The 71,938-nt window shown below is 39.1% G+C and overlaps 20 gene segments (V, D, J or C); 13 read left to right on the plus strand and 7 right to left on the minus strand.

Moving 5' to 3' along the window:
• LOC118565445 overlaps positions 1-359 on the minus strand; it is a 2,215-nt gene extending 1,856 nt beyond the window's left edge. The window contains 1 exon segment of the C gene segment in view: positions 333-359. Within this exon segment, the coding sequence occupies positions 333-359 (27 nt within the window).
• Positions 360-2,247: 1,888 nt separating this feature from the next.
• Positions 2,248-2,784, plus strand: LOC118565446. The segment is given in 2 exon segments: positions 2,248-2,334; positions 2,432-2,784. Coding segments are annotated over 2 exon segments (402 nt in total).
• Positions 2,785-4,500: 1,716 nt separating this feature from the next.
• LOC118565489 lies at positions 4,501-5,144 on the plus strand. The segment is given in 2 exon segments: positions 4,501-4,656; positions 4,837-5,144. Coding segments are annotated over 2 exon segments (360 nt in total).
• A 912-nt stretch (positions 5,145-6,056) lies between these two features.
• Positions 6,057-7,702, minus strand: LOC118565505. The segment is given in 2 exon segments: positions 6,057-6,498; positions 7,649-7,702. A coding segment is annotated over 1 exon segment (261 nt).
• A 1,283-nt stretch (positions 7,703-8,985) lies between these two features.
• Positions 8,986-25,143, plus strand: LOC118565483. The segment is given in 3 exon segments: positions 8,986-9,072; positions 9,170-9,252; positions 24,864-25,143. Coding segments are annotated over 3 exon segments (393 nt in total).
• On the plus strand, positions 15,716-16,380 carry LOC118565494. The segment is given in 2 exon segments: positions 15,716-15,899; positions 16,070-16,380. Coding segments are annotated over 2 exon segments (360 nt in total).
• LOC105924706 lies at positions 20,080-20,753 on the plus strand. The segment is given in 2 exon segments: positions 20,080-20,269; positions 20,446-20,753. Coding segments are annotated over 2 exon segments (360 nt in total).
• Positions 21,596-23,269, minus strand: LOC118565501. The segment is given in 2 exon segments: positions 21,596-22,071; positions 23,225-23,269. A coding segment is annotated over 1 exon segment (264 nt).
• A 1,238-nt stretch (positions 25,144-26,381) lies between the features above and the next one.
• LOC118565498 lies at positions 26,382-27,041 on the plus strand. The segment is given in 2 exon segments: positions 26,382-26,565; positions 26,737-27,041. Coding segments are annotated over 2 exon segments (357 nt in total).
• An 810-nt stretch (positions 27,042-27,851) lies between these two features.
• Positions 27,852-35,039, minus strand: LOC118565508. The segment is given in 2 exon segments: positions 27,852-28,323; positions 34,975-35,039. A coding segment is annotated over 1 exon segment (261 nt).
• On the plus strand, positions 32,209-32,874 carry LOC118565490. The segment is given in 2 exon segments: positions 32,209-32,392; positions 32,567-32,874. Coding segments are annotated over 2 exon segments (360 nt in total).
• On the minus strand, positions 33,795-36,544 carry LOC118565447. The segment is given in 3 exon segments: positions 33,795-34,188; positions 35,344-35,395; positions 36,506-36,544. Coding segments are annotated over 3 exon segments (426 nt in total).
• Positions 36,545-36,710: 166 nt separating this feature from the next.
• Positions 36,711-37,247, plus strand: LOC118565448. The segment is given in 2 exon segments: positions 36,711-36,797; positions 36,895-37,247. Coding segments are annotated over 2 exon segments (402 nt in total).
• A 3,087-nt stretch (positions 37,248-40,334) lies between these two features.
• On the plus strand, positions 40,335-41,006 carry LOC118565258. The segment is given in 2 exon segments: positions 40,335-40,518; positions 40,702-41,006. Coding segments are annotated over 2 exon segments (357 nt in total).
• Positions 41,007-46,193: 5,187 nt separating this feature from the next.
• Positions 46,194-46,906, plus strand: LOC118565256. The segment is given in 2 exon segments: positions 46,194-46,383; positions 46,564-46,906. Coding segments are annotated over 2 exon segments (360 nt in total).
• A 767-nt stretch (positions 46,907-47,673) lies between these two features.
• On the minus strand, positions 47,674-49,434 carry LOC118565259. The segment is given in 2 exon segments: positions 47,674-48,149; positions 49,384-49,434. A coding segment is annotated over 1 exon segment (264 nt).
• A 5,179-nt stretch (positions 49,435-54,613) lies between these two features.
• LOC118565257 lies at positions 54,614-55,342 on the plus strand. The segment is given in 2 exon segments: positions 54,614-54,788; positions 54,969-55,342. Coding segments are annotated over 2 exon segments (357 nt in total).
• Positions 55,343-66,763: 11,421 nt separating this feature from the next.
• On the minus strand, positions 66,764-68,440 carry LOC118565260. The segment is given in 2 exon segments: positions 66,764-67,231; positions 68,389-68,440. A coding segment is annotated over 1 exon segment (261 nt).
• Positions 68,441-69,738: 1,298 nt separating this feature from the next.
• On the plus strand, positions 69,739-70,248 carry LOC118565449. The segment is given in 2 exon segments: positions 69,739-69,825; positions 69,923-70,248. Coding segments are annotated over 2 exon segments (375 nt in total).
• A 1,591-nt stretch (positions 70,249-71,839) lies between these two features.
• LOC118565261 overlaps positions 71,840-71,938 on the plus strand; it is a 632-nt gene continuing 533 nt past the window's right edge. The window contains 1 exon segment of the V gene segment in view: positions 71,840-71,938. This exon segment is cut by the window's right edge and continues 12 nt beyond it. Within this exon segment, the coding sequence occupies positions 71,899-71,938 (40 nt within the window).

Below are 71,938 nucleotides of genomic sequence, written 5' to 3' on the forward strand. Positions count from 1 at the left end.
ATTCAGATCTTCTAAACCTAGATGTAAGACAATCATAATTATATATTATGAATCACTATTATTAATTCATACTTTCATTTACAGCACATAGAATTATAAATAATGTTAACATGTTTTATCTTCTCAAAAACGTTATTGTATATCAACAGTTGTTAGTCTAAGGAAAAGAGTTTAGATTAATAATTTAATAAATTACTACTATTAAACTACTTTTCAATGCAATGCAGCCTCACAGGGACACAGTGTCCTTTTCAGAGCTCGGTCATAAGCCTGGATAAATGCAGAGAATTGCATTAGGAAGGACATCCAGCATAAACTTTTTCCACATTTACCATGTAAGACAATAACATGATCTTCATACCGGATTGATTGAGAACAGGGTGAACAACGACCACTATTGATGCTGGTGGAAATTGGCCTACTCTTGGTCAGTCTAGGACTGAGAGTAGGGACTTTAAATGGAGTTCTCCTACATGTTGATATAATTAGGGATGATCAGAAAGTAGGTGGACAGTCATCCAATGGCGTGGCTGCAGGCTTTTGGCATGCTGAGGTGAGTGATCCTTCATCAGGGCACACAGAGCGTCTGCATGCATGATTAACTGATTTACATTGGTGCAACAGTGGAATAGCGCTGGTGTCCAAACTTTTGCAGTTTCATATACAGTATATGCAGTGTACATAGCATCTCAGAACAAATTTTAATGGAATTGTAATGATCTCAGCACTGATGCCGGTCTAATTCAGCCTCTCGTCACACCTGCCCAGTTTCCAATTCCCTCTGCAATCAGCGTTCACCAGTTCCACCTGTTCCCACCACTATATCAACGGCCCTCAGATCAGCCATCAGTGCCAGAGTATCCTCAAGCCAGTGTGGTAAGAATATTCCAGCATTCACCTGATTGCCTGTCTGTTACCGACCAGTTTTGTTCTCTGTCTCCGAGCCTGCCCGACCCTGTCCTGTCTCTGCCTGACCGCCTGGAAACTAGACCTGACCCGCCTCCCGTCTCTGAACCTGCCTGACTCCTCTCTGGACGAATCCCCTCGGACTGATTTCCTGTGAACCGGACCTTGACCCGCCTGTGAGTACCGAGCCTGACTAAGCCTTTAACTTCTGAGCCCTGCCCGTTACTGGACCCAGACCGGATCCCGCTCACGGATTGCCCTATTGGACTGCCCACTGAATTCCGACCCCGGACTGTATTTTGGATAAGGACACTGAAAGCCCCAGGCGTCGTCGGCCTGTCAGCTCATTCCCTTCGGCTCAGTCAACTCTGCCCCTCCGAACTTGGACCCCGTAAGGTTAGTGCTCCTCCAAACCGCAACACTCCTAGTCACAGGGTTTGTTCATTGATACTAACCTGCTGTCCTCACCCCCAGGAGTTCCAGGCTAGATGCTTCCTGCCATCCCTCTCGAGCCGTTTACCCATATAACAATAAACCAGACTCAAACGCCACTGACCTGTCTCATTGTCTTCTGGGTCTGCCTTTTCTGAGCATCACAGGAATATATTTACTCATTTATTCTTGGTTGCTTCCTTTAGCTAGTGGTCAAATTGCTTTTCTTTAAAATCAAAGGTGTAGAAAGACATTGCTGGGGCTTAGCCAGTGGATCTTTATGTGCCACTAAAATAAAGGTATTACACACATATGATTTAATTTTATGTGGTGTGTTTCATCCTCATAATTCACAAAAATTACCTAAATGTTGGTAAAACAAAATTGGGAATTTTAAATGCCTTCAAAGATAATGGAGGTTTCCAAAGAATGTTTTAATAAGTAAAGTCAAATCTATAATTGCAAAACTGTGGAGGACTTTGGATGAAGTTTCTTCTGATTAGAACAAAATCTAAAATGAACTTTAAAGGTTCCATCCAACCTGTTTCACTGCCAGAGAGTCTTTCACAGTGATTCATACTTACTGAAACACCACTGAAAATTTTTTTTAACTTTAGGGTGATATATGCTCTTGAAATTATATAATTTAGCTACAAAGTAAACTTATAGAGGAGTAAAGTAACATTACCACAAAAACTAAATAGTGTAACAATTTGAAATATAAAGAGTAAATGGAAAGATGTTAAAAGTGGAGATTGCTGAATCTCTCAAAGATCCCAGCTCCTACAGGAATCACTAAAGAACATTTCCATAGAGAGGCACTTTGCATCAGCAGCACCATGCTCCAGTGCTCTGGGAGAGTTTATAGTCCTGAGAGTTGAACACTGGAGGACTGACAGCTGTCCTTCATCACAACAGAAGACACAGAAATCCTCCTCATCAAAAACATGACTTTGATCTGCGTCCTCATCTGGACTCTCCTCTGCTTCACTCAGGGTGAGGAAAATCATTTTTCTGTCAGGTGAAAATCATCTGGAGTGTAGCTGAGTTTCTCCTCACCATCTCATGTCCAGTGTTTCTTCTCTCTCCTCAGGGTCTGAGGGACAAAATGTTGTTGTGACTCAACCAGCAGCCAAATCAGTGCAGCTCGGTCAGACTGTTACTATTGACTGTAAGGCTAGTCAGGCGCTTTCAACATCACATTGCAGTTACTCATCACAGGTCTGCCTGTCCTGGTACCACCAGAAACCTGGAGAAGCTCCTAAAGCTCTGATCTATGGAACATCAACCAGATTTTCAGGAATCTCCTCAAAATTCAGTGGAAGTGGAGCAGGGAATGGATTAGACTTCACTCTGACCATCAGTGGAGTCCAGGCTGAAGATGCTGGAGTTTATTACTGTCAGAGTTATCATATCATCAACAGTAAGAGCGTGTTCACACAGTGAAAAATCATCGTACAAAAACCTCCCTCAGTCTGACTGAACAGAAACTGAACTTTGTTCTGCAGCTGGAATCTGCAGCAGACACTGATACAGTTCACTGAACACACACAATGAACCCACACATCATTTAAATTCATCAAGTGTTATTAACATTCAAACTATAAGAAATAAAAGGTATGGTCCTTTAAATCTTTAGATAGTTGAGGAATCTCTAACTTTTAGGAAATTGAGAATATTTTTTTCGGTTCCACTCTTTCATTAAATGGGGAGGACAAAAAAAAACAAACAATACCAGCAGTAAAGCTTATTTAATCCCTTTGTTCCACCTTTCAGACCAAATAAACATTTACATTAAAATAGACATTTAAATGAGATAATCAGTTCTAGCCCAACTGATATCTGTTATCTTGCTAAGATCTAGGAGTTTATTTATTGTTTTGGTAATCATGTGGTACAAATGGACATTTAATATTAACCCTAAAGAGAATAGTAATAAGTATATCATCTTTATTGTCATTGAAACATACATTACAATGAAATTTGTTCTCTGCTTTTAACCCATCACCCTTGGGGAGCAGTGGGCTGCCACTGTGCAGTGCCCAGGGAGCAATCAGGGGTTAAGGGTCTTGCTCAGGGACCCAGAGTGCAAGTACTGGGGATCGAACCAGGTACTTGCATCCTTCTCTGAGTGCAAGCGCGCTGCTCTAACACTAGGCCAACACTCCCCACATAAGCACTGATGAGAGAAACGTCTTTCATTTCTCAAGATTAAAGAAAAATGCTTATAAAACTAATTTTGTTTATAAATATCCTATTAGTTTTATTCCAAAAAATAGATGATAAAAGAAAAATTTAAACCAAAGACTACAAAATGTTGATAGAATATAAACTGCTAAAATTCTTCTAACATCCATCTGAAGTTCAGCAGCTTTTTTTTTTTTTTTTGCAGCCCACGGTTAATGAATTGATAGTTTTCTGATATTATAAGAAATATTTAAATCATTTTAATACCTGCTGTTGGATTCTTTTACAACCAGGTCAATACTCATGACAGATGAACAAAACCAACATATTTTAAAAGATTTAATAGGAGAGACGAGATGATCTGGTCAAAAGGTTATTTATTTATATTATGTGCGGTGTTGTCAGCTTATGAAAATCAGCTATTTTAAAACCTAGGGTGTGAACAATCATAAGATATAAAAGTACTGTCATGACCGCCTAGAAGTGAGCAGCCAGACACAGACTAACAGAGGTGAAGTGAATATTTAATTTTAGAGAGCTGAACTTAGAGCGAGAATCACAGGCAGGAAAACCCAGCTGAAGCATGAACAGGTAGGAAAACAACTAGAGGGATCGAATAGGAAGAACCAGTGATAAGAGAATTAAACAAAACAGGTCAGAAAATGGATGGATGCATGGTGGATGGATGGATGGATGGATGGCTGGATGTTTAAATACTGGGAAGAGAGGGAGAGAGAATGCATGAAGACCAGGTGGAGGAAATCAGCTGATAAGGATCACTCAGGTGAGAGAGCTGAGGGAGAAAAATAAAAAGGGACAAAAACATGGAAATCTAAAAGAAACATGATAGAAGTTTAATTAATAATGGAGTTTTAAAAAAAACATTTAAAAGTTCCTCTTTTTGACGTTCTTCTTAGACTGGTCTGTTTGAGGAGGAAAGCTGCTGCTAGCAGAGCTCCATGTGACTGACTCTGTGTGTTTGCATATGTGTCCTGCCTCTCTGCTCCCAGCTGTTAAGAGGTCAGTGTTGATCAGTGGCTGTCCAGGCCTTTCAGAGCCACTGACACACCAGCAGCACAATGATGATGTTACTGACTCTACTGCTGACCACCCTGGGGCTCCTGCTTCACGGTGAGACTCTCTGCTCAGAACTGCTTCTAGGAAGAAATCAGCTTCAGGACAATTAGAATTCTGCCATCATGGAGAAATACTGAAACAAGATGCTGATGCTTTCTTTCATCTGTTCACAGATTAATAATCATTTACAATCAAACATAATTTGTCTCAATTGTTGTTTTTCGTGTTTTCCAGGTTCATCAGGAGACATCATCCTGACTCAGAGTCCTGGATCTCAGTCTGTTGCTTCAGGACAAACGGTCTCAATAAAATGTAAGACCAGCACGAGTGTAGGTAGCTGGCTTCACTGGTACCTTCAGAAACCATCAGAAGCTCCTAAACTCCTGATTTATTTAGCTACAAATCGTCAGTCTGGAGTTCCAGCTCGTTTCAGTGGAAGTGGATCTGGTTCTGACTTCACTCTGACCATCAGTGGAGTTCAGGCTGAAGATTCAGGAGTTTATTACTGTCAACAGGGTGGTTACACACCGTTCACACAGTGATAGAACGTCGTACAAAAACCTCCCTCAGCTGGAGAGGAACTGATCTGACTCCACAGCTGCTCTGAAACTGAAACACTAAAGGTTTCCCCAAAATGTGTTTATTTCTTTACTTATATATATATATATATATATATATATATATATATATATATATATATATATTTTTTTTTTTTTTTTATCACTAAGTAGTTTTTATTTTTATTCCTGTCTGATTAAAAAGACAAATTAGAAATTACAGTTTTCACAGTTGTTAAACTGTTAATCATCAGATACTAACTTTAATACATTTCTTTATCCATTCATCTATTTTCTTAAATCACTGAATAGTTTTTAAATAACTTTCTTAATTCAGAATGTGATGAGCTTGGTAAGATGATAAAAGATTGCAAAGAAGTTAAACAATACTTATATAAAAATGTGAACTTATTCCAGTGAACAAGTGTTTAACAGTGAATCAGTGAATAACTTCAACTGTAGTTCATAAAAAGTCAAACCAGCTCTTTAAAATGCTGGTAAGAGGTCAGAGTTTATCAGTGGCTGTTCAGGGCTTTCAGAGCCACTGAGACATCAATAATATTATTAAAATATATATATTTTGTCAAAGGATTTAATTATACAAATTGACCATGAAAATTTCTTATTAAATGGACTCTTAGTTCTATTGAAAGCAAACTGTATTTTTTTTAAATATATAACTTAAAAACATGGTTTTATGTGTTTCATTTAAAAAATGTAGTAAATATTTATAAATTGTGTACATATTTTACATAAATCAAAACAAACTGTAAACAATTGCCTTTGAACAGATTTTTTACATGAAAAGAAATCAGTGACTTCAAACTAACTTTTAAACTCAATAACAAATTAGGTGGAGACCAGGAGTTGAAGAGTAAATCTTTATTACTGAATAGTGACCAACAAGACAAAGCAAAGATGACTGAGTGAAAATAGAGAATAATCAGGAGAGAAAAAGTGAGAGCAGTCACAGATTAAAGCCAATATCAGTGTCTCAGAGAGTGCGGTCAGGACTGGGAACACTGGTCTCTCCTCAGCGTCTCTGTGACTGCAGTCTGGGAGCCCTGGGTGGCCTCACAGGTCACAGAGCCCACCTTCCTCCACTGGTCTGCAGGGAGCCTCAGGGTGCTGCTCCAGCTGTAGAGGCCGTCCTTCTGCAGCACCCCGGGGCTCCTGCTCTGCTCCCAGCTGCTGCTGCTGCTGCTGCTGTCGTCCACCTTCCAGGACAGACTCCAGTCTGAGGGGAAGCCCTTGTTGGCCAGACACATGAGGGTGGCCTTCCCCTGCTGCAGCTCCTCACTGGAGGGGGGCAGCACCGTCAGGGTGGGACGGGCATCACCTAGGAGACACCAATCAGGTTAGAGGACAGGAACCACACACCTGGTAATCCAAGAGCAGATATGGGTGCAGCTTCACTGTGTTAGAAATTACTATTTTATATTTCCAGTAAACATCTTTATCTGCTCCACCAGTCACTTCCTGACACATTGTTTCACTTCCCTTGAAGGAACCTCTCATGCATATCTGCACAGACTCGTCAGGCATCGTGAAACTTCTTAAAATGGATTATGTAGAAAAAAATATGAACTGAGATGTAAATCCTCGTTGACCAGAAATGAACTAAATTTGAGCTGAAATACTAAGTTACTTAAAAATGAAACAAAACATAATTTATTGCCCTTCATGCCAGACAGTCTCTAACTTATTTTACACTTTGCAACAAGGAGGAAATAACAAGGTAAAACTGACCCTCATGGTAAAAGTAAATAATCAGATACTCATGACCATCATTTAAATTTGACATCATAGAAATAATCAGAAATATAAACCTGTGGTGAAATTGCAAAACCAAACTTTTTTCTTTGTCCACCATCATTGATTAACTGAGGTGTCTTTTCAGTCTCATTGTCCAAAGCTTAAAACACAAACTGCAGTTTTAAGAGAAACATTTTTGAGTTGAGTGGATTTGAAATTAAATAAATTCATAAAAAAAATAAGTAAACAAGTACTTATGGACAGTTGGAAAAAATCTAAATAAATCTTTTTCTGTATCCTAAAAATATCTATGTTATCATTTATTTCACAAAGATGTTAAAATCTGACAGATACTCAGAAACTTACTTCCAACATCCAGTCTGGTTCCTCCACCAAAAATCCTCCACAGTGATATAAACTGATGGAGTCGTACAAAAACCTCTGACTGTTAGAGACACGGCTCTCTGACTCTGAACACAACAAACTGATTCTGGCTGAAAACACTAAACAAGTCCTGGTGTATTTTTACCCATTTTAACCTGATTTAAGTGTAAGATGTTATTTCTGGTACTTCATGTTTCTGGCAAGAACTGGAGATTTTGTTGTTCACTCAAATAAAATAATAAAAGTTTAAAACCTTTTTACAGCTCAAAATCTCCCAAGTTTAGAGACTAAAAACTATTTTGAATAAACAAGCTCATGTAGTCATCAAATATATTAAATATTCAACTTACTTCCAACATCCAGTCTGGTTCCTCCACCAAACGTGTACCACAGTGATACAAACTGATGGAGCCGTCGTACAAAAACCTCTGACTGTTAGAGACACGGCTCTCTGACTCTCAACACAACAAACTCTACATGAACAGTTTCTGCCTGAAAAACACAGCTGGTTGATTGCTTTAACAATCAGATTTTTTTTTCATAATTTTGTTATATACTTTATAAATACAGTATGTATACACATGTGTTTCATCAAAAATGAAAATGAAAGCCTAATTTTTGGGGAACATATTTCTTCAGGAGAGAAAAGTACAGATGAAACAGAACGGAAGAGACATATTCCTTATCAACACATAATTGTTTAACTGTATGATTATTTAAACAATTCATCAGATCCAATTCCAGACAGAGGAGCGTGGCCTTCCCATCCTGCAGCTCCTCAAAGGAGGGGGGCAGCAGCATCAGGGGTGGGAGGACTGGACCCACTGAGGGAGGAGACAGGTGAGCATCATTAATGAACTTTGGTGACATCCAGGATTCAGAGCTGAGCTAAAGCATTCAGTCTGATAAATATCACTTTAAAACACATTCTAACTGTTGGCTTCATCGTAGTGACATAATTGTTCAGAAATATGACTCAGTGATTAAAAGATATTATGTTCATCAAAGTCCTCGCTTTACTAGTAAAATGGGAAAATTAGAAATAAACACACACACCCACAACAGAATCAGATTTAACTGAACATGACTTAGAGCACAAGATCTTCCAAAACCATCTTTGTATGAAATGTAATTCAATTTTTTTTTCAGTTTAAATTCAGTTATTGCACCTTTTGCAGTCATTATTTAAAAGCCTACAGTTGACATTTATGTACCTAAAATCAATAAATGTGACATATCTAGTAATCATATAAAAGTTTATCACAACCGGGGGATACAATTCTCTAAAATTCAGCTGACATTTTTCTAAACTGAATTTAGCATTTTTAAAAACATCATTAATCATGAATAAGTTAAAACTTCTCAGATCTGAAATTATATTTATCAAATCAAAATGTGTCTAATTACTCTTATTTCAAATGTTTGTGTTGAAAATTATATAAGCAAAAAGTCCAAAACAGCAAAAACTAACAGATTCAAAATCACATTCTAAACATTTCCAACCCATTCCTGCATAAACATCCTCCTCATCATCATCATCATCATCACCCTGATCCCAGTTCCTGCTGGAGTCAGTCAGAGCATTTCCATAGAGAGGCACTTTGCATCAGCAGCACCATGCTCCAGTGCTCTGGGAGAGTTTATAGTCCTGAGAGTTGAACACTGGAGGACTGACAGCTGTCCTTCATCACAACAGAAGACACAGAAATCCTCCTCATCAAAAACATGACTTTGATCTGCGTCCTCATCTGGACTCTCCTCTGCTTCACTCAGGGTGAGGAAAATCATTTTTCTGTCAGGTGAAAATCATCTGGAGTGTAGCTGAGTTTCTCCTCACCATCTCATGTCCAGTGTTTCTTCTCTCTCCTCAGGGTCTGAGGGACAAAATGTTGTTGTGACTCAACCAGCAGCCAAATCAGTGCAGCTCAGTCAGACTGTCACTATTGATTGTAAGGCCAGTAGACAACTACAAGATTGTAGCCCTCCCTGCCTGTCCTGGTACCATCAGAGACCTGGAGAAGCTCCTAAAGCTCTGATCTACTACACAAATCGTAGATGGTCAGGAATCTCCTCCAGATTCAGTGGAAGTGGAGCAGGGAATGGATTAGACTTCACTCTGACCATCAGTGGAGTCCAGGCTGAAGATGCTGGAGTTTATTACTGTCAGAGTTATCATATCATCAACAGTCAGCACGTGTTCACACAGTGAAAAATCATCGTACAAAAACCTCCCTCAGTCTGACTGAACAGAAACTGAACTTTGTTCTGCAGCTGGAATCTGCAGCAGACACTGATACAGTTCACTGAACACACACAATGAACCCACACATCATTTAAATTCATCAAGTGTTATTAAGATTCAAACTATAAGAAATAAAAGGTGTGGTCCTTTCAATCTTTAGATGGTTGAGGAATCTCTTACTTTTAGAAAATATTGGAATATATTTTTCAGTCAACTCTTTTTCTTTAAATCGTGAGGACAAAAAAAACAAAACACCAGCACTAAAGCTTGTTTAATCCTTTTGTTCCACCTTTCAAACCCAATGAACTTTTGCATTAAAATAGACATTTAAATGAGATAATCAGTTCTAATCCAACTGATATCTATGATCTTGCTAAGGTCTAGGAGTTCCTTTAATGTTTTGGTAATCATTTGGTGAGAAAGGGCATTTAATATTAACTCTGAAGAGAACATAAGCACTGATGAGAGAAACGTGTTTCATTTCACAAGATTAAAGAAGGCTGATAAAACTAATATTATAGAGGTTTTGAGTCATTTAAAATCAAATAAGTTTTAGTCCAAAAAATTGCTGATTAAAGAAAAATTAAAACCAAAGACTACAAAATGTTGATATAAGATAATTCAATTCAATTCAATTCAATTTTATTTATATAGCGCCAAATCATGAAACATGTCATCTCAAGGCACTTTACAAAGTCAAGTTCAATCATATTATACAGATTGGGTCAGATTATACAGATTGGTCAAAAATGTGCTATATAAGGAAACCAGTTGATTGCATCAAAGTCCCGACAAGCAGCATTCACTCCTGGGGAACCGTAGAGCCACAGGAAGAGTCATCTGCATTGTACATGGCTTTGCTGCAATCCCTCATACTGAGCAAGCATGAAGCGACAGTGGGAAGAAAAACCACCCATTAACGGGAAAAAAAAACCTCCGGCAGAACCGGGCTCAGTATGAACGGTCATCTGCCTCGACCGACTGGGGTTACAGAAGACAGAACAGAGACACAACAAGAGAAACAAAAAAGCACAGAAGCACACATTGATCTAGTAATCTGTTCTACATTAGATGGTAGTAGCGGGTGAGCCGTCTTCTCTGGATGATGTCACAGTCAACAGAACGCCAGACCAGGTGTACCTACTATGAAGAGAAAAGAGAGAGAACAGAAAGTTAAAGCAGAAATGACAACACATAATGCATAATTGAAGAACAGTAGAACTTAATGTAGTGAGAAAATTAGATCCTGATATACTCCAGTAACCTAAGCCTATAGCAGTAAAACTATAAAGGTAGCTGAGAGTAACATGAGTCACTAGTTATAATTTTTGTCAAAAAGAAAAGTTTTAAGCCTAGTCTTAAAAGTAGACAGGGTGTCTGCCTCACGGACCAAAACTGGGAGTTGGTTCCACAGAAGAGGAGCCTGATAGCTAAAGGATCTGCCTCCCATTCTACTTTTAGAGACTCTAGGAACCACCAGCAGACCTGCGGTCTGAGAGCGAAGTGCTCTGTTAGGAACATACGGGGTAATCAGATCTCTGATATATGATGGAGCTTGATTATTAAGGGCTTTATACGTTAGAAGAAGAATTTTAAATTATATTCTTGATTTAACAGGAAGCCAATGAAGGGAAGCTAAAATTGGAGAAATATGATCCCTCTTGTTGATTTTCATCAGAACTCTTGCTGCAGCATTTTGGATCAGCTGAAGGCTTTGAACTGCATTTTGTGGACTTCCTGATAGTAAAGAATTACAATAGTCCAGCCTTGAAGTAACAAATGCATGGACCAGTTTTTCAGCATCACTCCTGGACAGAATGTTTCTAATTTTGGCGATATTCCGGAGGTGAAAAAAGGAAACTCTGGAAACCTGTTTAATATGGGATTTAAATGACATGTCTTGGTCAAAAATAACACCAAGATTTTTTACTTTATTACCAGAGGCCAGATTAATGCCACCCAGATTAAGTGATTGGTTAAGAAGTTTATTTTTTGAGGACTCTGGCCCAAAGATTAAAACTTCGGTCTTGTCAGAATTTAGATGCAGGAAATTTAAAGTCATCCAGCTTTTGATGTCATCAAGACATGACTGCAGTCGAAGTAATTGATTGGATTCATCAGGATTTATGGATAAATATAGCTGAGTATCATCAGCATAACAGTGGAAATTAATCCCATGCTGTCTGATAATTTTGCCTATCGGAAGCATATATATAGTAAAGAGAATTGGTCCAAGGACTGAACCCTGTGGTACTCCACAGGTGACCCTAGAGTTTGAGGAAGATTTATTATTAACATGAACAAATTGGAATCTGTCTGACAGATAAGATTTAAACCAGCCTAATGCTTTCCCCTTAATCCCTACAGTATGTTCAAGTCTTTGTAGGAGAATATTGTGATCAACTGTATCAAACGCAGCACTGAGATCTAACAGGACAAGTATAGACACAAGTCCATTATCTGAGGCCATGAGAATATCATTAGTGACCTTCACCAGAGCTGTTTCAGTGCTATGATGAGCTCTGAAGCCTGACTGAAACTCCTCAAGTAGGTCATTACTTTGTAAATGTTCACAAAGTTGATTAGCAACTACTTTCTCAAGAATTTTAGATAAGAAAAGAAGATTAGATATAGGTCTGTAATTTACTAACTCATCTTGATCAAGAGAAGGTTTCTTAAGTAAAGGTTTAATAACAGCTACTTTCAAAACCTGTGGTACATATCCATTTACTAAGGATAGATTAATCATGTCTAAAATAGTGCCACTGATCAAAGGGAATATGTCCTTAAACAACTTGGTTGGGATTGGGTCTAACATACAGGTAGAAGGTTTAGATGAAGCTAAAATTTTAGATAGCTCAGAAAGCTCTACTGCTTCTAAACAGTTCAAACACTGCACAGATTCTAAAGATTCATCCAATGCTGCCTCACTTACTGAGGACGAGGTAATCATGTTTGGGAGGATGCCAATTATTTTATTTTTAATGGCATCAATTTTATTTATGAAGAATCCCATAAAATCATTACTACTAAGAGCTAAGGGAATGGATGGATCAACAGAGCTGTGGCTCTGGGTAAGTTTGGCAACTGTACTAAAGAGAAATCTAGGATTATTTTTATTCTCTTCAATTAATGATGAAAAATATGCTGCTCTAACTCTGCGGAGGGTCTTGTTATACAACAATAGTCTGTCCGTCCAGATTAAGTAGGATTCCTCTTGGTGTGTAGAGCGCCATTTTCTCTCCAATTTCCTAACATTGTGCTTCAAGGAACGCAGCTCTGAATTAAACCAAGGAGCCAGCTTCCTGTGAATAATCACCTTCTTTTTCAAGGGAGCTACATTGTCTAATGCAGAACGCAATGAGGAAGTCACATTGTTAGCAAAGGTATCGATTTGTGAATGGGAAGAAACAGCAATGCTGCCATCTACAGGGCATTTCTGCAATACTGAGGATATTAAAAAGGGGACAGACTCTTTAAGTTTTGATACAGCATTATCCGATAAAAATCTACTATAATGGAACCCTCTTTTGGGGGTGGAGAATTCAGTTAGATTAAACTCAAATGTTATTAAAAAATGATCAGACAGGACAGGGTTGTGAGAGAATACTGTTAATTCTTCACAATCAATGCCATATGTCAGAACAAGGTCTAAAGTATGGAGCCGAGAGTGCGTCGGTTCATGCACATTTTGAGCAAAACCAATTGAATCTAGGATAGTTTTAAAGGCTACACTAAGGTTATCACATTCAGTGTCAACATGGATGTTAAAATCACCCACTATAATAACCTTATCAGTATTTAACACCAAATCAGATAAGAAATCTGACAACTCATCCAAAAACTGAGTGTAAGGGCCTGGTGGACGATACAAAACAACAAACAGAAGAGGTTTTATTGCTTTGTAGTTTGGATGAGGGAAACTGAGGGTTAAATGTTCAAAAGAACTGTAATTATTAGTTGGCCTGGGACTAATTAATAAATCAGACTGAAAGATAGTTGCCACTCCTCCTCCTCTTCCCACAGATCTGGGAATGTGGAAATTTGAATAACTGGAGGGGGTTGACTCATTTATACTAACGTAGTCCTCTTGTAGCCAGGTTTCTGTGAGACAAAACAAATCAATCTGATTATCAGAAATCAATTCATTAACTAACAAAGTCTTTGGAGGGAGAGACCTTATATTTAATAGACCACATTTTATTATTTTATTTTTAGGTTCAAGGTGAACCATATTGATTTTTATTAGGTTTTTATGATTTGTTCCTTTTAGATCAGTTTTTGATCTGTTAAGTTTTGGCCGTGGGAAAGACACCGTCTCAATAGGGTAATGGGTGGGTAACAGTACAGAAGCTGCAGAGAGGTGTGTTAAACTACGGCTCTGCTTCCTGGTCTGGACCCTGGGTTGTCAGCATTTAGGAGAACTAATAAATCCGGCCAGATTCCTAGAAAGAAGAGCTGCACCCTCCAAAGTAGGATGGATGCCGTCTCTCCGGATCAGACCAGGTTTTCCCCAGAAAGTTCTCCAGTTATCAATGTAGCCCACGTCGTTTTCAGGACACCACCTAGACAACCAGCGGTTGAATGATGACATGCGGCTAAACATGTCATCACTGGTCAGATCAGGCAGGGGACCAGAGAAAATTACAGAGTCCGACATTGTTTTAGCAAACTCACAAACCGAAGCAACACCAACTTTGGTGACCTCTGATCGGCGTGACCGGGTGTCATTGCCGCCAGCGTGAATAACAATTTTGCGGTATTTACGCTTATCCTTAGCCAGTAGTTTTAGGTAGGATTCTATGTCGCCTGTTCTGGCCCCTGGTAGGCATTTAACTATGGTCCCTGGTTTCTTTAGTGCCACATTTCTCATTATGGAGCTGCCAATAATTAAGGTCGGCTCCTCGGCGAGATTGTCGCTCAGAGGGGAAAATTTATTAGAAACGCAGATGGGTTGGTGGTGATCTGGGGTCTGTAATCTAGAGCTATGCTTCCTACGAACTGTCACCCAGCCAGCCTGGTAACCAGGCTGCTCGGGTGCTACTGCTTTAGGTTCGCTACGTGAAGTTACTCTATGCGGCTCCGCGCTAGCAAAAGAGCGGCTATCAGCTGGTTTTTCAACAGCACGGAGCCGGGTCTCCAATTCTGACACCCTCGCCTCCAAAGCTACAAAAAAACTACATTTATTACATGTACCATCATCACTAAAGGAGGCAGAGGAATAACTGAACATCTGACACTGAGAGCAGCAGATAGGAGACTTAGTCAGAGCCGGAGAAGCCATTATGAGGCTAAGGCTTGGCTAGCGCTAGGCTAACGCTAGGCTAAAGCTAGGCTAGCGCCCTATTATCACGCCAAAGAACAAACCGTGTGAAACACGAGGAGTTCCCAAACGTGATGAGCAGCCACAGACAATGTTTTAAAAGTGCTTATGTTTGGAAACAGATGTTACAGCAAAGAGGTTTAAAGATAAAAAGCGAGAGAGCCTGGAGCAAAGCTCCGTCGTTCACACAGCAACAACAGGAAGTGACGCAATACGCCTTACCGCAAACAGGAAGCCCGCCAGATCAATGTAAAAAGACAACCTGCCATAATTCTTCTAACATCCATATGAAGTTCAGCAGCTTTTTTTATGGTCGCCCACAGTTAATGAATTGATGAAGTTTTCTGATATTATAATAAATATCCAAATAATTTTATTACCTGCTCTTGGATTCTTTTAAAACCAGATTAGTACTCATGGCAAAATATTTAAAGAGATTCATTAGGAAAGACAAGATGATCTGATCAAAATATTATTTTTACATTATGTAAAAGGGAGCCCTGCGACAGACTGGCGACCTGTCCAAGGTGTACCCCGCCCCTCGCCAAGTGAACGCTGGAGATAGGCACCAGCAACCCCCGTGACCCCATGAGGGGTTAAGGGGGTCAGAAAATGGATGGATGTAAAAGGGAGAATAATAAATAGGGACGAAAACATGGAACTCTAAAAGAAACAGGATACAAACTATACACATATTAAAGGATAAATTACCAAAGACATGAAACACCAAATCATTTAACAAGAATAAAAGATATTGAATTGATTCAAGTTTATTAATAATGGAGCTTTAATAAAACTTTTAATAGTTTCTCCTACAAACTTTCTGATCTGTTTGAGGAGGAAAGCTGCTGCTAGCTGAGCTCCATGTGACTGACTCTGTGTGTTTGCATATGTGTCCTGCCTCTCTGCTCCCAGCTGTTAAGAGGTCAGTGTTGATCAGTGGCTGTCCAGGCCTTTCAGAGCCACTGACACACCAGCAGCACAATGATGATGTTACTGACTCTACTGCTGACCACCCTGGGGCTCCTGCTTCACGGTGAGACTCTCTGCTCAGAACTGCTTCTAGGAAGAAATCAGCTTCAGGACAACTAAAATTCTGCCATCATGGAGAAATGCTGAAACAAGATGCTGATGCTTTCTTTCATCTGTTCACAGATTATCAGTTAAACGCAATTTGTCTTAATTGTTATTTTTCATATTTCCCAGGTTCTTCAGCAGACATCATCCTGACTCAGAGTCCTGGATCTCAGTCTGTTGCTTCAGGACAAACGGTCTCCATTAGATGTAAAACCAGTTCTACTGTTTATAGCAACCTCCACTGGTACCTTCAGAAACCATCAGAAGCTCCTAAACTCCTGATTTATTCAGCTACATCTCGTCAGTCAGGAGTTCCAGCTCGTTTCAGTGGAAGTGGATATGGTTCTGACTTCACTCTGACCATCAGTGGAGTTCAGGCTGAAGATTCAGGAGTTTATTACTGTCAGCAGGTTCAAAGCTTCCCGTTCACACAGTGATAGAACGTCGTACAAAAACCTCCCTCAGCTGGAGAGGAACTGATCTGACTCCACAGCAGTTCTGAAACTGAAACACTAAGTTTCACCAATATTTATTTTTTTCCTTTACTCATATATTTTTTGTATCACTAATTAATTTTCAGTTGTTTTTTCTAGCCTGAGTTAAAAGACAATTTAAAAATTAAAGTTTTCACAGTTGTTAAACTGTTAATCATCAAAAACTAATTTTATTACATTTCTTTAGTCAGTCGTCCATTTTTTTTAATCACTGAGTAGTTTCTGTTAGTTTTTTAAGATCTTTCATAATTAAGAATGAGAGAGTGGTGAGCTTAGAAAGATGAAAAAGGATTAAAAAGAAGTTAAACGATACTTATATTAACGCAAATCAAATAATGTGAACTTATTCCAGTGAAGAAGTGTTTAACTCCTCATGGGAGGGGGAGCACCGTCAGGGTGGGATGGCGTTCACCCACTGCAGAGAGACAAAAGAAAACTTGACAGATGCTTGTTATATAAAATCTATAAAAGATGACTGTGGAAATGAAAAAAATATATTTAGAGGAAATTTGAACTGCTATTTTTTTAAAAGAAACCCATTTACCCATTATCATATGGGTTAGTACTTTCTATATCAATAAATATTGATAATACATTTTATTTAAAATATGCCTTTCTGGGCACTAAAGGTCACCAGATAAAAAATAGACATAAACACAAAGATAAAAACACATCAATGTGAAAAACAAAATTGAAACACAGAATAAAAAACATTTTAAAAGTTACAAAGCCTGGGACAGGGAAATTGACATTAAAGAGAATGGGCAATCTTAAACAGATGAGTTTTGAGTTGTGATTTAAAATGGAGAAGTGAGTCCGTGTTTCTAAGTAGGGGTGGTAGAGAGTTCCAGAGGCGGGGGTCAGAGCGGCTGAATGCTCTGCTCACCGTGGTGGTGAGACGGGCGGAAGGGACAGACAAGTGTAAAGTAGATTAGGATCTGAGAGCAGGGGAGAAGTTGGAGACATGCAGGAGGTCTGACAGATATGGGGGGGGGGAGGGAGGGGTGAAGGGCTTTGATCAAGTAGAACTTGTCGTATCTTTTCTAAATAGCCTTTTACAGGTATTGGGACTCATATGTGTTCAAATTACAGAGTTGTCATTAAAAACAACATATCAGAGAAAAAACTAACTAAATCCAAAAATATTTTTTCTTCTGTGAGAAAGCCAAACTTTACATGAACAATTTATGCCTGAAAAACACAGCTGGCTGATTGTTTTTATCAATCATATGTTTTGTTCACATCATTATCAACTAATATTGTTATATACTTTATAAATACAGTATGTATAAACATGTTTGTCTTTAAAAGGAACAACTCTACAAGGCATTTAAAATAAAAAAAACATACTTTTTGGGGAACATATTTCTTTAGGAGAGAAAAGAACAAATGAAACAAAAAGGAAGAGATATATTCCTTATCAACACAATTGTTTCACTGAAAGATTATTGTATCAAATCATCAGATCCAAGTCCAGACAGAGGAGCGTGGCCTTCAGCTGTCTGATATTATTTTTATAAATTGAATTTTGCATTTATAAAAACATCTATAATCATGAATAAGTTAAGATCTGAAAACGTTATTTTTCAAATTAAAATTTGTCAGATTACTCTTATTCCAAATGCTTAAGTAGAGATTTCTTTAAGCAAAACATAACAGCAAATACTAACAAATTAAAAACAAAAAACACATTCTAAACATTTCCATCACATTTATACATAAACTAATTAATTCATAAATAAAACCTCCTCATCATCCTGATCCCAGTCCCTGCTGGAGTCAGTCAGAGCATTTCCATAGAGAGTCACTTTGCATCAGCAGCACCATGCTCCAGTGCTCTGGGAGAGTTTATAGTCCTGAGAGTTGAACACTGGAGGACTGACAGCTGTCCTTCATCACAACAGAAGACACAGAAATCCTCCTCATCAAAAACATGACTTTGATCTGCGTCCTCATCTGGACTCTCCTCTGCTTCACTCAGGGTGAGGAAAATCATTTTTCTGTCAGGTGAAAATCATCTGGAGTGTAGCTGAGTTTCTCCTCACCATCTCATGTCCAGTGTTTCTTCTCTCTCCTCAGGGTCTGAGGGACAAAATGTTGTTGTAACTCAACCAGCAGCCAAATCAGTGCAGCTCAGTCAGACTGTTACTATTGATTGTAAGGCCAGTAGACAACTACAAGATTGTAGCCCTCCCTGCCTGTCCTGGTACCATCAGAAACCTGGAGAAGCTCCTAAAGCTCTGATCTACCTAACATCATCCAGATTCTCAGGAATCTCCTCCAGATTCAGTGGAAGTTGAGCAGGGAATGGATTAGACTTCACTCTGACCATCAGTGGAGTCCAGGCTGAAGATGCTGGAGTTTATTACTGTCAGAGTTATCATTACATCAACAGTCAGCACGTGTTCACACAGTGAAAAATCATCGTACAAAAACCTCCCTCAGTCTGACTGAACAGAAACTGAACTTTGTTCTGCAGCTGGAATCTGCAGCAGACACTGATACAGTTCACTGAACAAACACAATGAAACCACACATCATTTAAATTCATCAAGTGTTATTAACATTCAAACTATAAGAAATAAAAGGTGTGGTCCTTTCAATCTTTAGATAGTTGAGGAAGCTCTTACTTTTAGAAAATATTGGAATATATTTTTCAGTCAACTCTTTTTCTTTAAATCGTGAGGACAAAAAAACAAAACACCAGCAGTAAAGCTTGTTTAATCCTTTTGTTCCACCTTTAAAACCCAATGAACTTTTGCATTAAAATAGACATTTAAATGAGATAATCAGTTCTAATCCAACTGATATCTATGATCTTGCTAAGGTCTAGGAGTTTCTTTAATGTTTTGCTAATCATTTGGTAAGAAAGGGCATTTAATATTAACTCTGAAGAGAACATAAGCACTGATGAGAGAAACGTGTTTCATTTCACAAGATTAAAGAAGGCTGATAAAACTAATATTATAGAGGTTTTGAGTCATTTAAAATCCAATAAGTTTTAGTCCAAAATATAGCTGATTAAAGAAAAATTAAAACCAAAGACTACAAAATGTTGATATAAGATAACCTGCTATAACATCCATAAGAAGTTCAGCGGCTTTTTTTGTGGTCACCCACAGTTAATGAATTGATGAAGTTTTCTGATATTATAATAAATATCCAAATAATTTTATTACCTGCTCTTGGATTCTTTTAAAACCAGATTAGTACTCATGGCAAAATATTTAAAGAGATTCATTAGGAAAGACAAGATGATCTGGTCAAAATATTATTTTTACATTATGTAAAAGGGAGCCCTGCAACAGACTGGCGACCTGTCCAAGGTGTACCCCGCCCCTCGCCAAGTGAACGCTGGAGATAGGCACCAGCAACCCCGTGACCCCATGAGGGGTTAAGCGGGTCAGAAAATGGATGGATGTAAAAGGGAGAATAATAAATAGGGATGAAAACATAGAAATCTAAAAGAAACAGGATACAAACTATACACATATTAAAGGATAAATTACCAAAGACATGAAACACCAAATCATTTAACAAGAATAAAATATATTGAATTGCTTCAAGTTTATTAATAATGGAGCTTTAATAAAACTTTTAATAGTTCCTCCTAAAAAACTTTCTGGTCTGTTCGAGGAGGAAAGCTGCTGCTAGCTGAGCTCCATGTGACTGACTCTGTGTGTTTGCATATGTGTCCTGCCTCTCTGCTCCCAGCTGTTAAGAGGTCAGTGTTGATCAGTGGCTGTCCAGGCCTTTCAGAGCCACTGACACACCAGCAGCACAATGATGATGTTACTGACTCTACTGCTGACCACCCTGGGGCTCCTGCTTCACGGTGAGACTCTCTGCTCAGAACTGCTTCTAGGAAGAAATCAGCTTCAGGACAATTAGAATTCTGCCATCATGGAGAAATACTGAAACAGGATGCTGATGCTTTCATATGTTCACAGATTATCATTAATTTACAATCAAACATAATTTGTCTCAATTGCTGTTTTTCATGTTTTCCAGGTTCATCAGGAGACATCATCCTGACTCAGAGTCCTGGATCTCAGTCTGTTGCTTCAGGACAAACAGTCTCAATAAAATGTAAGACCAGCACGAGTGTAGGTGGCTGGCTTTCCTGGTATCTTCAGAAACCATCAGAAGCTCCTAAACTCTTGATTTATTTAGCTACAAATCGTCAGTCTGGAGTTCCAGCTCGTTTCAGTGGAAGTGGATCTGGTTCTGACTACACTCTGACCATCAGTGGAGTTCAGGCTGAAGATTCAGGAGTTTATTACTGTCAGCAGGGTACCAGAACACCGTTCACACAGTGATAGAACGTCGTACAAAAACCTCCCTCAGCTGGAGAGGAACTGATCTGACTCCACAGCTGCTCTGAAACTGAAACACTAATAGTTTCCCCAAAATGTGTTTATTTCTTTACTCGGATATATTTTTTGTCACTAAGTAGTTTTTAATTTTATTCCCTGTCTGATTAAAAAGACAAATTAGAAATTAAAGTTTTCACGGTTGTTAAACTGTTAATCATCAAATACTAATTTTAATACATTTATTCATTCATTCATCCATTTTCTATTCACTGAGTAGTTTTTTAAGATCTTTCTTAAGTCAGAAAGAGAAAGTTGTGAGCTTGGAAAGATGATAAAAAATAACAAAGAAGTTAAACGATACTTATATAATAATGTGAACTTATTCTAGTAAAGTTTAACAGTGAATCAATGAATAACTTCAGCTCTAGTTCATAAAAAATAAACCCGCTCTTTAAAAAGCTGTTAAGAGGTCAGAGTTGATCAGTGGCTGTTCAGGCCTTTCAGAGCCACTGACACATCAATAAGATTATTAAAATATATACGTTTTATCAAATTATTTAATTATACAAGTTGACCCTGATAATTTCTTATCAAATGAACTCTTAGTTCTATTGAGAGCAAACACTCAGCAATTTTAATGTCATGTTTTTTAAATATATAACTTAAAACATGGTTTTATGTTTCATTTAAAAAAATGTAGTAAATGTTTATAAATTGCGTACATATTTTACATAAATCAAAACAAATGGTAAACCATTGCCTTTGGACAGATTTTTTACATGGAAAGAAATCAGTGGCTTCAAATTAACTTTTAAACTCATTAAGAAAGCAGGTGGAGACCAGGAGTTGAAGAGTAAATCTTTATTATTGAATAGTGACCAACATGACAAAGCAAAGGTGACTGAGTGAAACTAGAGAATAATCAGGAGAGAAAAAGTGAGAGCAGTCACAGATTAAAGCCAATATCAGTGTCTCAGAGAGTGCGGTCAGGACTGGGAACACTGGTCTCTCCTCAGCGTCTGTGTGACTGCAGTCTGGGAGCCCTGGGTGGCCTCACAGGTCACAGAGCCCACCTTCCTCCACTGGTCTGCAGGGAGCCTCAGGGTGCTGCTCCAGCTGTAGAGGCCGTCCTTCTGCAGCACCCCGGGGCTCCTGCTCTGCTCCCAGCTGCTGATGCTGCTGCTGCTGCTGTCGTCCACCTTCCAGGACAGACTCCAGTCTGAGGGGAAGCCCTTGTTGGCCAGACACATGAGGGTGGCCTTCCCCTGCTGCAGCTCCTCACTGGAGGGGGGCAGCACTGTCAGGGTGGGACGGGCATCACCTAGGAGACACCAATCAGGTTAGAGAACAGGAACCACAAAACTGGTAATCAAAGAGCAGATATGGGAGCAGCTTCACTGTGTTAGAAATTAGTATTTTATATTTCCAGTAAACATCTTTATCTGCTCCACCAGTCACTTCCTGTCACATTGTTTCACTTCCCTTGAAGGAACCTCTCATGCATATCAGCACAGACTCGTCAGGCATTGTGAAACTTCTTAAAATGGATTATAAAGAAAAATATGAACTGAGATGTAAATCTTCCTTGACCAGAAATGAACTTAATTTGAACTGAAATACTAAGTTACTTAAAAATGAAACAAAACATAATTTCTTGCCCTTCATGCCAGACAGTCTCTAACTTATTTTACACTTTGCAACAAGGAGGAAATAACAAGGTAAAACTGACCCTTATAGTAAAAGTAAATAATCAGATACTCGTGAGCATCATTTAAATTTGACATCACAAAAATAATCAGAAATATAAACCTGTAGTGAAATTGCAAAACCAAACTTTTTTCTTTGTCCACCATCATTGATTAACTGAGGTGTCTTTTCAGCCTCATTGTCCAAAGCTTAAAACACAAACAGCAATTTTAAGAGAAAAAGGTTTCAAAAATATTTTAGTGATTTTGAAATTAAATAAATTCATAAAAAAATTGGTAAACAAGTACTTATGGACAGTTGGAAAAAATCTAAATAAATATTTCTCTGTATCCTATAAATATCTATGTTATCATTTATTTCACAAAGATGTTAAATTGTGACAGATACTCAGAAACTTACTTCCAACATCCAGTCTGGTTCCTCCACCAAAAATCCTCCACAGTGATATAAACTGATGGAGTCGTACAAAAACCTCTGACTGTTAGAGACACGGCTCTCTGACTCTGAACACAACAAACTGATTCTGGCTGAAAACACTAAACAAGTCCTGTTGTATTTTTACCCATTTTAACCTGACTGAATTGTAAGATGTTATTTCTGGTACTTCATGTTTCTGGCAAAAACTGGAGATTTTGTTGTTCACTCAAATAAAATAATAAAAGCTTAAAACCTTTTTAGAGCTCAAAATCTCCCAAGTTTAGAGACTAAAAACTATTTTGAATAAACAAACTCATATATTCATCTAATATATTAAATATTCAACTTACTTCCAACATCCAGTCTGGTTCCTCCACCAAACGTGTACCACAGTGATACAAACTGATGGAGTCGTCGTACAAAAACCTCTGACTGTTAGAGACACGGCTCTCTGACTCTGAACACAACAAACTCTACATGAACAGTTTCTGCCTGGAAAACACAGCTGGCTGATTGCTTTTAACAATTAGATTTTTTTTTTCATAATTTTGTTATATACTTTATGAATACAGTATGTATACACATGTTTCATCTAAAGGGACAACTGTACGAACTTTAAAATGAAAACCTAATTTTTGCGGAACATATTTCTTCAGGAGAGAAAAGGACAAATTTAAAAAAAAAACATGGAACCTTATCAACACAATTTTTTCACTGAAAGATTATTGAACCAAATCATCAGATCCAAGTCCAGACAGAGGAGTGTGGCCTTCCCATCCTGCAGCTCCTCAAAGGAGGGGGGCAGCAGCATCAGGGGTGGGAGGACTGGACCCACTGAGGGAGGAGACAGGTGAGCATCATTAATGAACTTTGGTGACATCCAGGATTCAGAGCTGAGCTAAAGCTTTCTGTCTGATAAATATCACTTTAAACACATTCTAACTGTTGGCTTCATTGTAGTGACATAATTGTTCAGAAATATTACTCAGTGATTAAAAGACATTATGTTCATCAAAGTCCTCACTTTACTAGTAACATTGGAAAAGTAGAAATAAACACACACATCCACAACATAATCAGATTTAACTGAACATGACTTAGAGCACAAGATCTTCCAAAAACATATTTGTATGAAATGTTATTAAATTTTTTTTCAGTTTAAATTCAGTTATTGCATCTTTTGCAGTCATTATTTTAAAGCCTACAGTTGACATTTCTGTACCTAAAATCAATAAATGTGACATATCTAGTAATCATATAAAAATTTATGACAACCGGGAGATAAATTTCTCTAAAATTCAGCTGACATTATTTTTCTAAACTGAATTTAGCATTTTTAAAAACATCATTAATCATGAATAAGTTAAAACTTCTCAGATCTGAAATGATATTTATCAAATTAAAATGTGTCTAATTACTCTTATTTCAAATGTTTGTGTTTAAAATTCTATAAGCAAAAAGTCCAAAACAGCAAAAACTAACAGATTCAAAATCACATTCTAAACATTTCCAACCCATTCCTGCATAAACCTCCTCCTCCTCATCATCATCATCATCATCATCATCATCATCATCATCATCACCCTGATCCCAGTTCCTGCTGGAGTCAGTCAGTGCATTTCCATAGAGAGGCACTTTGCATCAGCAGCACCATGCTCCAGTGCTCTGGGAGAGTTTATAGTCCTGAGAGTTGAACACTGGAGGACTGACAGCTGTCCTTCATCACAACAGAAGGCACAGAAATCCTCCTCATCAAAAACATGACTTTGATCTGCGTCCTCATCTGGACTCTCCTCTGCTTCACTCAGGGTGAGGAAAATCATTTTTCTGTCAGGTGAAAATCATCTGGAGTGTAGCTGAGTTTCTCCTCACCATCTCATGTCCAGTGTTTCTTCTCTCTCCTCAGGGTCTGAGGGACAAAATGTTGTTGTGACTCAACCAGCAGCCAAATCAGTGCAGCTCAGTCAGACTGTTACTATTGACTGTAAGGTCAGTAGACAAGTGGCTCAATACTCTGGTCCACAGTACTACCTGGCCTGGTACCATCAGAAACCTGGAGAAGCTCCTAAAGCTCTGATCTATGTGACATCATCCAGATTCTCAGGAATCTCCTCCAGATTCAGTGGAAGTGGAGCAGGGAATGGATTAGACTTCACTCTGACCATCAGTGGAGTCCAGGCTGAAGATGCTGGAGTTTATTACTGTCAGAGTGCTCATTACATCAACAGTCAGTGGTTGTTCACACAGTGAAAAATCATCGTACAAAAACCTCCCTCAGTCTAACTGAAGAGAAACTGAACTTTGTTCTGCAGCTGGAATCTGCAGCAGAGACTGATACAGTTCACTGAACAAACACAATGAACCCACACATCATTTAAATTCATCAAGTGTTATTAACATTCAAACTATAAGAAATAAAAGGTGTGGTCTTTTCAATCTTTAGATAGTTGAGGAAGCTCTTACTTTTAGAAAATATTGGAATATATTTTTCAGTCAACTCTTTTTCTTTAAATCGTGAGGACAAAAAAACAAAACACCAGCAGTAAAGCTTGTTTAATCCTTTTGTTCCACCTTTCAAACCCAATGAACTTTTGCATTAAAATAGAAATTTAAATGAGATAATCAGTTCTAATCCAACTGATATCTATGATCTTGCTAAGGTCTAGGAGTTTCTTTAATGTTTTGGTAATCATTTGGTAAGAAAGGGCATTTAATATTAACTCTGAAGAGAACATAAGCACTGATGAGAGAAACGTGTTTCATTTCACAAGATTAAAGAAGGCTGATAAAACTAATATTATAGAGGTTTTGAGTCATTTAAAATCCAATAAGTTTTAGTCCAAAAAATTGCTGATTAAAGAAAAATTAAAACCAAAGACTACAAAATGTTGATATAAGATAACCTGCTATAATTCTTCTAACATCCATAAGAAGTTCAGCGGCTTTTTTTGTGGTCGCCCACAGTTAATGAATTGATGAAGTTTTCTGATATTATAATAAATATCCAAATAATTTTATTACCTGCTCTTGGATTCTTTTAAAACCAGATTAGTACTCATGGCAAGTGTACAACACCAAAATATTTAAAGAGATTCATTAGGAAAGACAAGATGATCTGGTCAAAATATTATTTTTACATTATGTAAAAGGGAGCCCTGCAACAGACTGGCGACCTGTCCAAGGTGTCCCCGCCCCTCGCCAAGTGAACGCTGGAGATATAGGCACCAGCAACCCCGTGACCCCATGAGGGATTAAGGGGGTCAGAAAATGGATGGATGTAAAAGGGAGAATAATAAATAGGGACGAAAACATGGAACTCTAAAAGAAACTGGATACGAACTATACACATATTAAAGGATAAATTACTAAAGACATGAAACACCAAATCATTTAACAAGAATAAAAGATATTGAATTGCTTCAAGTTTATTAATAATGGAGCTTTAATAAAACTTTTAATAGTTCCTCCTACAAACTTTCTGATCTGTTTGAGGAGGAAAGCTGCTGCTAGCTGAGCTCCATGTGACTGACTCTGTGTGTTTGCATATGTGTCCTGCCTCTCTGCTCCCAGCTGTTAAGAGGTCAGTGTTGATCAGTGGCTGTCCAGGCCTTTCAGAGCCACTGACACACCAGCAGCACAATGATGATGTTACTGACTCTACTGCTGACCACCCTGGGGCTCCTGCTTCACGGTGAGACTCTCTGCTCAGAACTGCTTCTAGGAAGAAATCAGCTTCAGGACAATTAGAATTCTGCCATCATGGAGAAATACTGAAACAAGATGCTGAGGCTTTCTTTAATCTGTTCACAGATTATCAATCATTTGTGATCAAACATAATTTGTCTTAATTGCTATTATCCAGGTTCTTCAGCAGACATCATCCTGACTCAGAGTCCTGGATCTCAGTCTGTTGCTTCAGGACAGACCGTCTCCATCAGATGTAAATCTAGTTATTCTACCAGCAGCCTCCACTGGTACCTTCAGAAACCATCAGAAGCTCCTAAACTCCTGATTTATTCAGCTACAACTCGTCAGTCTGGAGTTCCAGCTCGTTTCAGTGGAAGTAGATCTGATTCTGACTACACTCTGACCATCAGTGGAGTTCAGGCTGAAGATTCAGGAGTTTATTACTGTCAGCAGAGTAGCAGCTATCCGTTCACACAGTGATAGAACGTCGTACAAAAACCTCCCTCAGCTGGAGAGGAACTGATCTGACTCCACAGCTGCTCTGAAACTGAAACACTAAAAGCTTCCACAAAATGTTTATTTGTTTACAAATATATTTTTATTACTAATTAGGTATTTTATTGTTTTTTTCTGTTTAGGTAAAAATAAAAAATAAAATTGTTTCCAATTGTCGAACCATTAATTATCCAAGAAAATGATAAGTAATCCTTTGTTGAATTATCCATCTGCTATATTCATTTTTTTCCCTTTTTGTTAGATCGTATTATTTCAGAATAAGAAAGTATGAAGTGTTAGGAACGATTTTAAAGGAATTACAAATAAGTAACACAAAATCCATGTGGTAACTTCTTGCAGTCAACAAATGTTCAACAGCAAGTCAAAAAATTCAAACCTGCTCTTTAAAAAACTGTTAAGAGTTCAAAGTTGATCAGTGGCTGTTCAGGCCTTTCAGAACTACTGACACATCAATAAGATTATTGAAACTGATTCATTTTGTTTAATGCTTTCATTATTTAAATTAGCCATGACCATTTATTTTAACTGAACTTTTACTTCTGTTGATAGCAGCATGGCAGCAATTCTATGTTGTGTTTTTAAATCTATAAGTTACCAAAGTAATGTGTCTGATTCAAGAAAGATAATTTCTGAATAACATAAATATTTTACAATAAAAACGTCAATCCTAGTCTCTGGATGGATAATAAAATAATGATTTATGACATGAAAATTAAAATCAGTGACTTCAAACAAACTTTTAAGCTCTTTAATAAAGTAGATGGAGACCAGGAGTTGATGAGTAAATCTTTATTATTGAATAGTGACCAACACGACAAAGCAAAGATGACTGAGTGAAACTAGAGAATAATCAGGAGAGAAAAAGTGAGAGCAGTCACAGATTAAAGCCAATATCAGTGTCTCAGAGAGTGCGGTCAGGACTGGGAACACTGGTCTCTCCTCAGCGTCTGTGTGACTGCAGTCTGGGAGCCCTGGGTGGCCTCACAGGTCACAGAGCCCACCTTCCTCCACTGGTCTGCAGGGAGCCTCAGGGTGCTGCTCCAGCTGTAGAGGCCGTCCTTCTGCAGCACCCCGGGGCTCCTGCTCTGCTCCCAGCTGCTGCTGCTGCTGCTGCTGTCGTCCACCTTCCAGGACAGACTCCAGTCTGAGGGGAAGCCCTTGTTGGCCAGACACATGAGGGTGGCCTTCCCCTGCTGCAGCTCCTCACTGGAGGGGGGCAGCACCGTCAGGGTGGGACGGGCATCACCTAGGAGACACCAATCAGGTTAGAGGACAGGAACTAGAATCTAACAACATTCATTTTCAACTCTTGTCCTGTTAGAGTTGATTTTCTCCATAAAGAAGTTTCTGACAGATGTCTTTCTGCTCTAACAGCCACTCAGCTCACGCTATGTTTCACTTCCCTTTCAAAATTGTTCATGCATATCAGCTCAGGATGGCTCAGAATACAGTTTGAACTAAAATGTATCAGTACTGACTCACAACCAGTATATTGCGTTTTTACCTTATATTCAAAATAACTTCGGTTTTCATTTTCTTTAAAAATGGAATAAATATTTGTATACAGTTCTGTTTATCACTTAGTAAAACATCTTAGAAATTTAAACTGTTCAGAAGCTCTGATCAATATCAGAAGTTTTCTCATGTCTGTTATCAGTACTTTGAGATTATGCTTCAAATAACTCAGTAACAAAAGGTTTATTCTTGGACGACTGATCCTTATTGTCATAACGATTACTCTTCAAATTGTTGACATTTTACTTCCAGTGTTGCTTTAAACTTTAACCCCTGTTTTATTGGTCGTATTTAAAACACAGTATAAGAAAATAACGAAAACAAAAATATAGTTTCCACTTTAAACAGGGCACACAGCTATAATTAAAAACATCCAAACATTCACAGAGGCTGATTCCACGACCCAAAGTCCTCCACAGACATACAAACTGATAGAGCTGCTGTACAGAAACCGTTGACTGCAGAAAGACACAGTTTTCATACATTTTTAGACTAAACTAAACCGTCAGCCTCAGATTATCCACCAAAATTATCACAATTTAGTCTCACCCTTTATCAAAGTGAGATATAGTCAATTATTACTGAATAAAAGCTTTTACTGTGACTTACTTCCAAACTCCAGTCTGGTTCCTCCACCAAACGTGTACCACAGTGATACAAACTGATGGAGCCGTCGTACAAAAACCTCTGACTCTTAGAGACACGGCTCTCTGACTCTGAACACAACAAACTCTAGATGAAGTTTGTCTGCACACCTCAGCTGGTGGACACATTTTCATTGATTATATTTTTTTCCTGACATGAAGACTATCTCATTCTGTTTCTACTATTTAAACAGTTAAAACCTTGTTTTTCCTAAAAAGTGATCAGTATAAAAGGAACTTAAAATAAAAAGGTACATTTTTTAGAATGTACAAAAGAAAACAGCCATAGAGACAACATATTCCTTAGCAATACATAATCAATTTATTTAACAAATGTGTGAACAAATAATCAGATCCAAGGCCAGACAGAGGAGCGTGGCCTTCCCATCCTGCAGCTCCTCAAAGGAGGGGGGCAGCAGCATCAGGGGTGGGAGGACTGGACCCACTGAGGGAGGAGACAGGTGAGCATCATTAATGAACTTTGGTGACATCCAGGATTCAGAGCTGAGCTAAAGCTTTCAGTCTGATAAATATCACTTTAAACACACTCAAGAAACTAGCTCCACACTGATGCATGTGTGCACGAAAGCAAACTAATGGAATAATTATAAAATATATTTTTTCATTATTTTACTATCCACACTTAATTTTTGTCGGATATCAGTGGGAACTTTAAACAAGCAATAAGCAAAATTACATTATTTTAGATAGAAAGAACTCAAAATAGTTTTGTGAAGAACTAAAGGTGTCTTTCTAGATGGATCATGATGTGACGTGACACATCATCTCTGTGTTGTTCTCCAGTCCCTTGTTTACATGGCTGGGCCGGCCACACATGCATGTACCAGCATAGAAGAGCTGCCACTCAGGACTTAGCCCTTCCCTTACCTTAAAACGCTACTGCCACGTTCACCTGAAGAAGATCAGCACTAGTTATTACTAAAAAAGACAACGTTCTTTGGCAAAGAAGCTGTCAGATAAGGAAAGAGACAAAACAGCATTAACATTGGCCTCACGCTTCCAAGGTGGAGATGTTTGAGAGCAGAAGAAGCTCCAGTTTAGCTTTTCTCCTCCGAACAGATACAGGTTGCAGGACGGATTTCACCTTGGTGCTGTGGCTCTGTGGAGGAGCAACGTTAAAGCCAGGATCAGGCTGGAGTTTCTCCACAGAGAAACACAGAACAAGGAGGATTTTATGCAGTTGTTGGGTTTTAACATGATTTTATCTCATGTGTCGGACAAGGGAGAGTTGCAATATAAGGACCTCCGCATTTAGGTATTTTTAACTAAATGATGCTTGTTTTTAAATAAATTGCTTTCCTATGATTAGATTTTTTTTGTAAATAAAGTGTTGTTAAACAGGTGAGTAACAGCATGAAGTCAAATGTTGGTTTTTGCTGGTGTTACAGTCTTGTCAGACTTGTATGGCCATGTTGAATCGATTTAATGGAAGGCTACAATTGCAGGATTTGGGTTAATTGTTCTAGTTTCACCAGCGATGGACCAGGCATTACTGTTGTGAGGCGAGTAGCCGGTAGCCATGCTAACACAGATAGCATTGTTGAATGCAGCCCTGCAGGCTTGTGAGCTGCTCGCCGTGATCCTCGCATACATTCAAGGTATTTTTTTATTGACAAAATATGTAAAATTGAAACTAACTGTTCTGTTGCTTAGGTTGTGGAGGTAGAGAGAGTCGTGGCTTTACACACATCTTGCTTTGGTCTACAGACAGTGCTCAACAGCACACCTAGTGGTGAAACTTTGATTATTGCTCCTATAAAATGAGTAGAGATTAATTTGAATACAGGGCATGTAGACATATTTAATAAATTGAAATATGTGATCTGATGAGTCTCATTGATGAGACTGAAAATACCTTTTGAAAATCAAATTTTTAAGCAGGTATCAAATCTCACTTTCTCTACTATTTTTACTAGTCTGACGTAAAATTATAATCTTAAAGACAGTGTCGTCATTACCTGTAAGTGGAAAATCATCATAATTACCAGAAATTAAAAAGGCTAGAAAACCCCTTCTGTTTATAAGAATTTCATGTAGTGAATAGACTAACTGAAATAAATGAACCTTATAATAATAATTTTGTAATTTATTGTGTACTACTGCATTTATTTCCAGAATAATATTTAAATGCGTGTGATCAGGGTTAACTGGGAACAAAGATGGCCCAAAGATCTTTCAATATGATCCTTGGTTTATGTGGAATATAATAAATTTCTCAGTAGTGGGATTCATCAATCACTTTGGTTGTAGTAAAACAAGATGTTATTTAAAAATATTTCACAGCTATTGTCTTCAGTGGTATAAACAGTCAGCATTTTCTTTTTGAGTAAACTTTATTATTAATTAATTTATGTTTGTAGTCAATAATTAAAAAAATGTAGTTAATATCTGTTCTAAAGTTTACCAATTTGATACAAATTTAACAGTGTAACAAAAACTGTCATATTTTAAGAAAATTAACTGTCTTGGATTACTTTTCTAAACTTAAGGATTTAAGAATACATAGTCATGACAAAATTGTGTTTTTAGTGATTACTACATTACATTAGAAATCTGTGCTTGCTGATAAATGTTCAGAAGCAAAAAGTCCAGAACAACAAAAAACAACCAAAGTACCAAAGAAGTCCCGAAAACACATTTGAAACATTCACTCTCTATTCCTGCAAAAACAGATTTATTCATAAATAAAACCTCCTCAGCATCAGTTATACAGACTTTACCGTCATTCACAATATACATTTAAGTAAAATTTTGTTTCAAGGATCCGAGTAAAAAGAGAAACGGGAAACGTTTATTTTCAGTTGTTCTTCATATTAAAACGTTTTAAAGACCTAAAAGTACTAAAGCTACAGAAATCTTCCAGTTTAATTTAAGATAATCAAGAACTTTTTAAAAGTTCCTCTTTTAGACTTTCTCCTTAAACTGGTCTGTTCGAGGAGGAAAGCTGCTGCTAGCTGAGCTCCATGTGACTGACTCTGTGTGTTTGCATATGTGTCCTGCCTCTCTGCTCCCAGCTGTTAAGAGGTCAGTGTTGATCAGTGGCTGTCCAGGCCTTTCAGAGCCACTGACACACCAGCAGCACAATGATGATGTTACTGACTCTACTGCTGACCACCCTGGGGCTCCTGCTTCACGGTGAGACTCTCTGCTCAGAACTGCTTCTAGGAAGAAATCAGCTTCAGGACAATTAGACTTCTGCCATCATGGAGAAATACTGAAACAGGATGCTGATGATTTCTTTCATCTGTTAACAGATTATCAATAATTTACAGTCAATTTGTCTCAATTGCTGTTTTTCATGTTTTCCAGGTTCATCAGGAGACATCATCCTGACTCAGAGTCCTGGATCTCAGTCTGTTGCTTCAGGACAAACGGTCTCAATAAAATGTAAGACCAGCACGGATGTAGGTGGCAACCTTCACTGGTACCTTCAGAAACCATCAGAAGCTCCTAAACTCTTGATTTATTTAGCTACAACTCGTCAGTCTGGAGTTCCAGCTCGTTTCAGTGGAAGTGGATCTGGTTCTGACTACACTCTGACCATCAGTGGAGTTCAGGCTGAAGATTCAGGAGTTTATTACTGTCAGCAGAGTTGGAGCTCACCGTTCACACAGTGATAGAACGTCGTACAAAAACCTCCCTCAGCTGGAGAGGAACTGATCTGACTCCACAGCTGCTCTGAAACTGAAACACTAAACGTTTCCCCAAAATGTGTTTATTTCTTTACTCGGATATATTTTTTTGTCACTAAGTAGTTTTTAATTTTATTCCCTGTCTGATTAAAAAGACAAATTAGAAATTAAAGTTTTCACAGTTGTTAAACTTTTAATCATCAAATACTAATTTTAATACATTTATTCATTCATTCATCCATTTTCTATTCACTGAGTAGTTTTTTAAGATCTTTCTTAAGTCAGCATGAGAAAGTTGTGAGCTTGGAAAGATGATAAAAAATAACAAAGTTAAACGATACTTATATAATAATGTGAACTTATTCTAGTAAAGTTTAACAGTGAATCAATGAATAACTTCAGCTCTAGTTCATAAAAAATAAACCCGCTCTTTAAAATGCTGTTAAGAGGTCAGAGTTGATCAGTGGCTGTTCAGGCCTTTCAGAGCCACTGACATCAATAAGATTATTAAAATATATACGTTTTATCAAATTATTTAATTATACAAGTTGAACCTGATAATTTCTTATTAAATGAACTCTTAGTTCTATTGAGAGCAAACACTCAGCAATTTTAATGTCATGTTTTTTAAATATATAACTTAAAACATGGTTTTATGTTTCATTTAAAAAAATGTGGTAAATGTTTATAAATTGCGTACATATTTTACATAAATCAAAACAAATGGTAAACCATTGCCTTTGGACAGATTTTTTACATGGAAAGAAATCAGTGGCTTCAAATTAACTTTTAAACTCATTAACAAAGTAGGTGGAGACCAGGAGTTGATGAGTAAATCTTTATTGATGATTAGTGACCAACATGACAAATCAAAGATGACTGAGTGAAACTAGAGAATAATCAGGAGAGAAAAAGTGAGAGAAGTCACAGATTAAAGCCAATATCAGTGTCTCAGAGAGTGCGGTCAGGACTGGGAACACTGGTCTCTCCTCAGCGTCTGTGTGACTGCAGTCTGGGAGCCCTGGGTGGCCTCACAGGTCACAGAGCCCACCTTCCTCCACTGGTCTGCAGGGAGCCTCAGGGTGCTGCTCCAGCTGTAGAGGCCGTCCTTCTGCAGCACCCCGGGGCTCCTGCTCTGCTCCCAGCTGCTGCTGCTGCTGCTGCTGCTGTCGTCCACCTTCCAGGACAGACTCCAGTCTGAGGGGAAGCCCTTGTTGGCCAGACACATGAGGGTGGCCTTCCCCTGCTGCAGCTCCTCACTGGAGGGGGGCAGCACTGTCAGGGTGGGACGGCGTTCACCTAGGAGACACCAATCAGGTTAGAGGACAGGAACCACACACCTGGTAATCAAAGAGCAGATATGGGAGCAGCTTTACTGTGTTAGAAATTACTATTTTATATATACAGTAAACATCTTTATCTGCTCCACCAGTCACTTCCTGGCACATTGTTTCACTTCCCTTGAAGGAACCTCTCATGCATATCAGCACAGACTCGTCAGGCATCCTGAAACTTCTTAAAATGGATTATAAAGAAAAATATGAACTGAGATGTAAATCTTCCTTGACCAGAAATGATCTTAATTTGAACTGAAATACTAAGTTACTTAAAAATGAAACAAAACATAATTTCTTGCCCTTCATGCCAGACAGTCTCTAACTTATTTTACACTTTGCAACAAGGAGGAAATAACAAGGTTAATCTGACCCTTATAGTAAAAGTAAATAATCAGATACACATGAGCATCATTTAAATTTGACATCACAAAAATAATCAGAAATATAAACCTGTAGTTAGATTGCAAAACCAAACTTTTTTCTTTGTCCACCATCATTGATTAACTGAGGTGTCTTTTCAGCCTCATTGTCCAAAGCTTAAAACACAAACAGCAGTTTTAAGAGAAAAAGGTTTCAAAAATATTTTAGTGATTTTGAAATTAAATAAATTCATAAAAAAATTAAGTAAACAAGTACTTATGGACAGTTGGAAAAAATCTAAATAAATATTTCTCTGTATCCCAACAATATCTATGTTATCATTTATTTCACAAAGATGTTAAATTGTGACAGATACTCAGAAACTTACTTCCAACATCCAGTCTGGTTCCTCCACCAAAAATCCTCCACAGTGATATAAACTGATGGAGTCGTACAAAAACCTCTGACTGTTAGAGACACGGCTCTCTGACTCTGAACACAACAAACTGATTCTGGCTGAAAACACTAAACAAGTCCTGTTGTATTTTTACCCATTTTAACCTGACTGAATTGTAAGATGTTATTTCTGGTACTTTATATTTCTGGCAAGAACTGGAAATTTTGTTGTTTACTCAAATAAAATAATAAAAGCTTAAAACGTTTTTTACAGCTCAAAATCTCCTAAGTTGAGAGACTAAAAACTATTCTGAATAAGCAAACTCATGTAGTCATGAAATATGTCAAATATTCAACTTACTTCCAAGCTCCAGTCTGGTTCCTCCACCAAACGTGTACCACAGTGATACAAACTGATGGAGCCGTCGTACAAAAACCTCTGACTGTTAGAGACACGGCTCTCTGACTCTGAACACAACAAACTCTACATGAACAGTTTCTGCCTGGAAAACACAGATGGCTGATAGTTTTTAACAATCAGATTTTTTTCATAATTTTGTTATAGACTTTGAAAATACAGTATGTATACACATGTTTCATCAAAAGGGACAAGAACTTTAAAATGAAAGCCTCATTTTTGGGGAATATGTTTCTTCAGGAGAGAAAAGGACAAATAAAAAAGTAACATGGAAGAGACATATTCCTTATCAACACATCATTTTTTCACTGAAAGATTATTGTATCAAATCATCAGATCCAAGTCCAGACAGAGGAGCGTGGCCTTCCCATCCTGCAGCTCCTCAAAGGAGGGGGGCAGCAGCATCAGGGGTGGGAGGACTGGACCCACTGAGGGAGGAGACAGGTGAACATCATTAATGAACTTTGGTGACATCCAGGATTCAGAGCTGAGCTAAAGCTTTCAGTCTGATAAATATCACTTTAAACACATTCTAAATGTTGACTTCATCGTAGTGACATAATTGTTCAGAAATATGACTCAGTGATTAAAAGATATTATGTTCATCAAAGTCCTCACTTTACTAGTAAAATTGGAAAAGTAGAAATAAACACACACATCCACAACATAATCAGATTTAACTGAACATGACTTAGAGCACAAGATCTTCCAAAACCATATTTGTATGAAATGTTATAAAAAAAAATTCAGTTTAAATTCAGTTATTGCATCTTTTGCAGTCATTATTTTAAAGCCTACAGTTGAAATTTCTGTACCTAAAATCAATAAATGTGACATATCTAGTAATCATAAAAAAATTATGACAACCGGGGGATAAATTTCTCTAAAATTCAGCTGACATTATTTTTCTAAACTGAATTTAGCATTTTTAAAAACATCATTAATCATGAATAAGTTAGAACTTCTCAGATCTGAAAAGATATTTATCAAATTAAAATGTGTCTAATTACTCTTTTTCAAATGTTTGTGTTTAAAATTCTATAAGCAATATGTCCAAAACAGCAAAAACTAACAGATTCAAAATCACATTCTAAACATTTCCAACCCATTCCTGCATGAACCTCCTCCTCCTCATCATCATCATCATCATCATCATCATCATCATCATCACCCTGATCCCAGTTCCTGCTGGAGTCAGTCAGAGCATTTCCATAGAGAGGCACTTTGCATCAGCAGCACCATGCTCCAGTGCTCTGGGAGAGTTTATAGTCCTGAGAGTTGAACACTGGAGGACTGACAGCTGTCCTTCATCACAACAGAAGACACAGAAATCCTCCTCATCAAAAACATGACTTTGATCTGCGTCCTCATCTGGACTCTCCTCTGCTTCACTCAGGGTGAGGAAAATCATTTTTCTGTCAGGTGAAAATCATCTGGAGTGTAGCTGAGTTTCTCCTCACCATCTCATGTCCAGTGTTTCTTCTCTCTCCTCAGGGTCTGAGGGACAAAATGTTGTTGTGACTCAACCAGCAGCCAAATCAGTGCAGCTCAGTCAGACTGTTACTATTGACTGTAAGGCCAGTCAGGCGCTTTCAGCATCTCAATGTGGCACTCGGTCGCAGCTCTGCCTGGCCTGGTATCATCAGAAACCTGGAGAAGCTCCTAAAGCTCTGATCTACCTAACATCATCCAGATGGTCAGGAATCTCCTCCAGATTCAGTGGAAGTGGAGCAGGGAATGGATTAGACTTCACTCTGACCATCAGTGGAGTCCAGGCTGAAGATGCTGGAGTTTATTACTGTCAGAGTTATCATAACATCAACAGTCAGTGGTTGTTCACACAGTGAAAAATCATCGTACAAAAACCTCCCTCAGTCTGACTGAACAGAAACTGAACTTTGTCCTGCAGCTGGAATCTGCAACAGACACTGATACAGTTCACTGAACACACACATTAAAAACACACAGCATTTAAATTTATCAAGCGTAATTAACATTAAAACTATAAGAAAAAAAGGTGTGGTCCTTTAAATCTTTAGATAGTTGAGGAAGCTCTAACTTTAAGAAAATATTGGAATATATTTTTCAGTCAACTCTTTTTATGTAAATCGTGAGGACAAAAAAACAAAACAACACCAGCAGTAAAGCTTGTTTAATCCTTTTGTTCCACCTTTCAAACCCAATAAATATACATTTAAATGAGAAAATTAGTTCTATCCATCCATCCATCCATTTTCTTAGCTGCTTAGTCCCTCATGGGGTCACGGGGGGGGGGGGGGGGGGGGGTAAAATTAGTTCTAGCCCAACTGATATCTAATGTCTTGCTAAGGTCTGGGAGTTTCTTTAATGTTTTGGTAATCATGTGGTAGGAATGGACATTTAAAATTAACCCTGAAGAGAACATAAGCACTGATGATTAAAAAAGGCTGATAAAACTAATTTTATAGAGGTTTTTAGTCATTTTTAAAAATCTGATATGTTTTATTCCAAATATATAGCTGATAAAAGAAAAATTAAAACCAAAGATTACAAAATGTTGATATAAGATAACCTGCTATAATTCTTCTAACATCCATATGAAGTCTAGCAGCTTATTTTGTTTTAGCCCACAGTTAATGAATTATACAGTTTTCTGATATTATAATTAATATCCAAATCATTTTAAGACCTGCTCTTGGATTCTTTTATAACCAGGTCAATACTCATGGCAGATGAACAAAACCATTTTTTTAAGAGATTTATTAGGAAAGACAAGATGATCTGGTCAAAAGATTATTTTTACATCGTGTGTGTCATCAGGTTACAAAAATCCCCAATTTTAGAATCTTGCTGTGTGAACCATGATAAGGTATAAAAGTACTGTCATGACCGTCTAGAGTGAGCACCCAGAAACAGACCGTAACAGAGATGAAGTGAATATTTCATTTTGGAGAGCTGGACTCAGAGTGAAAATGACATGTAGAAAAACAAAAATTAAGCATGAACGGATAGGGAAACAACCAGAGGGATCGAATAGGAGGAACCACTGATAAGAACATTAAACCAAACTGTGTAAATACAGGGAGGAGAGGGAGAGAGAAGGCACGAGGACCAGGTGGAGGAAATCAGCTGATAATGATCACTCAGGTGAGGAAGATGAAGGCAATTAAAAAGCTGAGGGAGGGGGAGAATGATAGACAGGGAGGAAACACAGAAATCTAAAAGAAACAGTTATATGGGAATGATATAGAAAGAGCACATCAATTTAAATAGTTGGGGATCTGGTTTGATAAAAAGCTTACATGGAAAATAAATGTAGACCAAATAGCGGAAGAGTGTAAAAGAATTCTAAATATAAATTGAGAAGCTTGAGTGGCAGAGAATAGGGTTCTGTTGAAAAGCCTTAAAAACTGTGTACATTGGACTAATATGATCAGTTCCTTCTTATAGATGCATCATATAAAATTCAGCTTTAAAAACTTTATCAAGAAAACTAGATATTATTTAATATCAGGCTTTGAGACTTTGTTGTGGAGCTATGAAAGCAACTCTAGTTTCTGCGGTGAAGGTTGAGATGGATGAAATGCCGCTAGACCTTAGAAGATCACAACTAGCAACAACTGACTTGGCAAATCTTAAAGGTCATACCCAAAACCATCGTCCACACAGTGTCCTCAGACATTGTCAAGAAGAACAAAAAAAAAAGTAAATCAATTGTTTTGGATGGGTAATTCAGAATAAAATTACTAATAAAGGAATGGCTAACTCTGAGATAGGATGTAAAGAGGTGGACAAATACAGAAAATAAATATTCAGGATACATTTAAATCTTTACTGATGCTTCTAAAGTGATAAACAATAAATAAGGCGTATCTTTTGTTTTCTAGATTTGGATGTTTGCATAAAAGAATGTCACATAAATGAACAATGTTCACAGGAGAACTAACGACAATTCTGACGGCATTAGGATGGGTTGAGGAAGTTAGAGAAAAGGAGGTCATAGTTTGCTCAGATTCAAGTAGCACACTAACAAGTATTCAACAAACGCATTCAGATTAAAGACAATATATTGCTGCAGATATAATTCAGTCAGTTTTCAGGATTAAAAATAACACAACAGAAATCAGGCTAATGTGGGGAATGAGTTGGCTGACAGGTTTGCAAAAAGTGCAGTATTGGAGACTTGAATATGAAAATAAGAAAACATGAGATTAAGAATAAAATTAGGGTCTATGTTAAGAAGAAATAGCAAGAGCAGTGGGACAAATAAGATAAGGCTAGATCTTTTTTACAGTATCCAATAGAACGTGGGTGAATTCAGGACATGTAACAAAATAGAGAAAGAAGAGAATATTCTATCAACGATGATATTTGGTGACACAGGACTAAATGCCACACTTTACAGTAACCAACAGGCTTCATGCAGGTTTTAGTGTGTATTGTTGGAAGCTGAAAACTGTAGAACATATTTTCTTGGAGTGCCATAAATATTTACCTGAGCGAGACGTTTAAGTCAGGAATCTTCTGCATGAAAATAAAACAAATTATTAATAAATGAATTACTGTAAATTCATGTGGGGACATAGATTTTGATGATATTTTTTAGATTTTTAAAAAGAACAGGCACATTGGATAGAATACAGTTGTGAGAGACAGCTGTGATCGATACTCCGGTGTAGAAGGTGACTGTAATGCATCTTGAAGTTGTTTGCCAACGGCCATAAAACCACAAGAAGAAGAACAAACTAATATAAACAAGGTACAAACTAAACACATATTAAAGAATAAATAACTAAAGACATGATACATAAACACCAATTGATATAAGAAATATAAAAGCTATAGATTTGCTTCAGTTTTAGTTAATAAAGGATTTTTTTTTTTCAAATACAACTTTTTCTAAATATTTTTTTTAGGCTTTCTCATTAGACTGAAATGAGGAGGAAAGCTGCTGCTAGCTGAGCTCCATGTGACTGACTCTGTGTGTTTGCATATGTGTCCTGCCTCTCTGCTCCCAGCTGTTAAGAGGTCAGTGTTGATCAGTGGCTGTCCAGGCCTTTCAGAGCCACTGACACACCAGCAGCACAATGATGATGTTACTGACTCTACTGCTGACCACCCTGGGGCTCCTGCTTCACGGTGAGACTCTCTGCTCAGAACTGCTTCTAGGAAGAAATCAGCTTCAGGACAATTAGAATTCTGCCATCATGGAGAAATACTGAAACAAGATGCTGATGCTTTCTTTCATCTGTTCACAGATTATCAATAATTTACAATCAAACATAATTTGTCTTAATTGTTTTTTTTTTTCATATTTCCCAGGTTCTTCAGCAGACATCATCCTGACTCAGAGTCCTGGATCTCAGTCTGTTGCTTCAGGACAGACCGTCTCCATCAGATGTAAATCTAGTTATTCTACCAGCTACCTCCACTGGTACCTTCAGAAACCATCAGAAGCTCCTAAATTCCTGATTTATGAAGCTACAACTCGTCAGTCTGGAGTTCCAGCTCGTTTCAGTGGAAGTAGATCTGATTCTGACTACACTCTGACCATCAGTGGATTTCAGGCTGAAGATTCAGGAGTTTATTACTGTCAGCATAGTAGCAGCTATCCGTTCACACAGTGATAGAACGTCGTACAAAAACCTCCCTCAGCTGGAGAGGAACTGATCTAACTCCACAGCTGCTCTGAAACTGAAACACTAAAAGCTTCCCCAAAATGTTTGTTTACAAATATATTTTTATTACTAATTATGTATTTTGTTTTTTTCTGTTTAGGTAAGAATAAAAAATAAAGTTGAATTATTATTTATCAAAAAAAATGTCATGTAATCCTTTGTTGAATTATCCATCTGCTATATTGAGTTGTTGTCATAATTTGGGTTTTGGTTCATGTTTATTTATTTGATCAGCTATCAGGTTTTGGCTTCTTCAGCTTTTGTACTGTTTTAGGTTATCCGGTCTATGTTTATTGTTTTGGTTAAGTAGCTTATTTCTGCCTCTGGGTTTATTTCTGTTTTGAATTCCAGTTTAGCCTTTTTACTTCATCAGTTATTCTGGTCCCTGTATTAGTTTTTGTCAGGGTTTTGTTTACCGATGAACTCAGGACGCGCACACGGGACTAAAGTTTAAGAGTTTTTATTTGAAGGAAGTATGCTGGGTGATGAGTGATGAAGACCGGAGGTTCAGGACTGCGGAAAGTCAGGGATCTAGATGATGGCAGGAGCTGACGGCCCGGAGACAGAGAGTCCACACTTGCTAGGTGTTGCTCGGCTAGCAGGCCTCATAGCACTCAGGTTAGCAGTTCATTGGAGACACCAGGGCACAGAGCTGAGCTTCACCAGGGCGGCTAGTCAGGTTAGCAGAACTTGAGAGACACCAGGGCACAGAGCTGAGCTTCTCCAGGGCGGCTAGTCAGGTTAGCAGAACTTGAGAGACACCAGGGCACAGAGCAGAGCCTTTCCAGGATGGCTAGTCCAGTTAGCAGTTCTCTGGAGACACCAGGACACAGAGCAGAACCTCTCCAGGAACAAACAGTGAACGAACAGTCTTTAGAGTGACTGGCAGGACTAACCTTAACAACAGGAGCAAAACAAAGCTTCCAAGGCAAAATGGGGACTGGCATGGAGAGGTGTGGAATGATGACGGCCCAGTGCTGAACTGAAGACAGAGGGAGGTTTAAATAGAGCACTACACAGGTGGAACAAGGGTCTGGCTAATTGACTGGTAAATGATTCTCAGGTGTGACTGACTGCTGAGGAGGTGAAGTGAAAATTGACAGAAAATAACTGATGACTGAAAACAATAAATAAAGTCAAACCTAACCCAAAAGAGATGAAAAAATGAAAATAACAGAAAAACAAAGCCAAACCAAAACTCAACCATGACAGTTCTGATTTTAGTTCTGTGATCTAGTGTCCTGTCAGTTCTGTATTGCTCCCGCCTTCGGTTAATTACTTTCAATTCCGCTCACCTGTTTATCCGTCTATTTAAGCCTCACTCCCTCCTTAGTTAGTGGTCGGTACAAAAAGCTATTAAAAAGATAGAAGATTGGTCATATAAATGGGGATTCAAACTTTCAGTGGAAAAATCGAAAACTGTGTTTTTTACTCGGAAAAAAAATCAATAGTATGGTGAAGGTTAAATTATATAATCAAGAGATAGAAAGGGTTAAAAATTTTAAATTTCTTGGTTTATGGTTTGATGATAGAATTACATGGACATTTCATATTCAAAAAATTATTGATAAGTGCAAAAAAGTTTTGAATATTATGAGATGTTTAGTTGGTCATGAATGGGGAGCAGACAGAACTGCTTTAAAGGCTATATATACAGGATTAATAAGATCAGCAATAGACTATGGTAGTGTGGTTTATGGATCAGCAGCAAGTACATCACTTAAAAAGTTAGAGGGTATACAAACACAAGCGTTAAGGTTAATTACAGGAGCATTTAAAACAACATCTATTGTAGCGTTGCAGGTTGAAACTGGGGAAATGCCACTGGAAATCAGGAGAACACAACTGTTACTAAATTATTGGATTAGTTTACAGGGTCATGGTCAAAATCATCCTACAAAAGAAATATTGCAGCCGTGTTGGGAAAGGGAGAGGAGACAAACAGGAAGTTTTGGATGGATAGTGGGAAAAAAAGTAGAAGAACTTGAGTTAGATAAAATTAATTGTAGTCCAACTGTACCGTTATCAGTAATCCCTCCCTGGCTCATACCTGAAACAACAGTAGATTTGTCATGGTTGGAAAAGAAAAAAGAAGGCAATATTAATCATAAACTCATACAGGAATATGTTAATAGTTATTATGGTTATATTCAAATATATACAGATGCATCTAAAAATGTGAATGATAGGTTAGGCATAGCATTTTATGTTCCAGATTTCAATATCAAAGTAAAGAGGAGAATAAATAATGAATTATCAGTATATACAGGAGAATTATTAGCAATATTATTAGCATTACAATGGATAGAGGAAGTAAGACCACTAAGATCAATAATATGTTCAGATTCAAGTTCAGCTTTACTTAGTATACAAAATCATTTTTCAGATAGTAGATTAGATATATTAATTGAAATACAGCAAATTCTATATCAAATTCAAATGATGTGTATTAGTGTTATATTTATTTGGGTACCAGCACATATAGGGATTAATGGAAATGAAATCGCAGATAAGATTGCTAAGGAAGCATCAAAAAATAGAACTATTGATATGATGATTAATTTAAGTAAGACAGAAATTAAAAGTATCATTAAACAAAGAATGAAGGAAAGGTGGCAAAAACAATGGGAAGAAGAAAGGAGAGGAAGATGGCTGTATAGGATTCAACGGAAAGTCGGAGAAATGAGGATAGCAGAAGGAATCAGAAGAGAGGAAACAGTTATTTCAAGACTTAGATTTGGACACACAGGATTAAATAAAACACTATTCAAAATAGGGAAACATATGTCGGGCAAATGTGAATATTGTGAACAAGATGAAACAGTAGAACATGTAGTGATGTATTGTAAGAAATATGAAGAGGAAAGAAGGATTTTGGTTAGAGATCTTAATAAGGAGAAAATTAAATTTGATATAATAGATATTCTGCAGAAAAAGTCAAAAAATAAATGTTATCAATACTTATTTAAATATTTAATAATAACAGGAATAATTAGGAGGATTTAGTATTTGTAAATTTAATATTATAGATATAGATACATAAATATAAGTATCTTTGGGAGTATGGCCATTTTGACCCACACTCCTCACCAGTTGGTGGCGGTAATGCACACCGGAAAGTTGTTTGCCAACCGCCAATAAAATCAAGAAGAAGAAGAAGAAGTTAGTGGTCGGGTCGTCGTCAATTCATTCCATGCGTGCATCCCCTGGTTTCCTGGTAAGAGCGCCCAGCGTATTGATTCCGTTTTTGTAACACGTTTTGTATTTTTCTGCCCAGTTTCTGTTTGCCTGTCAAGTATCGTCTGGATGTCTGCCTTACCCCTTTTTTGGATCCTGTCTGTTTGCCCGTTTTCTTTCCCTCTAATAAATCTCCGTAAAGAGCATTCCTAGTGTGTTGGTTGAATTCCGTATTCATCTCCCTTCTAATTCGTGACAGTTGTTGTTAGATTGTATTATTTAAATCTTAAGAAAGTATGATGTGTTGGGAAGGATTTTAAAGGAATTACAATGTGGTAATTTCTTGCAGTCAACAAATGTTTAACAGTCAGTCAAAAAATTCAAGCCTAGTCTTTAAAAAACTGTTAAGAGTTCAAAGATGATCAGTGGCTGTTCAGGCCTTTCAGAACTACTGACATATCAATAAGATTGTTTAAACTGATTTATTTTGTCTAATGATTTGATTATTTAAATTAGCCATGACAATTTATTTTTAACTGAAATTTTACTTCAGTTTATAGCAGCATGGCAGCAATTCTATGTTGTGTTTTTAAATCTATAAATTACCAAAGTAATGTCTGATTCAAGAAAGATAATTTCTGAATGACATACTGTTCTGTTGCTTAGATTGTGGAGGTAGAGAGAGTCGTGGCTTTACACACATCTTGTTTTGGTCTACAGACAGTGCTCAACAGCACACCTAGTGGTGAATCTTCGCCTATTGCTCCTATAAAATGAGTAAAGATTAATTTGAATACAGGGCATGTAGACACATTTAATAAATTGAAATATGTGATCTGATGAGGCTCACTGATGAGATTGAAAATACCTTTTGAAAATCCAATTTTTAAGCAGGTATCTAATCTCACTTTCTCTACTATTTTTACTGGTCTGATGTAAAATTATAATCTTAAAGACAGTGTCGTCATTACCTGTAAGTGGAAAATCATCATAATTACCAGAAATTAAAAAGGCTAGAAAACCCCATCTGTTTGTAAGAATTTCATGTAGTGAAAAGACTAACTGAAATAAATTAACCTTATTATAATAATTTTGTAATTTATTGTGTACTACTGCATTTATTTCCACAATAATATTCAAATGCATGTGATCAGGGTTAACTGGGAACAAAGATGGCCCAAAGATCTTTCAATATGATCCTTGGTTTATGTGGAATATAATAAATTTCTCATTAGTGAGATTCATCAATCACTTTGGCTGCAGTAAAACAAGATGTTATTTGAAAGTATTTCACAGCTATTGTCTTCAGTGGTATAAACAGTCAGCATTTTCTTTTTGAGTAAACTTTATTATTAATTAATTTATGTTTGTAGTCAATAATTAAAAAAATTTAGTTAATATCTGTTCTAAAGTTCACCAATTTGATACAAATTTAACAGTGTAACAAAAACTGTCATATTTTATGAAAATTAACTGTCTTGGATTACTTTTCTAAATTTAAGGATTTAAGAATACATAGTCATGACAAAATTGTGTTTTTGGTGATTACTACATTACATTAGAAATCTGTGCTTGCTGATAAATGTTCAGAAGCAAAAAGTCCAGAACAACAAAAAACAACCAAAGTACCAAAGAAGTACCGAAAACACATTTGAAACATTCACTCTCTATTCCTGCAAAAAGATATTGATTCATAAATAAAACCTCCTCAGCACAAGTTATACAGACTTTACCGTCATTCACAATATACATTTAAGTAAAATTTTGTTTCAAAGATCCGAGTAAAAAGAGAAACGGGAAACTTTTATTTTCAGTTGTTCTTCATATTAAAACATTTTAAAGACCTAAAAGTACTAAAGCTACAGAAATCTTCCAGTTTAATTTAAAGATAATAAAGAACCTTTTAAAAGTTCCTGTTTTAGACTTTCTCCTTAGACTGGTCTGTTTGAGGAGGAAAGCTGCTGCTAGCTGAGCTCCATGTGACTGACTCTGTGTGTTTGCATATGTGTCCTGCCTCTCTGCTCCCAGCTGTTAAGAGGTCAGTGTTGATCAGTGGCTGTCCAGGCCTTTCAGAGCCACTGACACACCAGCAGCACAATGATGATGTTACTGACTCTACTGCTGACCACCCTGGGGCTCCTGCTTCACGGTGAGACTCTCTGCTCAGAACTGCTTCTAGGAAGAAATCAGCTTCAGGACAATTAGAATTCTGCCATCATGGAGAAATACTGAAACCAGATGCTGATGCTTTCTTTCATCTGTTCATAGATTATCAATAATTTACAATCAAACATAATTTGTCTCAATATCTGTCTTTCATGTTTTCCAGGTTCATCAGGAGACACCATCCTGACTCAGAGTCCTGGATCTCAGTCTGTTGCTTCAGGACAAACGGTCTCCATCAGATGTAAAACCAGTTCTAGTGTTTCAGGCTACCTCCACTGGTACCTTCAGAAACCATCAGAAGCTCCTAAACTCCTGATTTATTCAACTTCAAATCGTCAATCAGGAGTTCCAGCTCGTTTCAGTGGAAGTGGATCTGGTTCTGACTACACTCTGACCATCAGTGGAGTTCAGGCTGAAGATTCAGGAGTTTATTACTGTCAGCAGGGTACCAGCAGACCGTTCACACAGTGATAGAACGTCGTACAAAAACCTCCCTCAGCTGGAGAGGAACTGATCTGACTCCACAGCTGCTCTGAAACTGAAACACTAATAGTTTCCCTAAAAAGTATTTATTGTTTTACTTAGCACAAATTAGTCATTATTTGTTTTTGCTCTCTGATTAAAAATAAGAACTATAAATAGAACTTTTTCCAGTTTTTAAATTGTTATTCTTTCTTTATTTCTATATTTCTTTATGCATTCATCCATTTTCTTTAATCACTGAAAAGTGTTTTTCTTTATCTTTCTTAATTCAGAGTGAGAGCGTGGTGAGGTAGGAACAATGAAAACACATTAAAAAGAAGTTAAACAATACTTTTATAATAATGTGAACACGTGTTTAACAGTGAGTGAGTAAATTACTTGAACTCTAAGTCATAAAAAAGTCAAACCTGCTCTTTAAAAAGCTGTTAAGAGGTTAAAAAAGATCAGAGGCTGTTCAGGCCTTTCAGTGCCACTGACACATTAACACATTTATTACCCAATTTATTTTGTATAAGGATTTCATTGTTGAAATTAGCCCTGATCATGTCTTTTTAATTGAACTTTTACTTCTGTAGATAACAGCATAGCAGTCGTTTGTTTATGTTGTTTTTAAATCTATGTTACCAAAATAATAAAGAAAATTAAGTAAATGTTTATGAACTGCAAAAATATTTTACATAAAAAAATGTCAATCCTAGTCTTTGGATGGATGATAAAATGACATGAAAATTAAAATCAGTAACTTCAAACTTACTTTTAAACTCATTAAGAAAGTAGATGGAGACCAGGAGTTGATGAGTAAATCTTTATTATTGAATAGTGACCAACATGACAAAGCAAAGATGACTGAGTGAAACTAGAGAATAATCAGGAGAGAAAAAGTGAGAGCAGTCACAGATTAAAGCCAATATCAGTGTCTCAGAGAGTGCGGTCAGGACTGGGAACACTGGTCTCTCCTCAGCGTCTGTGTGACTGCAGTCTGGGAGCCCTGGGTGGCCTCACAGGTCACAGAGCCCACCTTCCTCCACTGGTCTGCAGGGAGCCTCAGGGTGCTGCTCCAGCTGTAGAGGCCGTCCTTCTGCAGCACCCCGGGGCTCCTGCTCTGCTCCCAGCTGCTGCTGCTGCTGCTGCTGCTGTCGTCCACCTTCCAGGACAGACTCCAGTCTGAGGGGAAGCCCTTGTTGGCCAGACACATGAGGGTGGCCTTCCCCTGCTGCAGCTCCTCACTGGAGGGGGGCAGCACTGTCAGGGTGGGACGGGCATCACCTAGGAGACACCAATCAGGTTAGAGGACAGGAACTAGAATCTAACAACGATCATTTCAACTCTTGTCTTGTTAGAGTTGATTTCCTCCATAAAGAAGTTTCTGACAGATGTCTTTCTGCTCTAACAGCCACTCAGCTCACACTCTGTTTCACTTCCCTTTCAAAATTGTTCATACGTATCAGCTCAGGAAGACTCAGAATACAGTTTGAACTAAAATGTATCAGTACTGACTCACAACCAGTATATTGCGTTTTTACCTAATATTCAAAATAACTTCGGTTTTAATTTTCTTTTAAAATGGAATAAATATTTGTTTACAGTTCTATTTATCACTTAGTAAAACATCTTAGAAATTTAAAATGTTCAGAAGCTCTGATCAATATCAGAAGTTTTCTCATGTCTGTTATCAGTACTTTAAGATTATGCTTCAAATAACTCAGTAACAAAAGGTTTATTCTTGGACGACTGATCCTTATTGTCATAATGATTACTCTTCAAATTGTTGACGTTTTATTTCCAGTGTTGCTTTAAACTTTAACCCCTGTTTTATGGTCGTATTTAAAACACAGTATAAGAAAATAACGAAAACAAAAATATGATTTCTACTTTAAACAGGACACACAGCTATAACTAAAAAACATCCAAACATTCACAGAGGCTGATTCCACGACCCAAAGTCCTCCACAGACATACAAACTGATTGAGCTGCTGTACAGAAACCTTTGACTGCAGAAAGACACAGATTTCATACATTTTCAGACTAAACTAAACCGTCACCCTCAGATTATCCACCTAAATTATCACGATTTAGTCTCATCCTTTATCAAAGTGAGATATAGTAAATTATTACTGAATAAAAGCTTTTACTGTGACTTACTTCCAAACTCCAGTCTGGTTCCTCCACCAAACGTGTACCACAGTGATACAAACTCATTGAGCCGCAGTACAAAAACCTCTGACTCTTAGAGACACGGCTCTCTGACTTTAGACTAAACTAAACCCACAATTTAGATAAAACACCTATAAATTCTGTCTTTGTTTCACCCTGAAGCAGCCCCTAATATCTACAAATTCAGATTTCAGATTTTAGTTCACAGAATGACTTCTTTATTTTTCTAAATGTTCTGTTTGTTTGAAACAGAAAATATGCATAATTTTTCCTGGTTTTATTTGAAAACAATATATCCAAAACAAGAAATTTGTTTATAAAAGAGTAGCTTTAAATTTGACTTACTTCCAAACTCCAGCCTGGTTCCTCCACCAAACGTGTACCACAGTGATACAAACTGATGGAGCCGTCGTACAAAAACCTCTGACTGTTAGAGACACGGCTCTCTGACTCTGAACACAACAAACTCTACATGAAGTTTGTCTGCAAAGCACAGCTGGTGGACACATTTTCATTCATTATTTATTTTCCTGACATGAATACTATCTCATTCTGTTTCTACTATTTAAACAGTTAAAACCTTGTTTTTTTTTTCCTAAAAAGTGAACAGTCTACAAGCAACTTAAAATAGAAAGGTAATTTTTTTAGAATGTACAAAAGAAAACAGTCATAGAGACAACATATTCCTTCGCAATACATAATCAATTTATTTTAAAAATGTGTGAACAAATAATCAGATCCAAGGCCAGACAGAGGAGCGTGGCCTTCCCATCCTGCAGCTCCTCAAAGGAGGGGGGCAGCAGCATCAGGGGTGGGAGGAGTGGACCCACTGAGGGAGGAGACAGGTGAGCATCATTAATGAACTTTGGTGACATCCAGGATTCAGAGCTGAGCTAAAGCTTTCAGTCTGATAAATATCACTTTAAACACATTCAAGAAGCTAGCTCCACACTGATCCATGTGTGCACGAAAGCAAACTAATGGAATGATTATGAAATATATTTTCTCATTATTTTACTATCCACACCTAAATTTTTGTCGGATATCAATTGTAACTTTAAACAAGCAATAAGCAAAATTACATTATTTGAGATAAAAAGAACTCAAAATAGTTTTGTGAAGAACTAAAGGACTTCTAGATGGATCATGATGTGACGTGACACATCATCTCTGTGTTGTTCTCCAGTCCCTTGTTTACATGGCTGTGCCGGCCACACATGCATGTACCAGAGCTGCCACTCAGGACTTAGCCCTTCCCTTCCCTTAAAACACTAATGCCGCGTTCACCTGAAGAAGATCAGCACTAGTTATTACTAAAAAAGACAACGTTCTTTGGCAAAGAAGCTGTCAGATAAGGAAAGAGACAAAACAAGCATTAACATTGGCCTCACGCTTCCAAGGTGGAGATGTTTGAGAGCAGAAGAAGCTCCAGTTTAGCTTTTCTCCTCCGAACAGATACAGGTTGCAGGACGGATTTCACCTTGGTGCTGTGGCTCTGTGGAGGAGCAACGTTAAAGCCAGGATCAGGCTGGAGTTTCTCCACAGAGAAACACAGAACAAGGAGGATTTTATGCAGTTGTGGGGTTTAAACATGATTTTATATCATGTGTCGGACAAGGGAGAGTTGCAATATAAGGACCTCCGCATTTAAGTATTTTTACCTAAATGATGCTTGTTTTAAAATAAACTGGTTTTCTATTATTAGATTTTTTTGTAAATAAAGTGTTGTTAAACAGGTGAGTAACAGCATTAAGTCAAATGTTGGTTTTTGCTGGTGTTACAGTCTTGTCAGACTTGTATGGCCATGTTGAGTCGATTCAATGGAAGGCTACAATTGCATCATTTGGGTTAATTGTTATAGTTTCACCAGCGATGGACCAGGCATTACTGTTGTGAGGCGAGTAGCCGGTAGCCATGCTAACACATATAGCATTGTTGAATGCAGCCCTGCAGGCTTGTGAGCTGCCCGCCGTGATCCTTGCGTACATTCAAGGTATTTTTTTTATTGACAACATATGTAAAATTTAAACTAACTGTTCTGTTGCTTGGATTGTGAAGGTAGAGAGAGTCGTGGCTTTACACACATCTTGCTTTGGTCTACAGACAGCGCTCAACAGCACACCTAGTGGTGAAACTTTGATTATTGCTCCTATAAAATGAGTAAAGATTAATTGGAATACAGGACATGTAGACATATTTAATAAATTGAAATATGTGATCTGATGAGGCTCACTGATGAGACTGAAAATACCTTTTGAAAATCCAATTTTTAAGCGGGTATCTAATCTCACTTTCTCTACTATTTTTACTGGTCTGATGTAAAATTATAATCTTAAAGACAGTGTTGTCATTACCTGTAAGTGGAAAATCATCACAATTACCAGAAATTAAAAAGGCTAGAAAACCCCATCTGTTTGTAAAAATTCAATGTAGTGAATAGACTAACTGAAATAAATGAACCTTTAATAATTTTGTAATTTATTGTGTATTTCTGCATTTATTTCCACATTAATATTCAAATGCATGTGATCAGGGTTAACTGGGAACAAAGATGGCTAAAAGATCTTTCAATATGATCCTTGTTTTATGTGGAATATAATAAATCACTCATTAGTGGGATTCATCAATCACTTTGGCTGCAGTAAAACAAGACGTTATTTGAAAATATTTCACTGCTATTGTCTTTAGTGGTATAAACATTCAGCTTTTATTTTTTTGACTAGACTTTATTATTAATAAATTTATGTTTTTAGTCAATAATTTAAAAAATGTAGTTAATATCTGTTCTAAAGTTCACCAAGGTGATACAAATTTAACAGTTTCACAAAAACTATCATATTTTATGAAAATTACCTGTCTTGGATTACTTTTCTAAACTTAAGGATTTAAAAATACATAGTCATGACAACATTGTGTTTTTAGTGATTACGACATTACATTAGAAATCTGTGTTAGCTGATAAATGTTCAGAAGCAAAAAGTCCAGAACAACAAAAAACAACCAAAGTACCAAAGAAGTTTCCTCACATTTGAAACATTCACCGTCTATTCCTGCATAAACTGATTGATTCATAAATAAAACCTCCTCAGCACAAGTTATACAGACTTTACTGTCATTCACAATATACGTCAGAGAAGTGTGGAGAGGTCTGAAGAACATCTCCGGCTTTGGGCAGAAGACCATCAGGACTGCAGATGGTGACACTGAGTTTGCAGGTGAGCTAAACAGGTTCTTCACCCGTTTCGAGTCCCCTAACACCGGACCCCTCCCTGCCCTAAACACTCCACATGACTCCAATGACCAGCCATCCAGAGACCTACCCTCCCCCCTGCTGTCACCCTCACCAACACCAGAGCCATCCACACCCTTGGCCCTGCCTCCCTCCCCCCTCACAGTCTCACCAATGCAGGTGAGAGATCAGCTGAAGAGGATGAAACAAAGGAAAGCCCCTGGTCCGGACGGCATCCCCCCCAGGCTGCTGAGGACCTGTGCAGATGAGCTCTGTGAGGTCCTCAGCTACATCTACAACCTGAGCCTTAGCCTGGGGGTGGTCCCCACCCTGTGGAAGACCTCCTGTGTGGTACCGGTTCCCAAAACACCGCACGCCAGGGAACCGGCCCACTTCAGACCAGTCACCCTGACCTCCCACCTGATGAAGACCATGGAGCGCCTCATCCTAGCTCACCTGCGCACCGTGGTAAGCCCCACCCTGGACCCACTGCAGTTTGCCTAACGGCCCAACATCGAAAGAGAGGATGCCATCATCTACCTGCTGCAGCGGGCGCTCGCCCACCTGGAGTCCACCGGGAGCGCTGTGAGAGTCATGTTCTTTGACTTCTCCAGCGCTTTCAACACCATCAGACCGGTGCTGCTGAGGGGGAAGCTGGAGGACGCTGGGGTGCACAAACATCTAGCTGACTGGACCATGGACTACCCCACTAACCGCCCTCAGTATGTCCGGCTGCACGGCTGTCAGTCAGAGGTGGCACTCTGCAGCACCGGGGCCCCCCAGGGCACCGTTCTATCTCCGTTTCTTTTCACCCTCTACACCTCGGACTTCACCTACAACACAGACAGCTGCCATCTTCAGAAGTTCTCCGATGACTCGGCCATTGTGGGCTGTGTGTCTGAGGGAAACGAGCTGGAGTACCGGTCTGTCATCATGGACTTTGTGGACTGGTGTGAGAAAAACCGTCTGTGCTTAAACACCAGTAAGACCAAGCAGATGGTGATCGACTTCAGGAGAAGACCCCCACCTCACTCACCCGTGAACATCCAGGGGCAGGACATAGAAACTGTGGAGAGGTTCAAATACCTGGGTGTTCACGTCAACAATAAACTGGACTGGACTCACAACACCGACGCTCTGTACAAGAAGGGCCAGAGCCGCCTCCACCTCCTGAGGAGGTTGAGGTCCTTTGGAGTGAGCCGGCCTCTGCTAAAAACTTTTTATGACTCTGTGGTGGCCTCAGCCCTCCTCTACGCTGTCATCTGCTGGGCTCCTGGCAGTGCAGAGCGGGACAGAATGAGGCTGAATAAGCTGGTGAGGAAGGCCACTTCTGTTCTGGGCTGCACTCTGGACTAAGTGGAGGAAGTGGCTGAGAGGAGGGTGTTGTCTAAGTTCACATCCATCATGGACAACACCTTCCACCCCCTGCACCAGACTGTAGAGGAGCTGAGCAGCTCCTTTAGTGACAGACTAAAACACCCTGTCTGTAAAAAGGAGCACTACCGCAGGTCATTCATTCCTACTGCTACCAGATTATATAACGCTGCAATATAATAGTAACCATAACTGTAATAAGTAATGTGCAATAACTAATGTACAATAATATGCAACTCATGTGAATTCAATCTCTGGACTATACATATAACTGTATAACTGTTACGATTACTGTAACAAGTGTTTTGCAGTAACTATGTGCAATAATGTGCTGTGTTATATTATTGTGTTATATTATATATTATTATGTTATAAAGGTCATTCATTCCTGCAGCTACCTGATCATACTCGTTGCTTTATAATTGTAACTATTATAGTAATTACTGCAACCATGCACCATAGCTGCAACAATAACTGTAATAACTTATGTGCAATAAGCTATTTAAACAAGGTGCTATAACCCGTGCAATAAGCCTGTGCAATAATCCTGTATAAAGTGTATAATAACATATGTCCAATAACCTATCTATACATAGGAGTGTACAGAATCGTATATAGCTGTATAACTGTATCAAACTGATTCTACTTACCTACTTTGACACCTTCTTCTGACTTTTGACTATTAAGCCGATGGGACAAGTGAATTTCTCCACTGTGAGATCAATAAAGCTTATCTTATCTTATCTTACATTTAAGTAAAATTTTGTTTAAGGGTTTGAGTAAAATGAGTCGTGGCAAATGTTTGTTTTCTGTTGTTCTTCGTATTAAAAAGTCAAAAGACCTAAAAGTACTAAAGCTACAGAACTTCTTCCAGTTTAATTTAAAGATAATCAAGAACTTTTTAAAAGTTCCTCTTTCAGACTTTCTCCTTAGACTGGTCTGTGTGAGGAGGAAAGCTGCTGATAGCTGAGCTCCATGTGACTGACTCTGTGTGTTTGCATATGTGTCCTGCCTCTCTGCTCCCAGCTGTTAAGAGGTCAGTGTTGATCAGTGGCTGTCCAGGCCTTTCAGAGCCACTGACACACCAGCAGCACAATGATGATGTTACTGACTCTACTGCTGACCACCCTGGGGCTCCTGCTTCACGGTGAGACTCTCTGCTCAGAACTGCTTCTAGGAAGAAATCAGCTTCAGGACAATTAGAATTCTGCCATCATGGAGAAATACTGAAACAAGATGCTGATGCTTTCTTTCATCTGTTCACAGATTATCAATCATTTACAATCAAACATAATTTGTCTCAATTGCTGTTTTTCATGTTTTCCAGGTTCATCAGGAGACATCATCCTGACTCAGAGTCCTGGATCTCAGTCTGTTACTTCAGGACAGACAGTCTCAATAAAATGTAAGACCAGCACAGGTTTAGGTACCAACCTCCACTGGTACTTTCAGAAACCACCAGAAGCTCCTAAACTCCTGATTTCTGATGTTGCAACTCTTCAGTTTGGAGTTCCAGCTCGTTTCAGTGGAAGTTGGTCTGGTTCTGACTACACTCTGACCATCAGTGGAGTTCAGGCTGAAGATTCAGGAGTTTATTACTGTCAGCAGGGTTACACACCGATCACACAGTGAAAGAACGTCGTACAAAAACCTCCCTCAGCTGGAGAGGAACTGATCTGACTCCACAGCTGCTCTGAAAGTGAAACACTAATAGTTTCCCCAAAATGTGTTTATTTCTTTACTCATATATTTGTTATAATATATTTTTATCATTCAGTAGTTTTTTTTTATGAATGTTTTTTGACTTTTGATTAAAATCAAACATGAAGAAACATCTTCTTTTAACATCTTTTTTAATTCAGAGTTTGAGAGAACGAGTCAGGAAAGATAAAAATACAAAGAAGTAAAACAAAACTTATGGGATAAACTGAATTTATTCCAGTGTATCTGTGTTTAACAGTGAGTCAGTCAATTTCTCCAACTCTGCTTGATTAAAAAAGTCAAACTCAGAGATGATCAGTGGCTGTTCAGACCTCTCAGCGCCACTGAGACACTAGTCGGATTATTAGAACAAAATACTTTTTATCAAGTTATTGAATTGCTATGCCATAAGCTGGTTGAATATGCTTATTATTATTATTAATTATAATTTGGTATTATAATTTAAATAATAAATCATTCAACTCAAAATTTCGCTATAACAAATATAGTTCAAATGGTGGTGATGTTAGCTATAAGCTTATAAGTATTTATACCACTAATGCATTAGTTAACTTGCTGTTATGAACTCATTTATGCTGGAATAAATGATCAGGTCGGACTGTTAACCGACCAGGTTTATCCAGCAGGCTGTGAGAACCCCAATGTAACTGCAATTAGAGTTTAAATCCTTATTCCTTATCACCATCCAATGATATTGTCTCTGTATTAATGTCAGATGTTAACTCCAAAGGAGGTTAGCTCTGATTTCTGAATAACCATGTAACTGTGAATTGGACTGAACACAAAACAATGTCTATTCCGCAGTGGTTGGTTTTATTGAACCAAAAGCAATTCCCTGTTACAGTAATTCTCTGATTCAAACAACTTTGGAATTCTTACTCATTACTAAACTAAAACATGCAAAATATATATGTGGAAATAAAGAACAAAACAAGAATAAACAATGGATTAAAATGAGCGGTTAGCAGATCTTAACTTAACTCAAAGTTGTTTAACACCGCCCTCGAAACACCGGCATTTCACGTATCAGCCTTGATAGACAGAACAGCTTCGGGAATCTCACTGGACGCTTTGATGTCTTACACAAAGCTAGTTCAGCTAAGCTACCTACAGTTCAGATACACGTGACCCTCCCAAGATGGCTGCTACGATGACGTATGAGGGGAGGTCCTAATGACGTAACCACGCTTACGCTGATAGGATAATGCCTCGCTTCGAGAGGGGGGGGCAGCTAACTGGGAGTTTAAAGCAAAGCCCGCGACTTGAGCTCGGACAAAGAAATTAAACTGATAAGAAGCGAAAAGAGAGAGAGGGGGGAAGCAGGGAAGAAGGTGAAAAGAAATAAATCGGTAACCCACGGCGGGGTTCTTGATGGATCACAAATCAACACAGCAAATCAATTGTACAATGCATGCACATACAAAGAAAATGTTCAGCAAAATAATTCCAACTTCGTCGTGGGATAAAAGCATTAACCAACACCTACAAAGTTCTACCGCCTGCCCAGGCACTTCTAAACACCCTGTTGGTGAGACAGAAATGAAAGGGGAAAAAACCCCGTTACTTTGAGTTGCCTCGGGGCTGGTCCGGAACGCTCCGAGTGTGGCTTTCTGGACGCGCTTCGACGAGCGCAGTTGTCCACAGGCTGCAGCGGGACGGGGAAGAAGCTGCTTCGTTTCTTCCTCCGGGTTCAACAGTCGCTTTGTTGGCCAGACAAAAGCGGGGTCCTCTTCGATCACTGGGAGATGCGGCGTCTCTCAGTCTTTTGATCAGAGGGAATTTAAAAGTACTTATTTAAGTCGACCTCCTGTTATAAAGCAGGGAATAACCGTTGCGTCGAAAAATCTCGGTCCAGCGAGCAATCGAACACGTGGCGTGGGAATCAGCTGTGCGTGTCTTCTCGGGTTGGCTAAAAGCCAGGGAAGAAGGAAGCTCATCGTGTGTGATCGGCTTTTATGGCCATCACCATAGCAACCTTATCTTGATCGGCGGCCATTTTGCCGTGTTGCGTGATGGGAGTTGGTGGCCATTTTGACCACATTGCATCATGGGTAACGCAGTCCGTTACGTCCCGAATTGATGCTGTTTCCTTGATCGGCGGCCATTTTGCCGTGTTGCGTGATGGGAGTTGGTGGCCATTTTGACCACATGAGTTGGTGGCCATTTTGACCACATTGCATCATGGGTAACGTAGTCCGTTACCGCTTTCTGTCACGTCTGAACTGGCACAACATACCCCCCTTTAGCTTTGAAGAGTGGGATGCTGGTCACAGTCTTTAAAGCTACAACCAAGTCCATTCTGGCGTGACGAAAATCCGTTGTGCATGAGTGGAACAACCTAATAGTCTTTCTAGTAGTCCATTGGGATTCATGCAGTTCAGTTCATCATCCAAGAGGAGGAAAAACGAAGCATTCATTGTGCCTGGGTCAGTGACCTAGCCTGGGCAGGACTAAGCTATAGCTAGTCATTTCTATTGGCTAATAAGGCAACAATAAAGTAATAAAAAAAAAAAAGAAATGCAAACTTCACAATCACCATTGTCAATACATTCATTGGTCATCAGGTTTGAACTTTGAACCAAAGAAAGGAGAGAGGGAAAAAGGGAAAGGAAAGAGACCAGCGGTTCGTAGTCTAATCAGCTTATGGCCTTCAAGGAGCTGGTGCTACGAACCTGGGAGCGACAAAGGTGAGGGCGTCAATCCTGATTTGCAACTGTTTGATCTGCTTGTATGCTGCATACGCCATCGCGGTAGTGATGGCCCATCCAAATACAAGGAGAACCACAATAATGGTCATAATGTGAGTGTCGGTCGGCTCTGTAGCTCTGGGGAAGCGAAGCAGAGGGACCGAGCTCAACTCTGATGGAGTGAGACTGAATATAATCAGCTGGGTGCCTGCAAGTAAAAGCTGTCTTTCAATGCCGACATCAATGCTGAAATTGTATCCCTTAAAGACATCTATTATTTCAATCTCTGAGTCATATTTATCAACGTCAAGGTGATGCAGAACCATGTTTCCAATGTGGACTACAGCGCCTTGAGGTGGGGAACAGAAAATGGTTTGGTTGGGCAGTTTTAGTCTAGTAACTGTGTCATGCTGCTCGTAGGATAACAGGGCTTCTGCCTCTGGGGTGCTAACGAGCCAGCGGTTACCTGCCCGCTCAATTTTGGTTTCCACACCTGCATCTTTAAGGGTCATTCTAGCCTGACAGTTTTGTTCAGGAGATTCATTAGACCACACAGGTAATTGGTAACGTCTCTGATAAATGGGTTGCTTGGGCATACCCAGTGGATGTCTTTGGTTTTGGTACACAAATCCAAATTAGGGACTAAATAAAGTTTGGGGTCAGCATCATGATAGGCCAATATTGAGGGAGTTTGTAGGTGTACGTGGGTCTCACCTTGCCAAAAACCGACATTCAATACTGATTTAAGCCTATACACATTAGCTCTTTCAATGATGGGAAGGTTTAGCATAAATCCTATCTCCAAGTTGTCAGGATTTACAAATATCGGAATTGCACTACCTAGGCTGTACGCCAGGTGTATTTGTGGTGGTTGCAGTGTTTCACTAGAGGCAGATTTGAGAACCTTTTCAACCAAATCTACTGGTACCAGGTACGGAGGAATCCGTCCTTCAGCAAGGCTATTTATGGATGAACTAACCTCTCGAGTGAGGTCCTGCATTAAATCTCTAACAACCTGAGTATACATCATGTCATTCTTTACCACTTCCGTGAGCGTTTCCAAAGCAATGCATGGTGTTATGGCTGAGTGTGAAATTATAGACGTGAAGTTATGTATGGACACTTGCTTTATTTAGTGCATGTTTAAAGTGTCCTGATTGAACATGCACTTGTCCTATTTAATGCTATGCATTGTTCTCTTCGGCGGGGGCGGAGTTAGGCTCCCTTCCCTGCGAGGAGAGTTTGGTGGACGATTTAATTTGGTTCGCATGAACCCATTTGTACTCTGGACTTTGCACGCTGGCTTCTAGGTTCTTTCGAGGCCACGCGAAAGTCGTTCGGAGACGGTCTTTTAAGTCAGTGACGCACTGGTGTGCCGTGTAGACGGTTGTCACACTGACGTCTTCGGGCTGGTAGATGAGATTCAGGGGAAGTGTCCTTTGCCTTCCTGTCATCATCTGGAAAAGTGTCACCCCTGTGGAGCATGGTGAGGTAGAGCGGACTAGCATTAGGACCAGGGGAAGCTTTGTATCGCGGTCCCTGTCATGGCTGCTGGCATGTTCCTTTGACATGCTGACCACGGTGCAGTTCATTCGCTCCACCTGTCCGGATGACTGTGGGCGGTAGGTGATGTGGAATTTAACTTCCACGCCCAACATGTTGAAAAGCACGGTCATAATGTTTGACGTTCCTCTGTCCGAGTCGATGGACAGGGGAAGGCCCCACCGGCTGAAAACGTGATTTAGCAGCAGGGCTGCTGTGGTGACAGCGGTGTCATTCGGTGCCGGCAGACATTCGACCCATTCTGTGAAACTGCCTGTTATTGTCAAAAGATATCTGTTACCTCTTGACGATTTGGGGACTGGACCGATCCAGTCAGTCTGCAAATGTGACCACGGAAATGTAACCCCCCTTTGCTGAAGCAGGGCTCGGTCTAGTGGCCGTGTGGGTTGTAACTGGCTGCAGGTTAAGCTGCCTTGTACATACTCCTGGGTGTCCGGGGCCGTTGAAGGCCGGGACGTCACCTGTTGGAGAGTTTTCAGATTAGCTTTGCAGCTTCTGTGTTCTCCTACTGGTGAGTCGTGGACATGTGTCAATGTGATCCCAAGTTCGTTTGAATCTTTGGGCTGAATGGGCTGAAACTCATAAAACAGCTCCTTAAGTGCTGTTTCCTCTGTTTCAGTAGTCAGAGCATCAGCTTTTCCCAGCTGTTGCATAATTTCTGTTTCGAAACCAGGGCAGGGCTCAGTGGGTGAGTCCCGGTTCTCTGGTTGATTTGGTGCTGGTTCTGTTGGGTTGGTTGTTATCGCATACACCAACAGATTTCCTTTAGCTTCAAGCGTTGCACCACAAATGGATCCAGCAGGCCGAGCTTCATGTCGCCTGATTTGGATCATGTTGGAAGGAAAAGTAAACACGGTGTCTGGAGAGTCCTGTCTGCCGGTCAAGGATAAGGGCAGGTCTCCGATGACGGGAATGCTCAGCTCAAAGTCGTGGAAAGAGCTTTCGATGAGCACCCCAAGAGGTTTCTTCGCCACCACTTGGATCGGCATGCGAGTTGGATTCTCCACTAAAATGTAAGCTGAGCGGTTGTTCAGCTCAAGCAGGGGTGTGTCAGAGGATTTGGAAATCGGCTCTGTGGAAGGCAGAAATGGTGCTAAAAGTTCTTTGGGCTCCTCGGAGCATGTCACCTGGTTGATGGGGACGGACAGTCCACTTCCAGAAGTGAGGGGCTTTGGAGTCCCCACTTGGGCCCAAAGATGACCATGATAGCAGTCAATGAGTGGGGCTAACCTGTTCAACAGGTCCTGACCCACAAGAAAAGGTTCTGTGTCCAAAGTACATATGTAGATGGGGTGCACCAGGGTCATGTCACGGAAAGTGATGTCTAACCACGCCCGTTTGGTGATGCATGACTGATCCTGAGTGTAGCTAGTGATGCCCACGTTACAGGTCTCCACCTGGAACGGTTTCCCAAGAGACACCATAGCTCTGGTCACCTCATCAAACAAATCTGAGCACATTAGACTGATCTCGGAACCCGTGTCTAAAAGAGCATTTGCAGTTACACATCCTCCGATAACTGTCGAGCAGTATAAGCGGTGTGCATTTTCATGATGGTTTAGCTCACCTAGAAACCTTAGAAAAGGGGCTTTCTGATCACCTGCTGATGGGATCTTAGAAGGTTGTTGGTGATTTTTCGGTTGGTCCCCCCCCTTAATCAGATAAACTCTGTTAGAAGGGGAAGCCTGCTCCACGCCTAGTCATGCTGGCTGGGGTTTTGGGCCTGGCTTACCTGGAGGGTCGGCAGGATTGGGTGATGGCTGGGACGGCTGCGGCGCGATCTGATGCACTGTTTCGGCTAGCAACCTGCGAAAAGTCTCCTCTATCTCCTTTCTCATTGACTCCTCCATGCGCAGGTTCCAGCCTTTGTTGTCATGTGTGCTTTTCGGCTTTCCTGGCCTGTCAGTTTGCTTACCGTATTGAGCTGGATCCGGCCTGTGCCATTTTTGAAACCTCTCACCTTCCATGCTGCCATGCTGACCTCTCCTATCCTGGGAAGCTTTCTTCTGCTGCGGCTCAAAACCATGTTGCTTCTTAGGACCAAATCTAGTTTTAGGTTTGAAGGGAGGCATCTCATGTCCCTCCAGACCTAAACTCTTTTCTGGTTCGGCTTGAATCTGCAGAACCTTTTTATCACTATCGGCTCCTTTGTTGGGCCGGACACGTGTTTCCCATGCCACCTGCGCGTATTTCCTGATTTCCTGCATCGTAAGTTTCTTGGTTCTACAATGCATGGTAACCTCATAACGCACGCTTTCATGAAGATTATGGAGGAACAAAGATTTGAAAGTGTGGTCTTCCTCCAAGCCGGGAGCATTTCGTCCCTGAAAGTAAGCAGCCCGCAAGCGACGGTAGTACTCTTTTGGTGCTTCAGTTCTCTTTTGCTGAATTGCAAAAGCTCCAAGAGTGGCCGAAGCTGGGTCTGTAAACGCCGAATATTCTTCTCTTAAAGCCTGACAAAGAGCTGAATAACGGTCACGTGTAGCTGGAGGGAGGCTTTCTATGAAAACATGGACACTTCTGGACGTGGTTTTCCAGATAAGCTTCAACTTTTCTCGAGCTGAGGGGCTATATAAGTCTAGCAGACAGCGCTCTACCTCTCTGAGATAGTCATCAATGGTGGATTCTGTATTGCTAGGATCAAAACGCTCTATGTCTCGGGCCAGGGACTCAAGTTGACGCATCCGCAGTCCCTGTTCAGGGATCGGAGCTGGTCCATCTGAGTCCTCTCCTGACGACTTCTGCCTGTGGTAACCACGGTGGGAGGGAGGCTCCAGTTCTGACCACCTACCTGGCATCGGCGGCCGTTCGTGGGACGCAGGGGGACCCCCCCTGTCATGAACTCTTGTCTGTGGACGCAGTTCAGAGGAGTGGGGTTCACCTGTGTTCCAGGAACGGTGCTCTCGTCGCCCTGGTGGGGGGAAAAGATCACAGCGAGCCGTGTCAGGGGTCAGGTGGGAAGCAGGTGTTTTCCCATGATTTACATCATGTGGATCAGTCCTGATTGCCACCGTAAGTTGTTTAGGCATTTCTTTCTGTATCACACTGCTATATCTGTCCTGACCTTCGCTTACCCTTCGCTCAGAAGGTGTCTGAGGGCCCAGTTCATCCAATGTCCTCCAGGTGTGATCTCCATGTTTTCCTTTGGAGTTCTCACACTCAGATCCTTCTGTCTGCAAGCTAATGCGATCCTCCTCTCGCTCCTCTGTGGGATGACAGCTGCCCTGAACACTTCTCTGTTCTAGCTCCCTGATTCTTTCCTCAGCTAAAGCACGCCTCTCAACCTCTCTGTTACGCAGATTGGTCTCTAGCGTTAACCTTCGGTGGTATAACGCAGTTAATTCACCCAAAACATCTGCTACCAATCTATGTTTAGGTTTGCTCTGGACCTCCTCCACCAATTCCTGAATTCTCCTCTCACAGTCTTCTATGCTAAACTGATTCAGACGGGTTTGTTCGTCCGGTGTCATTTTAAGCAGTGAGCTAATGACATCCTGGGCCTCCATTCCAATGGAATGGTTTGGACCTTCAGCTCCTTCAGACCTAAACACTGAGGAATCTTCACTATCCATTCTGTGTCAGCTATGGATAACAACGCAACAAGTAACACTGTAGTTTAGCTCAGCGCTAAACGACAGACAACAAATAACAACGCTGTATTTTAGCTTAGCACTAAGCAACAACGCATACACTTTAATTTAGCTCGGCGCTAAACAACAACTGCTAACAACAACTGTTAAGTGGCTTCACTTTAACTGTTAACAGCAAACACGCACTATGACTCACTTTACCTGCAGTAAGTGGATTCAAATACGTGCGTTTAATTAGGCTGCGCAGGGGAAAATCAACCCTGCGACTTACAACTCCTTAGTTTTAGGAACGGTTAATATGCTTGTTTAACTTTGAGAAAATTAACTTTGAGTGACATGGACCACTAACCTTTCGGACAGTAATTAAATGATAAAGCTGTGGCTTTGTTTGTGATGTAAGTTATTTCAGAACAGGTGCTCTACACATGTGTGGAAAATAGCAAAGTGTTTTGGAGCTTCAGAGGTGGCAAAGAATGACAGTTAAAAACCGCTAAATTGCAACCTTAGTTTCAAAATCACAGCTCAATTTTGACCACTTATGGTGAGCAGAGGGGGATAAAGGAGGAAAAAAAAATAAATAAAAAAAAATAAAATAAAAAAATATGAATAAAATAAAATTAAAAAAGACAAAAGGCGTAACCGTAAGGTAAGTTTAAAGAAACTGACTTTCAAAACTGTCCCTCCGGCACACTGAGCGATCTAAGCTGTCTTTAAAACCGTGACTGCAACTACCTATCCTGGCCACCAGATGGAGGCAAGGTCTCTCTTTTCAAAGCAGAACACGACACAGACTCTGATTGACAAGTAGCAGACGCTGGCTGCTGTGTATTTTAATCTAGCTGACTTCCAGTCCAGAAATCAATATTCAAACCTCAGGTTAACAACCTCAAACCACCACAAACACGTATATATTTAGTAATGATACCTCCTTAATCAATTATGACTGAATAGTCCTTTTGGCAAGGTGAGCAGTCAAAATGCTGGAATATGGATTGTGTTCATTCAATTCATAAGTTGCTAGTTATTCGATTTAGTCTAAAGGAACGCCAATAAGTAGACTCCAGCCCACACCGGGAAAAGCCAATTTATGCTATGCCATAAGCTGGTTGAATATGCTTATTATTATTATTAATTATAATTTGGTATTATAATTTAAATAATAAATCATTCAACTCAAATTTCCGCTATAACAAATATAGTTCAAATGGTGGTGATGTTAGCTATAAACTTGTAAGTATTTATACCACTAATGCATTAGTTAATTTGCTGTTATGAACTCATTTATGCTGGGATAAATGATCAGGTCGGACTGTTAACCGACCAGGTTTATCCAGCAGGCTGTGAGAACCCCAATGTAACTGCAATTAGAGTTTAAATCCTTATTCCTTATCACCATCCAATGATATTGTCTCTGTATTAATATCAGATGTTAACTCCAAAGGAGGTTAGCTCTGATTTCTGAATACCCATGCAACTGTGAATTGGATTGAACACAAAACAATTTCTATTCCGCAGTCGTTGGTTTTATTGAACCAAAAGCAATTCCCTGTTACAGTAATTCTCTGATTCAACAACTTTGGAATTCTTACTCATTACTAAACTAAAACATGCAACAATATATATGGAAATAAAGAACAAAACAAAAATAAACAATGGATTAAAATGAGCGGTTAGCAGATCTTAACTTAACTCAAAGTTGTTTAACACCGCCCTCGAAACATCGGCATTTGACGTATCAGCATTGATAGACAGAACAGCTTCGGGAATCTCACTGGACGCTTTGATGTCTTACGAAAGCTAGTTCAGCTAAGCTACCTACAGTTCAGATACACGTGACCCTCCCAAGATGGCTGCTACGTTGACGTATGTGGGGAGGTCCTAATGACGTAACCACGCTTACGCTGATGGGGTAATGCCTCGCTTCAAGAGGGGGGCAGCTAACTGGGAGTTTAAAGCAAAGCCCGCGACTTGAGCTCGGACAAAGAAATTAAACTGATAAGGAGAAGCGAAAAGAGAGAGGGGGGGGGGGAGCCGGGAAAGAGATGAAAAGAAAAAATGCGGTAACCCACGGCGGGGTTATTGATGAATCACAAATCAACACAGCAGAATCAATTGTAAAGTACATGCACATACAAAGAAAATGTTCAGCAAAATAATTCCAACTTCGTCGTGGAATAAAAGCATTAACCAACACCTACAAAGTTCTACGCCTGCCCAGGCACTTCTAAACACCCTGTTGGTGAGACAGAAATAAAAAGGGAGAGTCCGTTACTTTGAGGTGCCTCGGAGCTGGTCCTGGAGCGCTCCGAGTAATGCAGCTTTCTGGACGCGTCTTGACGAGCGCAGTTATCCGCAGGCTGCAGCGGGACCGGGATGGGAAGAAGCTGCTTCGTTTCTTCCTCCGGGTCCACAGTCGCTTTGTTGGCCAGACAAAGCGGGGTCCTCTTCGATCACTGGGAGATATGGCGTATCTCAGTCTTTTGATCAGAGGGAATTTAAAAGTACTTATTTTAGTCGACCTCCTGTTATAAAGCAGGGAATAACCGTTGCGTCGAAAAATCTCGGTCCAGCGAGCAATCGAACACGTGGCGTGGGAATCAGCTGTGCGTGTCTTCTCGGGTTGGCTAAAAGCCAGGGAAGAAGGAAGATGGTCGTGGGTGATCGGCTTTTATAGCCATCACCATAGCAACCTTATCTTGATCGGCGGCCATTTTGCCGTGTTGCGTGATGGGAGTTGGTGGCCATTTTGACCACATGAGTTGGTGGCCATTTTGACCACATTGCATCATGGGTAACGTAGTCCGTTACGTCCCGAATTGATGCAGCTTTTGTCACGTATGAACTACATGAGTTGGTGGCCATTTTGACCACATTGCATCATGGGTAACGCAGTCCGTTACGTCCCGAATTGATGCCCGCTTTCTGTCACGTCTGAACTGGCACAACAGAATTATTAAAATAAGTCATGATCATTTATTATAAATTTCACTTTTTCTCCTGTTAATATCAATCAATCAATCAATCAATCAATCAATCAATCAATCAATCAACCAATCAAAATGTATTGTCAATTACAATTTGCATCGCAATCGAAAAGTCAGTTCCAGTACAACCGTCCATCACATAAACAAACAAATATTTTGGGGGGGACGATTGACTGAGGCCTTGCGTTGCCAAGGAACGCAGCCAGCCAGCCGCTGCTAAATAGCGCAGCCGTCAAGGCCACATTCCTCCAAACAGCCCCGAACCCCGCCTGCACGGAGTTCACGAGGCGCTGCCCATGAACTGTCGAAGGAAGTGCAACAACATGGGGAAACAACTCTTCAATTTATTGATGTTGTGTTTTTAAATGTATAAATTGCAAAAAGCCATTTATGTGTCTCATAAAAAAATGTCAGTAAACTTTTATGGAATGTATAAATATTTAATATAAAGCAAAGGCAAGTCAATCCTAGCCTTTGGACAGATTATTAAAAAAAAATATTCATGACATAATAAAATTTGTGACTTCAAACAAACTTTTAAGCTCATTAAGAAAGAAGGTGGAGACCAGGAGTTAATGAGTAAATTTTTATTATTGAATAGTGACCAACATGACAAAGCAAAGATGACTGAGTGAAACTAGAGAATAATCAGGAGAGAAAAAGTGAGAGCAGTCACAGATAAAAGCCAATATCAGTGTCTCAGAGAGTGCGGTCAGGACTGGGAACACTGGTCTCTCCTCAGCGTCTGTGTGACTGCAGTCTGGGAGCCCTGGGTGGCCTCACAGGTCACAGAGCCCACCTTCCTCCACTGGTCTGCAGGGAGCCTCAGGGTGCTGCTCCAGCTGTAGAGGCCGTCCTTCTGCAGCACCCCGGGGCTCCTGCTCTGCTCCCAGCTGCTGCTGCTGCTGCTGCTGTCGTCCACCTTCCAGGACAGACTCCAGTCTGAGGGGAAGCCCTTGTTGGCCAGACACATGAGGGTGGCCTTCCCCTGCTGCAGCTCCTCACTGGAGGGGGGCAGCACTGTCAGGGTGGGACTAGCATCACCTAGGAGACACCAATCAGGTTAGAGGACAGGAACCACACACCTGGTAATCAAAGAGCAGATATGGGAGCAGCTTCACTGTGTTAGAAATTAGTATTTTATATTTCGAGTAAACATCTTTATCTGCTCCACCAGTCACTTCCTGTCACATTGTTTCACTTCCCTTGAAGGAACCTCTCATGCATATCAGCACAGACTCGTCAGGCATCCTGAACCTTCTTAAAATGGATTATAAAGAAAAATATGAACTGAGATGTAAATCTTCATTGACTAGAAATGAACTAAATTTGAATTGAAATACTAAGTTACTTAAAAATGAAACAAAACATAATTTATTGCCCTTCATGCCAGACAGTGTCTAACTTATTTTACACTTTGCAACAAGGAGGAAATAACAAGGTAAAACTGACCCTCATAGTAAAAGTAAATAATCAGATACTCATGAGCATCATTTAAATTTGACATCACAAACATAATCAGAAATATAAACCTGTAGTGAAATTGCAAAACCAAACTTTTTTCTTTGTCCACCATCATTGATTAACTGAGGTGTCTTTTCAGCCTCATTGTCCAAAGCTTAAAACACAAACAGCAGTTTTAAGAGAAAAAGGTTTCAAAAATATTTTAGTGATTTTGAAATTAAATAAATTCATGAAAAAAAATAAGTAAACAAGTACTTATGAACAGTTGGAAAAAAAATCTAAATAAATATTTCTCTGTATCCTATAAATATCTATGTTATCATTTATTTCACAAAGATGTTAAAATTTGACAGATACTCAGAAACTTACTTCCAACATCCAGTCTGGTTCCTCCACCAAAAATCCTCCACAGTGATACAAACTGATGGAGTCGTACAAAAACCTCTGACTGTTAGAGACACGGCTCTCTGACTCTGAACTCAACAAACCGATTCTGGCTGAAAACACTAAACAAGTCCTGGTGTATTTTTACCCATTTTAACCTGACTGAATTGTAAGATGCTATTTCTGGTACTTCATGTTTCTGGCAAGAACTGGAGATTTTGTTGTTCACTCAATTAAAATAATAAAAGCTTCAAAAGTTTTTACAGCTCAAAACCTCCTAAGTTTAGAGACTAAAAACTATTTTGAATAAACAAAATCATGTAGTCATGAAATATATCAAATATTCAACTTACTTCCAACATCCAGTCTGGTTCCTCCACCAAACGTGTACCACAGTGATACAAACTGATGGAGCCGTCGTACAAAAACCTCTGACTGTTAGAGACACGGCTCTCTGACTCTGAACACAACAAACTCTACATGAGCAGTTTCTGCCTGGAAAACACAGCTGGCTGATAGCTTTAACAATCAGATTTTTTTCATAATTTTGGATTATACTTTATAAATACAGTATGTATACAAATGTGTTTCACCTAAAGGAACAACTGTACAAGAACTTTAAAATGAAAGCCTAATTTTTGGGGAACATATTTCTTCAGGAGAGAAAAGGCCAAAAAAGAAAAACATGGAAGAGACATATTCCTTATAAACACATCATTTTTTTACTGACAGATTATTGTATCAAATCATCAGATCCAAGGCCAGACAGAGGAGCGTGGCCTTCCCATCCTGCAGCTCCTCAAAGGAGGGGGGCAGCAGCATCAGGGGTGGGAGGACTGGACCCACTGAGGGAGGAGACAGGTGAGCATCATTAATGAACTTTGGTGACATCCAGGATTCAGAGCTGAGCTAAAGCTTTCAGTCTGATAAATATCACTTTAAACACATTCTAAATGTTGGATTCAGCATAGTGACATAATTGTTCAGAAATATTACTCAGTGATTAAAAGATATTATGTTCATCAAAGTCCTCACTTTACTAGTAAAATTGGAAAAGTAGAAATAAACACACACATCCACAACATAATCAGATTTAACTGAACATGACTTAGAGCACAAGATCTTCCAAAAACATATTTGTATGAAATGTTATTAAATTTTTTTTCAGTTTAAATTCAGTTATTGCATCTTTTGCAGTCATTATTTTAAAGCCTACAGTTGACATTTCTGTAGCTAAAATCAATAAATGTGACATATCTAGTAATCATATAAAAATTTATGACAACCGGGAGATAAATTTCTCTAAAATTCAGCTGACATTATTTTTCTAAACTGAATTTAGCATTTTTAAAAACATCATTAATCATGAATAAGTTAAAACTTCTCAGATCTGAAATGATATTTATCAAATTAAAATGTGTCTAATTACTCTTATTTCAAATGTTTGTGTTTAAAATTCTATAAGCAAAAAGTCCAAAACAGCAAAAACTAACAGATTCAAAATCACATTCTAAACATTTCCAACCCATTCCTGCATAAACCTCCTCATCATCATCATCATCACCCTGATCCCAGTCCCTGCTGGAGTCATTCAGAGCATTTCCATAGAGAGGCACTTTGCATCAGCAGCACCATGCTCCAGTGCTCTGGGAGAGTTTATAGTCCTGAGAGTTGAACACTGGAGGACTGACAGCTGTCCTTCATCACAACAGAAGACACAGAAATCCTCCTCATCAAAAACATGACTTTGATCTGCGTCCTCATCTGGACTCTCCTCTGCTTCACTCAGGGTGAGGAAAATCATTTTTCTGTCAGGTGAAAATCATCTGGAGTGTAGCTGAGTTTCTCCTCACCATCTCATGTCCAGTGTTTCTTCTCTCTCCTCAGGGTCTGAGGGACAAAATGTTGTTGTGACTCAACCAGCAGCCAAATCAGTGCAGCTCAGTCAGACTGTTACTATTGACTGTAAGGCCAGTAGACAAGTAGGTTGTAGCCCCCACTGCCTGTCCTGGTACCATCAGAAACCTGGAGAAGCTCCTAAAGCTCTGATCTACCGAACATTAAACAGATTCTCAGGAATCTCCTCCAGATTCAGTGGAAGTGGAGCAGGGAATGGATTAGACTTCACTCTGACCATCAGTGGAGTCCAGGCTGAAGATGCTGGAGTTTATTACTGTCAGAGTTATCACAGTAGCTACGTGTTCACACAGTGAAAAATCATCGTACAAAAACCTCCCTCAGTCTGACCGAACAGAAACTGAACTTTGTTCTGCAGCTGGAATCTGCAGCAGACACTGATACAGTTCACTGAACACACACATTGGACACACATCATTTCATTTTTATTAAGTCAAACTCTAGAAGAAACAAATGTAATATTTGATGAAGCTCTCATTTTCTTCAAAGCTAGAATATACTTTCCAGCTATCACATTTCTAAAAGTTACAACAGTTCTAACAAAACGATCAGCACCTGTAGTGAAGTTTATTTAAGTCCATCCAAAACAAGTAGCACAATTTAAATTCAAATACCATTTGTATGAAAATAAATGTTTGAATCAGATAATCAGCTATTATCAGAGGTGGGTAGTAACTGGTTATATTTACTAGAGTAACTATTTGAATAAAATGTACTTTTTGGATCTGTTTTCCTCCAGACAAAAGAACAAAATCTCCTAATTTTCAACTGAAGTCGTTGAGTTTCTTTAACTTTTTTTTTAACACTAAGATAATGAATTCATCAATCTGCTAATTTTTTTTACACATTGTAAAAAATTCTATATCAAGATAGATTTGTCTAAACTTCAATGACTTTTAGAGCTGGATGAATACTCTTGGAGTGATAAACCAAACCAACTTTATTTTTAAGTTTTGTTATAAAACTGACTTTAAATATTCATAATAGAGAGATATGTGGAGTCAATCTTTTGCCTGAGAGATGAAATAATGAAAGAAATGACTGACTAATTAGCAAAGAGAGTCTTGAACTTGTCGGGTCAGGATCAAATAAAGTTATGAACAATTTTCTCTGAAATTATCAAATGACAGAAAGGAATCAGACTTAGACAGACTTTACTGTCATTCAGCTTCACATTAAACATTCATGATGTACATTTAAGTGAAATTTTGTTTGTAAGGCTCAGAGTTAAAACAGAAGACAAAAGAGAAACACTATAAATATTGGACATTTATTAGCAATGTAGCAGCAAACCAAAAAAGATATTTTATACGTATAGAAAGTTATTGTTAAGACAATACGAATGCAAGTATTTGTAGCAGCAGGATGTACTGCAACAATGAACAGACCATATGATGGAGCTGATAGAACATAAAGAAACATAAACTAATAACAATATAATTGACCTTATTGAGGGCTTCCAGCTGAACAAACTCTCTCTGACAGCAGTATGTTTGGTTTCTTTGTCAATTTAAGGGAGAGACAGATTTTACAAGCATCAGAGCTATAACCATTAATAATAAATGACAGAATGAAGAATGGGAAAAACAATACAGAACAAAACACAGAGAAAGAGCCTCAATAGGAGAGATGAGATTTTCCTGTTAAATGATTTTATTCTGTGATTCTTTATATGAAAGAATTTCACAAAACTCTAAAAATACGGAATCTGAAAATTGCTTCCGGTTTGATTTAAAGATCATCAAAAACTTTTTAATAGTTCCTCTTTTAGGCTTTCTCCTTAGACTGGTCTGTTTGAGGAGGAAAGCTGCTGCTAGCTGAGCTCCATGTGACTGACTCTGTGTGTTTGCATATGTGTCCTGCCTCTCTGCTCCCAGCTGTTAAGAGGTCAGTGTTGATCAGTGGCTGTCCAGGCCTTTCAGAGCCACTGACACACCAGCAGCACAATGATGATGTTACTGACTCTACTGCTGACCACCCTGGGGC

Source organism: Fundulus heteroclitus, chromosome 13, assembly GCF_011125445.2.
Source record: "Fundulus heteroclitus isolate FHET01 chromosome 13, MU-UCD_Fhet_4.1, whole genome shotgun sequence".
NCBI lineage: Eukaryota > Metazoa > Chordata > Actinopteri > Cyprinodontiformes > Fundulidae > Fundulus > Fundulus heteroclitus.